This window comes from Bombus affinis, unplaced genomic scaffold (genome assembly GCF_024516045.1).
Source record: "Bombus affinis isolate iyBomAffi1 unplaced genomic scaffold, iyBomAffi1.2 ctg00000290.1, whole genome shotgun sequence".
In the NCBI taxonomy this organism is placed as follows: domain Eukaryota; kingdom Metazoa; phylum Arthropoda; class Insecta; order Hymenoptera; family Apidae; genus Bombus; species Bombus affinis.
Genome location: NW_026108976.1, coordinates 84,073 through 155,168, shown reverse-complemented (window position 1 = coordinate 155,168; position 71,096 = coordinate 84,073). Strand labels below are relative to the sequence as shown.

Genomic DNA, 71,096 nt, shown 5'->3' with positions numbered 1-71,096 from the left:
AACACGCGATACAATTATCGGTTCGCGGTTGCAAGTTCGAGCTCGGTGGGATACGTTTCGCGGTGCGATTCACGTCGGAACGATTGTACCAGATGTCGAGAAGTTCGGATTCGCTATTACGGCCAACTACCAACGGTCACTTCGGAATGGCGTCTCTCGCTCGTCTCGCGGCTCACGACAGAATTGAATGAATTTGTGTCGCGATGATGCTCCTTAGGAAAACTGTGCTTGGGTGTGTCTAAGGATACGAAATCATCGGATTCGTTGAGAAAAGCGTTAGTTCAGAGGGTGAGGGAAATGGACGTCGCTGTCAATTGGCTAAATCGTGAGTTGGTGGTTGGAAAGAGATGGCAACTGCCCTTGAGAGAAAGTTGCTAGCGAGGAGCGTCGTACGTGAGGAAAAGCAGATTTCCGTAGTGGGTGGTATGTGTAGGGACTATTGAGACAAAGGCTATCTGTTCCTTTAGAGAATCTTAGCTGCATGGATCCTAAGATTTATTGCGGGTCCTTAGGCTCGCTGTAAATATTCGGAGAGAGTGTATCGACATCTGGCAATCATCTGTTCGCAAGGTAGAGTCCTTGTGTAGCGAGGCACGGGACAGAAACCGTTGGGAAGTTTGCTGTCGAGTGCCGCTACAGTACCCCCTTACCAGTGACAACGTTTATCTTTTTTTCTTACATCTCGCAGGTAGTTATGACCTATTATCTTATCGCAGACCCGCCTGAAAGCGATCAGGAAAGCGAACTCTCCTGCCCGCGCGCGTGGTGTGATGAACTCCTGAGTCATCTTCGCTTTGCTGTGCCTGCTCGGCGTTTTGCGTAGTTGTGGTTTTGCGCGGTATAAACGTAACGAGGGTTTCTGCGCTGGTTTCTCGTTGCTGTTGTTCAATGTCGTCGGATACAATAAAAGCGGGTTTCAAACGATCTATGGAGACTATTACGTTTTTATTGTTTATTTTGACGGTGAAGGTCTTTGTTCCACGCTGTATAACCTGGTAAGGTCCGTCGTAAGGCGGTTGTAACGGGCCACCGCTCGCGTCGTGGCGTACGAATACGTATGGTGATGTTTCGAGCTCGCGGAACACGAAAGTTTTCTTGTCGCCGTGTCGCGTAATCGAACGAGGCCTGATTTTCTCAATTCGCTCCTTTAAACGGTTCGCGAATTCCGAGTTGGGCTGTTGCTTTGTCGGTGCGAAAAATTCTGTCGGCAATCGTATGCCGGTGCCGTAAACCATTTCAGCGGCCGTCGCGTTCAGGTCCTCCTTGATAGCGGTTCTTATGCCAAGTAAAACAATTGGTAGGATTTCTACCCAGTTGCTCGTATTGTGACATTTTATTGCTGCCTTTAATTGCCGATGTAAACGCTCTACCATCCCGTTGGACGCGGGGTGATAGGCTGTCGTGCGTAGATGCTTAATGCCGAGCAACCGGCACAGTTCGTTAAATAAGTTTGATTCGAATTGGCGTCCTTGGTCGGTTGTTATTTTTGCAGGCACGCCAAAACGAGCTATCCATGTAGAAAGGAGGGCCGAGGCAACGGTTGTCGCTTCCATGTCGGCGATGGGGATGGCTTCAGGCCAACGCGAGAAACGGTCTATGCACGTTAGACAATATCGGTAGCCTTGCGAATATTGCATCGCGATAATGTCTATGTGTACGTGCTCGAACCGGCCTGCTGTTGTTTCGAACGTTCCGACGGGTGAGGATACGTGCCTGGTGACTTTGCATCGTTGACACGGGATACATTGTCGTGCCCAAGTCCGGCAATCTTTGTTTACGGACGGCCAAATGAAACGCGACGTCACCAACTTTTGCGTGGCACGTATCCCTGGGTGGGAAAGTCCGTGGAGCGAATTGAATACGTCGCGCCGCAAAGATTTCGGTACGTACGGTCTTACAATGTCGGCTGATACGTCGCAGTATATTTCTGCGTCGTAACCGGGAAAGCGTATCTTCTTTAACCGTAACGCGGTTGTACCGGAGTTGACGATATCGCTTAGTTCGTTGTCGTTTTCTTGCGCGGCGGCGAGAGTTTGATGGTCCACGGCCTTCCCTATTGCTTCGATGCGCGACAGAGCGTCGGCTACGTTATTATCTAGCCCCTTTATGTAACGTATATCTGTGCTGAATTGACCGATGTAGTCTAGGTATCGGAATTGTCGCGGCGAACACTTTTCTAACTTTTGTCTGAACGCGTAGGTAAGAGGTTTGTGGTCGGTATATACTACGAAGTTTCTGCCTTCTAAAGCGTGTCGGAAGTGTTTGATTGCGGTGTATATTGCGAGTAGTTCGCGATCGTACGCGCTATATTTTTGCTGCGCGGGGGTCAGAGATTTCGTAGCGAACCCTAGCGGTTGCCATTCGCTATTCGCGTGTTGTTGTAATACCGCTCCCACGGCGTAGTCGGACGCATCTACCGAGAGGCTGATAGGCGCACCTGGTATCGGATGCGCCAGCATCGTGGCATCCGCGAGAGCGCGTTGCGATTCGCGAAAGCTGTTATCCGCCTGTTCCGACCACTCTATGGGCGCGTTGCCCTTTTTCGCGCCTTTTAACAAATCATTGAGCGGCTTGAGTGTTTTTGCGGCCCCCGGTATAAAACGTCGGTAGAAGTTTATCATACCGAGGTACCTACGTAGCTGCTTAGCGTTCGCGGGTTTCGACAATTTTATAATCGCTTCGACGCGTTCGGGCGGCGGTTTAATTCCGTCGGAGTTTACCGAGTATCCGAGGAAAGTAATTTCGTGCACGCCGAATTCGCATTTCGTGGGGTTTATCACGACGCCGTAATTATTGAGGCGGTCGAACAGAATTTTCAAATGTTCGCGATGTTGACTTTCGTCGTCCGATGCTATTAGGAAATCATCGATGTACGCGTAGACGAAATCGAGCCCACGTGTGATTTCGTCGACGAATCGCTGACATGTTTGCGCGGCGTTCCGAAGCCCAAACATCATGTTTGTTGCTTCGAAGAGGCCGAACGGTGTTGCTATCGCGGTTTTTTCGATGTCCTCGGGCGCGATCGGAATTTGATGGTACGCGCGGACGAGATCGATCTTTGAGAAGATTCGCTTACCAAACAGATAATGCGCGAAGTCTTCGATATGCGGCGGTGAGTACCTGTCGGGTACGGTGCGGGCGTTCAACGCGCGGTAGTCGCCGCATGGTCGCAGGTTTCCGTCCTTTTTCGGCACTACGTGCAGAGGTGATGCCCACGGGCTTTTCGATGGTCGCATCACACCCTGCTCGATCATGAGCTCGAATTCCTCCTTTACCTGTTTAAGTCGATCAGGTGCGAGACGGCGGGGTTTGTTGTAGACCGGCGGGCCAGGCGTGGTTTCGATGTGGTGTACCACGCCGTGTCGAGTCTTCTCTTTTCCAAAAATCGGTGGGCGGGTGAGGTCCGGGAATTCTGCCAGGAGTTGGTGATATGGTGATTCGCCGATAATGGTCTTAACGGACACTTCGTCTGTCGTGTCGGTGTATCCCCTCGATGACATTCGAGTTGCCGTGTCGGTGAGGCTTTTGTTTCGCGCGTCCACGAGCAACCCGTAATGGCTTAGGAAGTCCATGCCGATGATGGGGGTTTGCACGTCGGCTACCGTAAAGTTCCATCTGAATGCTCTGCGTAGGGACAGGTTTAGCTCCATCGCTAAAGTGCCGTACGTTGCGATGCGCGTCCCATTGGCAGCGAATAGTTCATACGGTGTTTTCTTTACGTCCGTGGATAGCCTGCTTCGGGGATAAACGCTGATATCAGCACCGCTGTCAACTAAGAATGAAGTCTTCGTTCTCTGGTCCAGAACAAAGATGCGGCGAGATCCTAAGCCGTTGTCGTTCGCCGCTTTTACGGACGGCTGGTGTCGTTTCCCGACTTCCACTTACAAGGGGCGTTACATTTCCTGGCGCGATCGCCAAACCTCGCATGATAGAAGCACATTCCGTCCTGGCGCGGGTTATCTCGCGAACGCGAACGGCGGCGGGGTCGGGTGAGAGAATTCGAGCGTCTTCGTGGTCGACGATGCCCGTCGATTCTCATAGCCTTCATTCCGTCTAGCGCCATATTTTGACCTGTTGAATGATACACTATAAATGTCGCCCACTTTTCCTCATCATCTTGTTACAAGTATCGTGTTAAAGATGTAGTCCTCAAAGTGTTTTTTTAATCGTCTACAATCCCAGATGAAAGGAGAACTATCGTATTACGTTCTCTTAGAGCAATTGAAAAATAACTCTCATACTTGCGATCGAAACATTCAATCTGCTAGTTTCAGACCCGTTAATGGCACCAGTACCATGCCCTCGACATTCGGAATATGGTAGGGTGAAATTGAATTACGGTTTTGGAATTTCTCGATCGCAAAGAGAAATGATCGTGATAGAAGGAGTATACCTTGTGTCAGACTCTATCAGTTGAAGTAAATTTACGGAAAACAGAATGCCACGGAAATGTGTCAAGTTTGACATAATCCAATCACATAGATTATTAGAAATATTATAATTATTAAAAATGTAACTCCCTCCGATAATGCACTAGTAAAATCATCTTGTTCCGGTATGCAAGCGATACACAATTTTATAAACTATACTATTATTATTATACTATTCTTTGCATAAGTAAAATACACAAAATTTGGCAAATATCGACAGGCATTTAGAAATCGCCCTACTACTATAGCTCGCACACGGAATTAAAAGGATTGTCATTGCATTCATAGTTGCAGTAGTATTTGCAATAATTGATATTAATGACGTTATGCGAATATTATCCGCCTTGTCGCTGAAAGTGATTATTCGAAATTGCTTCGGACTGAAATGCCGTGAATTCGTTGCGACAGAGAGTAACAGGTGTCATGTTGTAAATACAACGCAGCGGGACGCGACTAAATGTAATTTTATAATAACGACAATCCTGGTCGTACTCGCGACGAGCGAAATGGCGATTGCGATGCGCAGATTTAACGTTGTAAAAATACGTCTGTCATATACATATTCTATGGTGTGCCACGATCAACGGACTGAAACCGATTGCCGATGAAGTATGGCCGAAAAATGGACGATGTATGTATAACTACGTTTCAACGATCTATTCTAATGGGCCACGCAAATTCATTCACGTTCAAATTCGACCAGTCGTGCGAAAAACGCGATTTTATTCTTTTATTCTTAAAGGCGATAATCTGGTTTCATGTATAGAATCAGTACACAATAAAAGCAGCTGATATTACGATATTGATTTATCGTTTTCACGAGTGTTGGATTCTCTGTACCTGTTATAGGAAATTTGCCCAGTTTGATATTATACACGGATATACGATACAGAAAAATTAATAAACTAACTCGATAGTATTTCAGTCTTATGTGTATTGAATGATAAATTTGTTTTTTAGCCGATCTGGAACGAATACCTGAATCACGCTCTAAAACCAATTATATTCATACTAACATACTCCACTGTAATTCTGTTTTAGAATAGTAAAAACTTAGGTCGAATATGAGAGATGTGCTTATTTTGGAGGTTCTCTGTGTACAAACATTAGAACACTTTCCAGAAACTAATGGACAAATACCTTAGAACGAGCTAGCTTATTTCTTAGAACGAGCTAATCCGAGTGATAACAACGGTATTAAAATATATCGATTAATTTCAGGTATATTCTACGAGTTAAATAATGACGTTGATTCCAGCTCATACAATTGTTACGTTTCTGTTTTTATTCATTTTAACAAGACAATGGACAATGCGTTGGAATAAATATTTTTATATTTAATACGAAGGGAAGACATTTCTAACGAAAAAAGATGTATAATTTCAAATAGGATAATCGTATCGACGCAACGTGTATGTATAATGGTAATAACTATATTAAGATAAACCACAAATGAAATATCTTCAAGAGTGTTCTTACGCACCAGCGTATGGGAACATTTTAATCAATAAGATACATATGTATGTAGAAACCAATACCTATATAGAAGCTCCAATACATTCATAGCGTTCTGTACTGCAGATGATATTGCAATGGAAACCGAATGGTGGCCCATTAATTTCGGGATAACCAGAAATTGGTATTCGGAAAGTCCAAGCTATGGTTTAGGTTCCATTAATTATTTACTAGTCGGAACTTGTGAGTTTGAAGCGTGCTCTTTTAGAAAAAAGTTCCTGATGTATTGTCGATGTCGTGTTTACGGATGAACTAGCATTAAGTATCGATAGATGAACATACTATTTCCACGTTTGCAATGCGGAGATATTCCACAGCTTGTGTAACTTTAATTAATGTCTCAGCTTCGATTAAACTTTAAAGCGTTTTGAATGGAATATTCACGCAAGTTCGCAAATGTTGTGTCGAATTATAATGATTTGTAGAACCACGCACAGTGTCGCGAGACGTCGTCCTAACGAAGAAGATGAACGATACATCGCCGCGTCGAAGGAAATGGGGGACTGTTAAGAGGTAACCATTACAGGGAAAATCCGATCCGAAATTCACTTTACGTATATTTATCGACCATATTCTCTGTTATATTCTTTTATGAGCTATGGGATCGTTTAACTTCTCCCTAACGATCGTCTCTGTGTCACAGAAATTGCATCGATGGATCGTTTCCTTGGTGTGTAAAAGCTGAAAATTTTCTGATATGAAAGAGATATTCTCAATGCACGTTCGTAATACGTTGGTAATAAGCTCGTAGATAAAATACTACGATGCATTCAAGCTATTTGAGGCGAGTAAATGCACGATACACTATAGAAACATAATGGCGCTGGTTTCGTAGTTTTTCAAGGCAGGCTGTTTTCTTTGGTCTATAATTTATGGAATGTTCGCGCGGAGCTTCACAAAGCGGGACTCTAAGGCAGAGTTCGCGTGGCTAAAGGGTTTTCTAAAATGTAAATACCGCTTCCTGGAAGTAGACGAACATGCGAAACCACTTAGTACACGAGGTAATCTTTTGGGTATAAATTATTAATCCTTAAATGCATAGTGTCATCATTTGATAATACAACTTTTTTCTTAACATAGCAAACATATGCGAGGCATTGTGAACAGAGATAGACTAAAATATATTTCTTCTGAATGTAAGTTTATGAATAAAATTATTATACTACGCATAGTTCGATCCAAGTAACATAAAAATACTGTCAAATTAGTTTATTTCATTTGTACGTTTGATCATCCTATTGTCTTCGTCTCTTGTTACAGTCAAATGTTTTAAAAATTGTGTTATGCAATCAACGAGATAAATAACTGACTATATCTTCGCGATAATCGACCTGCAATTTGCTTATACCTTTCAGACACGTTATAGCCATCTTTGATAACAAAGTACTTTCCCAAGTAAAAAATTAAAAAAAATAAATGGCGTGAATTCGATAATTTTTCTATGATTTTGTGGTTTGATTATATCTAAGGAGAAGAATCAGGGTTTGACAAATCTATTGCGACCATTTCTCTAACTCTTTAGCTACAGAAGTGTTCCACTTCGCATTCTTCCTTCTGGTAACGCGAAAACTCATCACGACGGATATCTTGAGGTACGAAGTTAATGAGAAACTTTATCCACTTTGTGACAATCTCCAGAATATAACTTTTTCAATTAGGTACAGAATTTGAACTTTCAAATCGAAATTTCCGTTCATTAGTTCGTGTGCAAATGAACCGAACGGAAAGGGACAAGTGCCGTGCTGATGTTGAAGTTCAGCGTCCTACGAAAGTAATTCGTGAAAGTTGCGAACTGCCGAAGAAGTCGAAAAAGTTCTTAAAGGTTCGTGGATAATCTTAATTTAGTTCTAAAGCAGAAAAAACATTTGGATGCGATTAAAATTTCCGCGTGAATATAAAGGGTGATCGTTAGGAATTGATTTCTGCACGATGTCATAACGAAATTGAGAGAACATATAGAACCAAACCGAGCAAATACACCATTGAAATTGGCAAGCACCTGTCGCGTCGATATCGCGACACGCTTTTATAGGCTTTACCCTTTCATTAGCTTCCCAAATTGCAATATTCGCGAGATTGGAATCAAATTAGTGTAGTATCGGGAAAAAGGGATAGGATTAGGATAATTTAGATTTGTAAAATTCTCCTAATACTATTTATTAAGATAAATGAAAATAACAGAGATTAATTGGACAGAGAACGATAAATGTTCAACTTGAACTAAAACACAAAAGTCTTATTCCGCTCAAATCACTCTCGCAACTCTATAACTCTAACAACTCGATCTCTCTACAACGCTAGCAACTCTACAACTCTCGTCTTCGGCATCTGCATTCGCACGCTCTCGCTTCTCAACTCATACTGTACGCCTTTTGCATTCGTTCTCGCTAGCGTCTCAACTAACTCTACCCTTAGCGTCTCTTTGTCTTTTCTCGTCCCATCGAACACGTGTCCCGAAACCCCGTGGCCAGGGTCACGCAGACTCTTTCCACAAAACTGTCCACTCGAAAGGACAGACGACACATTGATGTACTCGACGGCGCCACGGTTCTCGCCACTTTGTATACGGTTCGGCCGATATCTTGGGCCTTTTGCCCACGATACTACATTAGAATTATATCTTCGACGATTATTAGAACGAGCGAAAATTTCTACGGATAGTGATCACAGAATTTGTCAATCAGCTGATAAACGTATTGAGCTAACATGATTTGCAACGGAAACCTTCCGTTTCCATATCAATTTCAAATCTATTTGGCTATGATCGCGCATCCCTCGATTGCCGCATTTTTATGGAAAACTCTGCTTCTCAAATGTACACAGGCGGGTCGAACGATGAACGGACTGTTCCATTATTCTTTCTAATAAAAAATTATTATTTTACTTTTGGAATGGACCATCGAATTCATTTATGAATAAAATTTGTGACCATGATTCTTTGTACACTTTAGAAAATTGTATGTTGACTTCCAACGTATTAAGTAGCACTCAAGTTTTGTTAATAGAATGTTCTCCTCTCGTGTCGTATTCTGGAGGGTGGTTTCATCCCTTGAACTCCAGTTATCGCGACTAACAAGAATGTGCAATTATAAATGTGACTGTTTTTCAAGCCCACAAAGTGCACCCTCGAGTTTCATCCAAGTTTTGTTATTGGGATCGAATGCAAATTTCGAATCTGTCAGATTTTTCTCTGTAAATCAGCTAAAATATCCGAAGCTATTCTCTCTAGTAACTTGTAATAACTAACCCTTACTCGAATCTCTGCCCTGGGCAATGTTCACTCCATCGATCAGCAACTTCAGTTACCGCTCATCCTCACTAAAATCTTTCCATGGCTCAATGCCTCGTGGGTGCACTTCCAGCTCCAACTGTTTTCTTGGACAGTGTCCACTAGCTACATCGATGGCGGAGAATAATCTGTCTCTCTAATCAGTCTCTCTGTAGACGCTGCCGTGTAAACTTGCAATTATTTCCTTGACAAATCACCTTCTGTGGACGACGTCCATTTCCTGGTTATTTAGTGGTTACTTTCACCAAAATTGTCGACCACTTGATCACTGCGAAACTTTCCGGGGGATTCTTAGTAGTTTCACCTACTTTCACAGACAGTGTCTATCCAAGATTGGTAAAATAAACAGACTATCGGGACCTTCTTTGGAAAGTAGAACGATTTTCGCTATCAGAGATGCAGATTCTATCAAGCAAAAGGGAGACACTCCGGAGAAAAGAAATTGACGCTAAAACATGTTCTAATAAACAAGTTCTAATAAAATATCAAAAAAAAAAAAAAAAATAACAAACAAAGCAATAAAAAACAAAACTGACACGAAATTCGAAGAATAAGAATAGATCAAGAATATCACCGAATAAAATACGAAAAAAAAGGTAGAAGAAAAGCCTGGATGAGAGCACTAAACTGAAGTTTTACTGATAAAGAAACAGGAACACCAAAGAGAGTAGTTCAATCAATAAAAAATAGCCTAACGATGCCAAAGATCAGTAATAAAAAAAGGTATACGAAGGGAGAGACGGAATTGCAGCACGTCTGTACTACCATTCGCGGTATGATAGCCCTGATATAGCGAAAACTTTTTACCTTGTTTTCGATTTAATCAAATTTTCAATCCCACTGAAAACTTTTAATTTCAGTTCATCCCTTAACTCGCACTACTTCGAGATTTTCTCGTTGATGGCTGTATACAGTCAAAGGCGGGGAAAAGCTAACCATTGGCAAAGGTTTATTTTTCGACAGAAAATATCTCGTTGAGACTATTCTTTTTAATCATTGCAACGCCGAGATTTCCAACGTCATTTTCTGGTAATAAATCCAGCTGATATCAACTACTGGAAGCACCGACGTGCACTAACACGTTCGTGATATTCATTTCAAAATAATGCGCGTGTGTTTTATTTTCCCTGAGCATATCATACTTTTTCATAACATCGTCGAACATTCGTCTGTTTACCGACGGAAGCAGGAAAACGAGGAAAAAATACGTAGACGAAAAGAAAAAATCTGTTTTAATAACGAACTATGAATACCTACGCAAAATTTTACGAACATGACATCATGAACGACCTATATCTTTATTTGTTGTTGAATAAAAATTAACGCTGCTGTAAACACGGTTATCATGAGATCTACAACTTCACGATCTTATTAAATATACTTCTTTTACGATATAATCGCAAAAACATTTACCGGGATTATGTATTATAATGAATATTGTGTAAATAAGGAAATTGAAATGTATCGAACAGAAATTAAAGATATTGAAATATAAGAGTCATGTACCGTAATGAATATTTTATTAAAATACGTTCAAATGTATCAAACAGAAATTAAAAATGCCGGAGGATAAGAATTATTTATTACGAGTATTTCATTTTACAAAATTGAAGCGTTTCAAACAATAATTAAATATGGGTGGAGAAGAAACATTTATAAGAGTTAGGTTTGGGTTAGATTTCTCTTACTTATCTCCCTGTCTGTCTGTCTCTCCCTCTCTTTTTCTTGGGTTTATCTTAGGGGTGCTTTAATTTGTCAATACAGAACCTTCCTTCTACATCTATCTTCTTCCCAATTAGCAATTTCATATTTCAGGTAAATAATTTCACGTCCGCGAAAGAATAGAGTTACTAAACTAACGAATTACATTACTGTCTCGGCAAAGGCGTTAAATTCTGTCGATTCATCGTCTACGAGGTACAAGCGGCTGAATGACAACTACTTTATCGAGGGAATTGCGTTATAATGTTGTCGGCGACCGGCAAAGAGCTTTAATCCATTGATTGTCATTCGAGTAACTGAATTCGGAAACAAGCTCGTGGTAATTAAAAAGAATGTATCGCTAATGTATTTAAGATTCGATAAAAAAGAAATTTCATTTATCCTCGCCGATAAGGATAAAGGTAAATATCAAAAAGGGAACGCGTTTCAGACGACAAACTTGATTTTGATCGACTGGTCATTGAAACTTCCTGTCACGTTCTTGTTACTAGAGTTGACGTTTCGACGTTTTAGTGCTTTCGTCCTATTATTTTATGTTACTAATTAGATCTTCTGGAAATGGCAATTATTGATATGAAAAGCGACCAGTTGACCGTCGTATTTGATTTTCTCATTAACGAGGTATTTATCGATCATGTAACAAATATCTCTTAGCCATATCGCTTTGACACAGCTGCTGATCTGTCCTTTGCACCGTGTGTAGGATTTAGTGCAATTAGCATAGTGCTTTATACGTCTCTATATAGGATCGATTTGCATTTCGTGGTACGATACCACCAGAAACGCATGTTTCGTACGTACAATTATTTTTAATTATTTTTATCAACGACAGGAAACAATCTACACATTTTGAAATTTCGTTGAAACCACAATGAAACACATTTACACCGATTGTATCGGTGAAATGTTAAAAGAATTTGTAAATGTACGTAGAAGTTTGAAAATATTTATTGCAAGCATACGCTTCATAAACATGCTCGAAGTATACGATTAGTTATCGAATCATGATAATAGTGTTTCATTACATCTCATTACCTCATTAATTAATTATTCAACAAGTTTCGTATAACATACGATAAAAGACTTTCTCCCCTATCTACGAAGAGAATTTCTCGATGAGCCTCTACTACGTAATGCTCGTTCTTTTGGATGGCGCGACTGTTCCACAGAAAAATTATACGGTTCCGTTGGAAACCGACGAAAGCAGCTGACGCGCCAGGCAGAGAGCAGAGGGAATGAAATATCACGGAGATGAACCTTGATTCTTCTGCTTAGTGGAAAGGTTATCGATCGAGAGCAGGATCAGAGGTCTTCGTCTCACGATTAATTACTCCACGAAAATATGTCAAAAGGAAAGGCGGGTCTTTAGAAGTTGGTCAAAAGTCAGGGCAATCGTATAGAAAGTATTGAATTATTATTTCCTTTGAAACGTATGTAAAAATATGTAGAGATAAAATGTTATGATAAAAATCTTATTAATTTTACTATTAAATTTGTTTTTATTTAATTTCAATATTCGATTTAGATTTTACGGGTGTTTCAGGGCGTATTATTAATTTCACAACTTGTTTAATTTTCTTACGCTAATTAATATCGATTAAATGTCCGTCTTTCTCGCCCTTTCGTAATTGTAATTTTAATCTAGATTCGCGATAAGTTGTTTTCGACGAGGTAAATTCGCGAAATAGTTTTCTTTGAAACTCCATAGTTATCCTCAGTGTTGACCCAATATTAATCTTATTCGCTTCGTGCCACGGTAATTAGCCTTCGCGTCTGGTTGCTCGTTTTGAGGATCGGGACACAGTTTCTCATTTTTAACGGGCACTTTGCGCGGTCAAGTCACGCGCGCCATTTCTTCTAGACGTGACCGATTCTTCACCAGACTTCTACTTCCATCTTTCTGGTGCCATCATGGCCAATGTGTTTCTTATTCTTCTCCAAAGACTTTCCACGTCGTCGTCATGAATTCCACGTTCGATCGATACTCGAGATCTCACGCTATTTTTCTTCCGTGCACCTCTCCAAATATCAGACACCTGACCACCGTTCGAAGAAACATGAACATCTCCATTCTGCGACTTCGATGCGAAATGTCAGTCAGTCAGAGCAATTTCGCTGGCCAGAAACACAAAACCAATTTGTTTAAATTTCCCACATTGTTTATTCGAAAATTAAACCACCTATTGCTTAATGTTCGTATCGGATATCAGTTGCCTGCATTATTCAACCAGTTTAACGTTACAATGCGCTTGTTAGTTCACGTTTGTAACAACTGTGGTCACATTTGCATACGATACGAGATTCCTCCCGGAAACTCTGGTTTTGGATCATTAAAGTTAACTCGATGCATACACAGCAGATAGAATGTTCCTTTGCCTTCAAACGAAATCAGACTTTCAATTCGTTTCATATAACAGTTTGTTGCGATATGAAGCTCTTTGCTTTCGTCGAAACGGAAGTAGATGAGATACGTTCAAGTCAGACACGTACAGTTAATGAAGTTTAATTGAATTACAGTATTGTCGTACATACTTAACACATCTTTGACCGGTCACGAGTTAACTCGTGTTTTCATGGCCAAATTGTGCACCATTACACGCAGATGATTGTTACACTTTTTATCATACGAAAAAGAAATATTAAAAGTTGAAATAAAAATATATAAAATTTATTAAAGTTTATTTATATTGTTTTACTTTCACATCCAATTACGAAACAATAACCGATGACATGAGATAAATTCTCAGTAAAATTTCCGGTCAACAATGTGTTAAATTTTATTTATTATATATCCTTGCAGTGCAATAGATTATTTACCTAATTATTGTAATTACACGTCTACTCTTTTGTGTAAACAAGCCGTATTTTCTAGTCGCTTATTTATTAGATCGATTAATCCCACAAAACAAAAAATAGACAAAACTGATGAAATTATGTAAAATAAGCGTCGATCAAAAAGTGCTTCGGCACTAAAATCTCAACAATTTCAAAAACTCCAGCTAACCATTGCGGCCTAATTCAACGATGTTTCAGCGATACCTATTTCCACTATCTGTTCGTTTATTTCTGTCCGAAATTGTAGTCGGTCGAAGAATATGGAACATTCGATAGAACTCAACTTATGGTCAAGAGCTACCAGGCTACGAACTGGTGCTTTAATTCTCAAATACAAGAAAAGGGATGGAATAATTCATAAGGGGGTTGCCGTTTCCTCAGCGTTTTGTGCGTCCGGAGTTTCCACGCGGAATAGGTCCTTTTCAAGCGGATTATTCCACAAGCTACCAAGCTAATGCAGCTTCCAAGCAGCTCGTACCTTCGTCTAGCAGTTCCTGGTACGCCTGGCCTGTAATCCGCCACTTGGGAAATATTGATCCGCCATCGAACATAAAAGGGACAAAAAGAAAAACGTGGAGAGAAGATCACAGATTTTCCTGCGGCGCGACGAAGAGATCCAAGTTGTCTTCCGCTAGACTCAACCAACCAATTTCTGCTGGCTCGACGAACGCGATTAAGGAAAATTAATTATCTCTGGTCGACCATATGAAACATTTGTTTATCCTCGTCGAGTTAAGCTTTCGTGGACTTTGATAATTAATTAGCGACATCCTCGAAGACATTACAGTCGATTAATCGGGATAATTGAGTAACCCGGCTTTCCTCGTATCATTATCTACCATTTTGGAATCCTTTCTATTCCACACAACTGGTATCTGCCTCAGCTCTACTTCAATTTCCTTGCTCTCGTCTCGACTTATCGTCCCGAATTTCCGTCTACGCTTGCCAATTTCCGTGTGTCTTCTGATTCAAGATGATCTTACGATCCTTTGCTTCGTATTAATTAAATTGGCCACGATAAGCGGGACAGCGTACGTGATATAAACTTTTCATAAGTATTTTGACATTTTCAATAGGAAACTTGTATGTCCATATTGTACGCGCTACATGAAACATTTTGAAATTTCATTTCATTAGCACTGTAACATGACATGATTATTTTTCTTCTTTTTTGACAATTTGGAAGGATTAATTTAATAGACCAAGTGTAAAAAGATTTCGAAGAAATTGCAATTAGTCGAAAGAAGAAGAAAATAGCAAAGATCTTTCGATGTCTGTTACTTGATTCCATTGATCAACCAATTTCGATAAAATGTTCAACATATCTGTAACTGAACAACGTCATCGTCCTACGTACATGAACTATGAACTTTCGCGCATTTAGAGGAAATTTAAAAATGCAAAATTGCGCAAAATATACATACATATATATGTAAACTCCCTAGAGTTCATGTAGGATAGGGATTCTTTTCGTTTTACGGGTAGCACGACAGGCTGTGTTTCATGGACAGAACGATCTTCCTTTGTTTTACGGACGGCCATTTGAAGAAACACGTTCTTCCCAAACGAACGGACAGAGAGTTACATTAGAGACAGATAAGGTTACAGAATAGTTATTTAAGATTTTAAAGACTGAAGGAGAAATATTGGTAGCTAAGGACGTTGAAAATCGATTCTCGATTTTCAGGTAAACATTGTATCAAAGACTTGTTATTTCCCGTGTAGATAACTATCGTTATTTATTGTTATAGACGCATATTAATTGTTTATTTTTGTATTTTTAATTACTTCATAATAAAAAAACTCGATTTTCAGACTTCAGAATCGATCCCTGAATTATCCAATTATTGAACCTTATAAATCGACTTTCCCTACGCCATGTTGCTGAAAGTTAACCTACGCGTCGTCATGAACGAGAACGCAAAACAGTAGAAGATAGAGAAGATATAGAATCTATCAGAAGACCAGAAGACGAAATATGCTGTATTTTCCCCCCGGAATATCAAGAAGAAAAGTACCATCAACAATTATTCAGTTTACCAATAGTGAAGAAGGTCGCAAACAGTCTAACCAAGGTAGGCCAATGTAGAAATATTAAACTCACAATAGATGACGAGACAGCAACATTGTATATCAATACGGATTCAAGCTTCGCATTCCGAGACATTGTCTTAGAGGAAGCAGAAATAACTCGCACAAGAAAAACAAAGACGGAAATTGACATGGTAAAACTTCTAGAGACTCTCCGAAAATGAGATAAGAGGGAAATAGAGGAAATAAACTTCAATATAGAACAATTTGAAGGAACTCGAAAAGCCACAGACTGGATATCGGAGCATGAAGAGGAATGCAAAAGATACAAAATAAAAGGTAATGAGGAAAAAGTCAAAGGTTTAAGAAAGTATCTAGGAAAAACAGCAGAAAGAAAGCAGTACCAAAGGAATCTGCTGAAAGCTGAAGGACACAACTGGGAAGATTGGAGGAAGCATTTCTCAAAACTTTTAATCCTTTGAGTGCTGTGGGCCCATATAGGTGTCTGGTGAAAGCTATCAGTAAGGACTAAGGATATATATACTCGTTTTCTGTAAGTGACTGGCATGGACTAACGACACATGTATGGGTTTCTCAATTGTTCCAAACACCTACGTAGAAGTAATACTACTACATTTGTGTGAAATAAATATAAATGCATTCCTTACGGCATTAAACAAATGCCAATAGTGTCTCCTTATTGTTGAAGTGATCACCACTTGTAAGAAAACTCTACATATGGTTTTGTTAGTTTTCTCAAGCACTGAGATTTTCACATACAATTAAATTATTAACTTGTGTTCTATTTACTAAATTTAGTTTTCTAGTTTGTTACCCAAATTCTAGTTAATTGTAAATTTCAATGTTTATAAGAAATAATTAAAAATAATTAAAAAATTTCTTCAATCATTTAATATCGCGCAAAAGAATTGCTATAACTTATAACGATTTGTGCTTTGAATAGTCAATCAACAGAGTTCAATCTACCGAAAAATTATTTCGTCCATAGCGATCGTCAGCGCTAGATACGCGCTGTAAGTACGGACGGCATAGGCCGCGAGTATTCAGCACTCAAAGGTTAAGAGTAAAGGTTGGTCGGTAATACGATATGCTTACAATTTTATATACCTTTCAGGTTCGTTCATAGAATATACAATAGAGAAAGAACGACTAATATTGGAAGTAAAAGAAGTAAAAAGAAGAATGCCTGAAGATGTGAGGGTGCACCTGATTGTCATTGGATTACCTATCGAAATCCAAGATAAAATCGAAAGAGAAAGTATACAGTCAACAAATAACCTAATGGGAATTTTGGGACAATATGAAGATTGGAGAAACTGATTCCATAAAAATTATCCGTGCAGATCGATACCCAGTAATGACATCCAAAGAAATTCGAGTATGCGAGAAAGAAGAACATTAAATTAATTTTCACCTCGACAGACTGTCCATCCTCCAATGGACTAAACGAGAGGGTAAGTCAGACATTAGTAAACAGCATCAGATGTAAGATCAATTCGAAAAAAAAGAGAAACTGGACAAAAATTGCAGAAGAAAGCGTAGAAGAGTACAATAACACCAGACACAGTGTAACGGGATTTGCCCCAAATCATTTACTGTATGGAAAAATGATTGAAATCGTCCCTAAGGGAATAATGGAGAATAAGATAAACCTAAAAAGAGACAGAGGAGAAGCATTCAAAAACTCAACAAGAAATTTCGAACTCAACAAACAAAAATACGATAAAAAAAGAAGAGAATACGAATTTAAAATTGGTGATATAGTCTTCACCCACAACGGAAACAAAATGAATAGAAATAAGCTGGAAGAAATTAGGAAAGGACCTCTCAAAATTCTAAGAAGGATTTCAAACTTCATATATGAAGTGGATAACGGTAATCGGAGATCTGATGGGAATTTCTTCCACTCAAGTAAGCTGATCCCTTATAGAGAAGATAATTAACGATGTAATTATCAACACGAGGAGGGGAGATGTAAACTCCCTAGAGTTCATGTAGGATAGAGATTCTTTCTGTTTTAGGGGTAGCACGACAGGCTGTGTTTCACGGATAGAACGATCTTCCTTTGTTTTACGGACGACCATTTGAAGAAGCACGTTTTTCCCAAACGGACGGACAGAGAGTTACATTAGAGACAGGCAAGGTTACAGAATAGTTATTTAAGATTTTAAAGACTGAAGATTTAAGATTTAAAGATTGAAGAAGAAATATCGGTAGCTGAGGACGTTGAAAATCGATTCTCGATTTTCAGGTAAACATTCTACCAAAGACTTGTTATTTCCCGTGTTGATAATTATCGTTATTTATTGTTATAGACGCATATTAATTGTTGTTTATTTTTGTATTTTTAATTATTTCATAATAAAAAAAACTCGATTTTCAGACTTCAGAATCGATCCCGGAACTATCCAATTATTGAACGTTATATATATAATAATATAAAAAATAGTTAAAATATTCAAAGTACTATGATTTCTCTAATACTTGTTAGGTAAAACAATTTTCTACCGAGGTTCTTCTCTCTTAATTGCATTCTCGAAAATATGAATTTATATAAAAATCCGTAGTCTAGTCTAACTGATATAATATGTGTTGTTTAAATTTTACTACAGGCCCAGATAAAAAAGACGTAAAAAGTGACCTTTACTTCCTATTTCGAAATTCCAACCGTATTGCTATTTCTTCAAATTATCTTTACACGTCATCCAGTAATCTAATCTTTCTAACTTCCCCAAAAAGATGAAGTCGCTTGGCTGGATTTTAATAAAGTTATTATGTTTCAAGGAACGTGTGCTGATATTTGATCGTCATCAAGGAAGCCGTGCTTTGCTGTAATATTAATGAATCAGCGTATATTTATACTTGGGTAGATATTAAATGAAGATAATATATAGGATAAAGTGGAAGATAATATTTCAACAGATATCACAGAAATATAGTAGAAATATAGTACGATGATTATGATAATATGGACATGATACAATGGCTGAATGGATTTAATATGATTCTTTTAATTAATCGTGACGCTAGGTTTATCTCTGCATCGAATAATCAATTGGAACGTGGATATAAGGGTAAGAAAATTAAAATGGTGCGAGACAAGCGGTATGTAACTTTATAAAATTAAATCTGCTAAGGAAAATGTGCAATTTAACAGATAAAATAATTTATAATACACGCAACATGTTTATAAAATTTTTTTTATGAGACGTATTCAGATACAATACTTTCGTAAGCCCCTGTTTATTTGACAAGGTCTACAGCGTATTCACCGTTCTACTCTTTTCGCTAGATGCTGAGGGTACTCGATAATCGAGTGACTTTCGTGACTTCGAGTGATTTCACTCAACGTCCAACGAACAGCTCGAAGCCGAATACCAGGAATAGTAAGAAAGTATTTACCAATCATTTTAAAATCCTGGATAAATCACGTACATTTGTTAAAGATAAACAAAAGAACAGAATTAAATATTCCAGAGCTACAAGAGGCTCCGCCCTTTTTTTTCTTAACAAGCTCTTTACTATTCGTCATGAGAATTTAACAGCAACAATTTGTGTCTCGCGTGACTTACAAAATTTTAATAATAAGATCCAACTGTATAAGAGAGCTCTGGAATAATTTATTTCGGGTTTATTTGCATCTTATTTAAAGGGACAAAGTCCAAAGAGGGACTGATACTCTCTTTTTTTCCAGTTTCTTCTACACAGAAAGGAGGAGCAAGCTTACCCTTCGTACAATAAATAGAAGGAGCTACATACGTTTTTAATCGCGAAGATCGCGGTAAACTTACGAAATTTGGAAACGTCAAGGGTATCGTAAGGTTTCTGTGAATCCTTTTTATGGATTCCCGTGAGTCTCGATTTACTGCCGCTTTTCGTATTTCTTGTGCGTATTAAAGGACCTTGCACGACGCAATCTCAGCGGAAAATCTTAGCAATAAAACGTCCAGCTGTTAACCACAACTGGCATTGAAAAATTTGGAAATGTCGTAAAAGTCCAGATTGTCGAAGTAACACGTGCACGTTGTTCAAGTAACATCGTAAAAAACAATTTAGAGGAGACAATTATTATAATAGAATTTCTCGAATAATTAGTATGACGTGTGCCATGTGAATAAATAGTCGTGTTTGATGTGGTATTATTAGTTTCCAATCAAATTTAACTGTTCTTTTGGCAATCTACGTAAGAGATTCAAAGCAAACAAATCCATCGACTGTAAGTATTTATTAAACATTTCTAAACTCAAAATAAAAGAGGGAGAGAGAGAGAGAGAGAAAGAGAGAGACAGTAATGACTCGCCACTTTTTATTTTGCTAATCTAAAATAAATTTATTCAGCAGTTTACCAAGGCCCACCTTTACCTAGTTTGATGCAAATGAGAAACGGTAAGTGTTAGCAACACCATTTCCAAGAAACTTGAGGTACTATGTCAAACTTAGTTGACACGAGAAGCAACCACTGTACGCTTAACTGACGGTCACGGAATACATTACTTCTTGATACAATCTTCCTGCTTGATTTCCCTTTACCTTTGATTTTCTCCTACCTCTGGAAACCACTTTGGTATTTAATATTAACACAGTTCTTTAGATGGAACAACTAGCTCTCTCGATAAACTTAAATATAAATAGAGAACTTTGTTACGAATTTAATTTTAGAACAATTAGTGGAATGTTTGTCAATCTGCATTCAAAGTGAATAAAATTCGCGTTATGGAATTATTCCTTTCATAAATAAGCGAGTGGCTGCCGATTCAGATAAATTGAAAAATTAGTTGCGAAGAAGTAGAAAATGTTTTTTTTATTCCCGTAGTTTTCTTACGCCAGGCGAATTAAAATTAACAGAGTTTTCTTATCATGCAGATTTCTGCATGTTCATCTAATAAACTGGAAATTTGCCGCAAGCGGCAAGCCACGCCGATTCGCCGAAACTCTTATCGAACAAAATAACTAGAAACTTCTTCCCTCGCTCTACTTTCCATACATGCGCTAGTTTCTCTATACATATTCGTTTTTCCATTTTTGTTGCAAACGCTTCTTCGCTTCGATGATCATAGGTTGATAAATCAAAGGCTTTATTCGAGCTTATTCCAGTCGAATTTTTTCCTTAGTTTTAATCAAAATTCCCTTCCATCCGTATTAATTTTGTCACGTATAAGCAGCTGAGTTTAATTTCGCTCTTCGTGCACGAACTACAATTCGTGAAATACAATTTATATGACCATCAACTCGACGGTCCACATTTACACGAATTTTTTCGACCGTATTTTAAATGCCATGAAATATCGGACCTAGTCAGAATATAATTTCTATCAAATTATTCGCGTACATTGCAATATTATTCGCTGTATTTCTTTGCACACTATACGTAGTATCGGGTAAAATGCGATGGTCCATGAAAGTGTTCGGAGAATTATCAAACCACTTGTACGTGTGTCGTATAAAACATTTCGAAACTTTATTAGCATTGTAATGAGACTGTAATATTTGCAAAATTTTAAATGAGTATGAAATCTACTCGCAATCGTTTTGAGGGGTAGTTTCATGCATATGAATTTTCTGTTTGAAGAAACAAAGGATGATGTCTAATATAACGAAAAACGACTGTTCAAATACGTCGGTGCCTTTTATGAAGCTCGTAATCCCTTGCTCGTAAACATTTTCAGATTTCTGTCAAATTTTCCCAATATAATCGCCAGTCTTTCTTTTGATATAGGGTTAATCAAGTTTTAACATGTTTCGCGCAACACACATACTATATTGAGGAAACTCGTTAATGGATAATTTACAGAAGAATATTGTCTCTAAAGCGCGATGCAAAGAAAAGACAGTGGTTCGACGATAATTCAATACGAATTACTCGTGAAAATGGATGCACGTTGCAAATGACCACGTTGTTAATTTAAAACGACGTTAACAGCATCGTGATCACACATTGTCGGACCCAAGGCATTAATGTTTAAAATTAGAAAACCACTTGCAAGTCTGGCTATATATTCGCGTGTTAGAACACTCTGGCCGAGCAAAAAATGTTTGCCTATGAATTATTCGCCACTTCTTCTGCTGCACGTATTTGCGTACATATGTGTTGCGCTCTATTTTTTTACCCCGCACGACAAAATCTTTTTCGTATGGTTCATGAAAAATCACACTTCTTGTGAACTCATAATTGGCAGATTTCTCGGTCAAGTTGATCCACAAACACATATTTCTTAAAGATACGTATACAACAATTAAATGTAAACGGAGATTTGTTTCATCTTCAGAACACCATAAATCATCTTAATCTCAAAATTATCATAAATATTGGAAAGAATACTCTACTTTGGTTATATCACATATTTTTCAATATTTGTCTGCATTTTTGTATCTTTAAATTTTTCACAAGTTCGATGATTCGTCATAAACGAAATATTTAATTGTCAGATCCTTTTGTATCCTTCGATTATCAAATTATTTTCAATATTCCGCACTACTTTTTATTCTATATATTAATTATCGTCAAATCTAAAAGTCTATCTAAAAATCTATCGTCGAGAATTATCTCGTAGTTTTTATTTCGGACCGATTTTCCGTTAAAAATTATTAAAGTAACTCCTCTGTAAGCTGCAAGTGTGCTTGCAATTATTTCTAATGATATTAGAATTTTACGAACGCTTTCGTGTTTGGTCATCTTGTAAAATAAAGTCGAACGGACTTAACTCGATGTGTCCTGTTTATCGGTAACTCGATTCGTCAGAGATTTCGTAAATAATACCTTTTACTCTGCCTTCCTCTTTCCACCACTGTAGGACTTTGGCCTTCGTAGATCCGCTCCGCTTAAATTCGCCGCGTTTCACACGCGTTCAGTTCTGGCAATCCTACAATGCACACTTATGTGCTATTCACTCGTTACGTTGTCGCAACCCGGTGCTTCGTCGTTTCACGTTCCTTAGACCTTCAAGTCGACGAGATACTCTTCTTTGGCATTCAAACAAGAATCTATGGAACCAGAATATAAGAAATTAAAATGAAAATCAGCCGGCCGTAAAGAAATTCAGATTTCCATGAAAAAATTCGAATTTGTTTCTTTATTTACCACTGTGATAAAATGGTGGAGATTAGAAGGAAATCACTTAGCCGAAACATAAAATATGAAATGTCAAAGCTTGTTAATCTACGTATTACTTTTCTAACGTTTCTATCTATTATCGTGATTGCTATCGTACGTCTAATACTTTTTATTATTATTACAGGTAATTATTACTACAGGTAACTTTTTCAAATAGGGTGTTTAGAGTAGGTCGTAATCATTTATTGTTACAAGGAGAAAATCCACCGATGGATTCACTCCGAGATATCAATTCGTCGAAATCGACAGCGCGCCGTAAACTGAAGCGGAACTGGGATTCGTCGAGGATCCACGCTCCCTCGACGCAGTCGCAAAACACGATGCATCGTTTTGTCTACTCTTTCTCCTCTTTCGACGCCTGACATTGGCTGAAGGGCGCGCCTCCTCGAACCACCCGTTTTTTTTTCAAATCGTAATCAAAAACACACCTATTCGATCTAGGAAGAATGTTCACGTTAATCTATTTCTCTGTTCGACCTTTTTCTACCATATACTACAATCAAACACCCAATATTCCAATTGTATTTTTGTCAAATCAACAAATTCGGTAAGCAGATTCCGTACGATGAATTTCCTTGTATACTGAATGATGTAATTTAATCGGAGTTAATTAGAAATTCACGATAGACAGTCACGTTGAATTGTGGATAAATCATAACTGAAATATCTAATTATACAATCGGTTTAATTACATTATCATGGATGCAACATTCGTGCAAATGATACAATGAATTAGGAGTACACATAAACCGCGCGAGGATAAATATTCCGCGCCAATTTGGAATCGCTGAAGAGAGCTCGCGTTCATAAGTGGCAATGATTTCCCGTAGGAATGCATCTGTTGCATTTGGTCGTTCTGGATTAAATCAATACGACGCAACAGTAGCCAAACAGAGGCGTTATTTATTTTGCATCCTCCACCGTATTTTTCTTTCAGCATCGTCACCGATGGTCACTCCGGCGGATTAGCCACGCCAGGAATTTCTAGAATCGACCAGATTACGACTACGCAGCGCCGCGTTCCTTGTTGCGTTTGCGAATCCACTTGGAATTCAATTAGAATTCCTATGGTAAGTGACAACAACCAACAGATACACATCGAACCGTGACGCATACAGTTGTAGAATTTCAAGTTCCTCGTGCCGAAACGATTGGTAACCGTGTTCAGAAGAAAGAAAAGCACGCTAATTCTTCAGTCTGCAAGATTCGATAGTTACGATCGCCAGTTGTACACTGTTATACCGTGAATTGTGTACGAACGCGCGACGAAGATTTCAAGCATTTTGTGCTGAAATAATTGCTAATCGTACTGCACGAAGAAAAAGGAAATACGCAAATTTTTTGATATTTGAGTTTCGATAGTTGTGGATGGCAAAACGTTTGTAGATTCAATAACACGTGGCAAGGATTTCAAGTTTCTCCTGTCAAAACGATTGACGACCGAACGACGACGACGACGACAAAACGAAGGAAGGAAACAAAATTCCGGCTCTGAGTTTCGTTAGTCGCGAAACGTTCGTAGATTCGTTAACATGTGACGAAGGTTTTTAGTTTCTCGCGTAGAAATAATTGGCAAATGTGCCAAAAACATAAAACTTTGCTAATTTTTTAGTTTTCGAATTTCGTTGGTCGCGATCTTGGGACGTTCGTGAACGATTCATTAATATGTAACGAGGATTTCAAGTCTGCCACGTCGAAACGAGTAACACGAAAAAATAAAATTCCGCTAATCTCTTAATCTTCGAGTTTCGTTGGTCGCGATCGCAATTCGTTCGTACACGACTCGTATTGTGGATCGATGGTGAGATAGGAAATTGCGTTAATTTATATATTTGGTTAATTTATGCTTTCGTTGGAAATTTCGTAGCCTTTGCTCGCTATTAATCGACGAATTACTCTAATATGCTTCGCTTCTAAATTACTGTAAAAATTGCGCCGCATATACCAATGTAATTTCGGTCTATCGGGAGTGTCGATCAATTTTCCAGCGTGAATATAATTCTGCAAGTGTCGAATCATCTACCACGCAGAAATGGATCCTGTCGGTATACAGCTGCTACTGGAGGTCCGTTTGATCGATTACGATAAAAAGACGGACTTTTAATAAAATTATAGAGCCAGGAACAGGCTCTCCATTGAAAGGAGAAGATCTTCGTTCAACAAGCTTCGAGGTAAGCAGAGATATTGACTCGCCGTTGTAACAATTAATCCTATTAATTCTCGATTTGCTCGATGGTTCCTTTTCCTCACTGATACTTGCGATTTGTCCTTTGTATCGTGTTCACAATCGTTTCGTTAAAGTCCTGATAAATTTCAGTGTATTTAAATTCAACTTTCAACCCTTCAATTCCAAACGAAATATAAACAGAAGCTTCGTGGTTTTTATATATTCAACTCGTTTGATAGATATTTATTTTATCCTTTTTATCTCGGTTTAAAACGTTGATGTTTTTGTCGTCGGATTAACTAGATCAATTGACAGTGATACGTATGTTCACAGATTCGTGTTTCGTCATTTCCTGTTTGCTATCTATTTTTCCTTTTTTGTGTTCCATTCATTTTCTTTTCCAATTATATCGTCTCTACTAAACAAGCAAACAGAAAGGGAGAGGTAGAGAGAGAGAGAGATAATTTTGTGGTATTTTTGGAACAGCATCTTCTTCAGGTTATCCGAAATTTTACCACCCTTCCTTCTGTCACCAAGTTATGATTGACCCTGTTCCATCCAAACGAATAAAATGGGCGCCCCGCAATCACTGTCATCTTCATAACCCACATGCTTCAGCTACAAAAGGATAGTGGGTGGTCCAGATTTGCCGCTTATCTACCAATCGTTATGCCATCCTGTCTGGTTTGGTTAAGTAGGAAGCAAATAGGGATACCCTAAGCGGGTTTGGCGTTTCGTTGAAATCGCTATAAAGGTATACACGGTACAGTCTGGTCTCCGTGCCAACGCAAAAGGAAAATACAGCATGAAAGGAAAATACATTGGTCGATGAATGTCCCGAGGGAAGAGGAATAAGACCCGTCGACGCAAAATCTTAATGGATTTCGTGTCTATCTCAAAGAAAGCTTCTAATAATCGAATATACTAAATACCACTAACATTATGAGATATCTGAACGTGTTTCAGTGTTTATAAAAAAAGAAAACATTTGATACTTTATTTTATGTGCTCAGCAGTTCTAAAGTATATAGACTTTATAAGTATATAGACTAGGTATATAGACTAAGTATATAGACTAGTATATAGATATAAAATGTATTTTAATCAAAGAGTTATTTAAATGAACCTGCAAGCTTTTTATTCTTTATAATTGCCATAACTGCGTATAATAGAATATTACGATACAATTACATTGACATTTAGAAACCAATATGGAATAATTAATATAAATTATTAATAATTATATATAATGATTAATGGAATTATTAATTGCATATCTGCTACTATTTTGTAATTACGTATCTTCAGATTTTCCAATTTGCAATATAAATTAAATTCAAGAGCAAACTGGGTATATCCAAGCTTAATTTTCCCCTCCGTTTAAATTTTTTAAATATTTGAAAAATTTCTAATTATCGATATCTCGTTTACACTGTACAATTCATTATACTATACGCCCATGAAATGAAAGGTTTGAAGTTTTCCCAATAGAAATAAATGTTTGAGGAAGTATAATTGTATGAAACGTTAAGGATCGAGGATCTAAAGAGATCATTTAAATGTATAATTATTTATTGATTCTACAAGAAACATAGTTAGTGCTGTTTCCGATTTTTAATTTATTATTGCGTACATTTCTGTAAAATTCTAGTTAACCAAAAGCGTCCAGATACTTGTGAATGGTAGTGTATGTACTCTAGTAAGGAAAAAAAAAAAAAGAAAAAGAATAAAGGAAGCTAACAAGGAACGAGGGAAAAATGAATCAACGTTTATTTTAAATTCTGTATGGTAACTTTTCAGTGCAGCCGCTCGAAGTTTCCCGCGATTAATTTACACGATGTCGAGTTAGTAGAACTTCGCCGCTGGTTCAAATCCATAACTTTCGGTATGACGGCTGTGGTTTTATCGCACTCGACGCGACAGTAGTTTGTACGTAGCCTATCTGTTGGAAATTATTGAAGAGGAATTAAAGCAATCCTGATGCGTGCAATGATTGAAACCTATGTTATTATCGAAGTTAAAATGTCTCGATAATAGTATTATGCCATTTTTCTCTAACGCTATGAAAAGACGCCTTGTTGTGTTTCATAGAGGTCGCGTGTACAAAAGAGAAACTAAAAACATAGGAGTTAATTGAAACGAAGTAAAACTGGGAAGTGTATCAAAGAAACCAAAATCTCGGTATATTTTTAATTATGTTAATTGAAGCTAATTCTATTATGAGCTACGAATGTTTATGCATATTTATATTTTTGATATAATTAAAGACATCAAGTTTAATTACAGTTTAATTAAAGATTTCGCTCACTGAACATTATAACGAGTACTATATTCTGAATATTTTATATTATACTTTTGTTTATTGCGTTTTCTTTACATACTCATTTTTGCATACTAATAACTTATAACAATAATAACTTATAATGTTACTGGTAAGTTTAATTATACAAGGAGACTTTGTAACTGCATTACAATGTCTCTATACAAATTAAAATGATACTATTTGCTCCGCGCGTTAAGAGTTATGCATAGTTACGAAGGAAACAATTCCGCGCTCAATTTCGGAATCAAAGTGACATGGTATGTACACGATACGACCTATCGGGTTCGATGATGCCATTTTCACGCTACAATCGATGCAATCAAGAGCATTTAAGTTGACCAGAGCGTCGTTGGAATACCAAACGATTCCGTTACCTTATGCCAACCACTATCCGTTAAATCGCAAACGTCGATTCGTAGTATTCTGGTCGAAATGGGACAGACATTATGCAATTCACTCACAGAATTTTTCGAGGTATTTGGTTTTTAGCAATCTTCATGTAGTTTCGGATTTTTTAGAGAAATTCTTGATATTTTGTTTCTTTTATTGCCATTGGTTAATTCGTAATAGATAGTTCAACTGACCAGAAATTTACGATATCACAACATTGTCGCACTTTGCGCGCAATCACCGTTATTCCCGATATATGGTAACTGATGTCCTCTCATAGAGTCGGGAATGGTATTCTAAAAGAAATTCTGTGTCTGCGCCGTTCTAGTCGTAATTCGACGAAAGTATGCATTTCAAAACAACAAATCTCATGAAAGAACAGGTGTTATTACGGTAACATTTTCCTCTCATCGAATTCCAATTGAAAATGTCAAATTTCTTTGCATGGCGCTTCCACAGGCATTCTTTTAGAAGTATATCCCTAATATTTTTTTTTTCTAATTTAGCAGCAATTGCTAGGCTGGATTAACGATAGGTATTAAACTCATAAATAAGACCTTTACTACGGTTCACGGTATGGTTATTGAATCCCCTGGTAAAACTTCGAGAAATATTGACAATACGTTTTATGTCTTTTTATAGTATTCCAATGGATATAATGTCCGCCATTTTTTTTCAATTTATGTGTCTTTAGGAACACCGGGAGACCATGATATATTCCAAAGTGATTTTATCCCACATATTTTTTCGAATTTAATTAAGTGATACTTTACATGCATAGAAATGGTATTTTACGATGGCTTAATAAAAATTTCCTTTTGGAACCATGAAAAAGTAGACGTTCTTTTAATATCCATTTCCTTTGGTTATATCACGTAAATAAGTGCCATCTATGCTGCAATTTCATCGTAAAAGCAAGCCAAACTTTTCAGTTGAGTATTCGACGAGAGAGTTGAAGATAGCTTCCGTTAGCTAACACTGCCTCCATCTGGTGGCCGTTACATACATTATTCCCAATGCGGGAGATTCTGATCGATGAAACCCAGAATCAGCGCGCTCCATTATCCCTCCTGGATAAGAACAATCGCACCTTTCTCTACCGCAAGAGTAAAATACCAACGATAAAACACGAATCTGAATATCCCACATGCCTTCCATGAAAAGTAAGCTTTGAACGCCATCTGATACACGCTTGATCCAGGAAAAACAAGCGAAATTTTTGCCAGCTTTTTGTTACTGACATCTACGAAACGACACACTTTAGCATTTGCTGGCTGTCCGTAATTTGTCGAATAACTTTCGAATTAACCATGCAAATTTTTCGCTCGACGTGATTTGCGTGCTAGTTTTAAAGTTACTCATTCGTACAGCGATAATACCTCAAAATTGCTCCTCGCTAAGTTTACTTACAAAATTGCTATCTCGCCATACAACAGATTAAACCGACAGATCTATAATCGGCTTATGTTTGTACCGTGATAAAAAAGTTTGCTCGTATAATCGGTTAGCCAAACGAACGAGGGCGTAAGGTCCTCGCGGCGCCTGTTTCGCTGTGGATTCGTTTAGTGCCGCAAGAGAAACAAACAGTTGCTTTTTCCGTCGCAGTAAATTCATTCGTTTCACGGATCACTGTGTAGCTATGCATATATGGCCAGGTGGGAAAAGCACGACACTAGTTTGAAATGGTAGGCAGTTTCTTTGAAAGAGCTATGCCCCACTCGACCGGAATTATAAAATCAGAGTCGAGTGTTTGCACCAAATATTTGGTCGGAGAACGAAATGGCAGGGAGGAGAGAAAGAGAGAGAGAGAGAGAGAGAGAGAGAGAGAGAGAGAGAGAAAGAGAGAGGGATGGGGAGAGGGGCGAGAAAACGCCTCCATTCGAGGCCACACGGTGTACACTTCACTGATCCATATTTCAGAAGACGGCCAACTTTCGTGTATTCAAAATTCAAACACATGTTCGAATCGAGTCGCGAAACTCCAATATCGAACCACCGGGACGATATTTCATATTCCATCAACAAGTCTTTTCGAATATTACATTTTTATTTGCCTCCTGGTGTTATGTAACAGCATGTTCTGTAATTCAAGTCGAGTGGTTTTCCCAGATACGAAAATTGTATTTGACGTCGTTCAAGGGAACACACTAACTTTAGAGTTTGAAACAGTGAATTTGTTTTTTGTAATTTTTGTGAAATTACTGATATCAGTTCAAATTTGTGACAAAATTACGGAAATAAATACGCGGGAAATTCTTAATTTTTATTCTAACATTTCTCTTAGATATTTTCGAAACTATGGTTCTTTACCCGGTCGTTATAACATCTACGGAACTATTGGTGAATTTGTTCAAGAAGGAATATATTTTACACAATGCACTCTACAATGTAGAACAGGATTTAAATCATGATTTATTCAGTTATTCACGACTTCCTTATTCTCTCTCCATCCTCTTTATTGCTTAATCCTTCATTGTGTCATCGGTATTTAACAATTTGCGTATTATGTGGTTGAAATAGCGGTTCAAGTAACCGCAAAATGAGTTCCATTTACCACTGTTGAAGGCGATTAAGAAATTTTAATTAAGGCCAACTACGATGGTACGTATGGACGTTTGAATATTCGCACAGTGGATAAATTCCCGGCGACGAGGACTCGTTCAAGCATGTCAACTCTTTATCTTAAACCGTTTTAATTACGATGGGACACGGAGTGGAATCCGCTAAGTCGATATGTGCAGATGGCATTGACGTGCACCTCAATACAACTACGATCACGTGAATGAAGTAAGTCTGTTCGTGGCTCCTTATTCTACTGCGAGAGTCCTTGCGTTTTGAGTATTCTCAGAAGAATCATAATGCAACGAAACGTAGCTATTACCACGCTTTTTAGCTTCAATAATTCTTATACAAGGTATTTTCTATTTTGTCGTTAAAAAGGTAAGGGAATTTTCAAGCGAAAATAAGAGAAATCTGTTGTAGCGAATTTCACAGTAAACGCTTTATTACAAAGTTATCAGCCACTATTGAACACAGTTTGAAATATAAAATATGCGCATGGGAACAAATTTGTTGTTGCAGAATATATAAAAGTAACAACGCAGGAAGAATTAACACAACTAATTAATAAGTTAGTTGTTGATATTTGATAATATTCTCGCGATATCTTCAATATAATAAATTTGATTTATTTATTTATGATTTATGACGAGTTGGTCGACTATTTTTACACATTTATGGGAATTTTCAAGCTGCAAAAATACACAGAATATAAAACATAAAAAATGTATTTGAGTATTTTATTTACAAGTTCATGTCAGGTCTTACTAACGAAATGTTGTTATTTGTTATATTTAATAAATAAAATAATTCTCTACCTCGGGTGCATTTTTTAAATCAATTTTATATCCATAAAAAATATGCATTTGCATAAATAGTTTACTGCTAAATTTTATGTAATATCTTTTTCTTATTTTCACTTGTAGATTATGCTCTCATAGTTTGACTAAAAAAATTTTACGTTTTACACACCCTACGTGCGATACATATATCACATAAGCGAATTATAACTCGGCTAACATTTCTCACACGTTAATTTGGAAAAATATCGGCGATCGTACAGCAATAGAGTCAATAGGGGATCTTTTCGCTTGAAAGATCGACGAGCAACTTTTTAATTCGCTACAATCTGCAGTTGTTTCAATATTTAACCGTATCGTGATACGTTTTAGTCCGTTTGTATACAATCTGTATGAAACAGAATCATAAAGCTTTTAATCCTGTTCAAGCAATCTAGTGAACCATAATGGCATGCATTCCTTTATTGTGAATTCTGCCGTAAAAACAATAGATGTTATGAATATTTCTCATACTCTTTCTCGATTTACGTGCACATGGATTAATAAATATCTATAATAATTGTTTCGAGAACCTAAACACCCACGGAAGATATCAATTTGGGCCAGAAAAAGAACTCCACCAGTGAAAAACAGCATCGATCTCAAAAAGTAAAATTCTAGCAGTAAAAAGAAAACAGCACACGCGTAACAAAAAGGACGATCTAACAATAAAAATAAATGTTTAAGTGGGCGTAACAATATCAGGAGGATTTTAGAAATGAGAGAGACACTTTGACGATTACGAATAGAAGAAATTACAATACCAGGAAATAGTAGAAAAACCAACGTAAAGATACAAAATCAAACGGATATCATCGATCAAAAGGCGCAGAGATTGCTAAAAGAGATTGCAACGATAAATGAAGGTATTGGAGAAGAAAATTCTATCGACGAAAGAGATAGAAAGAAAGAAAGAACGTGAAAAGGAGAGGGGCGAATTGCACGATGTCTTGACTCGGAAACGATCTGCAAATTCCTAAGATATTCTAGGGTTTATAGGGGCGTATGCCAGAAATCCAAGGACGACTTAAGGTACAATGGAATTGAACTATAAAGTTTTCAACGCGAAAGTACGATAGTACCATCTACGTATACATGTTACACATCGATATCATGTTATGCGTGTAACTGAATGTCGCTTGCATCCACCCATCACCTTCTGCCATTACAATTATATTAACTTTCCATGAATATCATCGCAATAAATCAAGAATCCATTTAATGCACCGTAGCTGTAACATTTCTATGCGAACTTATATTCAGCGATTCCTTATCGGTAGAATATATTAATTTCCATCGAGATCTGATCGATGGAATGAATTATGCTTGGTTACCGCGTGACGGCCACCTCGACATCAACGTGGTAAACGACGTCAATGGTGAAACTCGATCAGGTTGATCGAAATCGAAGGATCACCGATTCACAGGGGTAGCTTGCTATATCGCGACCGGTCGACGGCCGGTGGGGGTTGCTTCCTGGGTCGCACTTTCTGGTGTGGGTAGAGCAACCACCGCCAGTAGTATCACGGTGACGAGCAGACGCGGTTGTCTTCTACCTTTCTCGCCGATTTCTTGGTTTTCGTTCAGTATCCGCTACGGCCACCCTCGAAACGACGTTCATCAATCGTAAGTAAATTGTCACTATTCTACGACACGTAAATTCCTCGAGACATTTGAATCTTCCTTCCCGGATTTTCGCCCCGTTTGTCACTTTGCCTCCTTTTGTCCTTTCGCGCGTCTTGTGTGATCAATGACGGGACGTGGAAATCAAGCGTAGATCAAAGTAAAAGTGAGGAAAAGTTTGTGTAACGATACTCTGCTCTATTGATATTTCTAGGTATGTGTGGAATTTCTGGCGCTCAATTCAAAAATAAAAGCTGCACGTTCGATCGGTAAAACAGTCGATCAACTCCTAACGTTCCGACGCAGTTACGTTGCACAAAGTGTACATTTTAATCGATAAACTTGCATGTATCGCGTAAATGATGTTTTTGTAAGAACGGTGCGTGCTTTTCATCGATTTTATTGGCTACGGGCAATCTGTTCCATAGAGTCTATTTAGATTAAACCACAGTTTTTCGTCGCGTGAGACCAGACCGCAGCATCTAACAATGCGATGTCTATAGTCACGTCATTGCATTACACGCCCCCCTCGTCGGTTAAACGATCAATTTTAATTACGCGCACGAAATTGTGCCGCTAATTTAACGAGTAACTGACATGCCAGATCTCGTCACTAATCTTCTTGTTCGACACTCAATGATGTCTCCTTCGTTTTATTCAAATTGTATGCAAATACGCGTTGGATAGTTATCGCTCCGACGAAGTTACCGCGCGGACCACGACATCTATGTTCGATATCAACGTGAAAATTCAACGACACGAACTTTGAATCGGACACAAGAGGTTAGGAATTTGCAGTTTGCTTTGCATTTTCTAACTAATATAACTAGACAGAAGCTGAACTATCTAAGGATGATAGAGCGGATGACTATTTCTGGAAATTGAATTATTATTTTATCGCTAGATAAAAAGAAACATTCACTGGCGAACACTCCCTTACCCTCACGCAGGCACTAGCTGTACACACATGCACATATCTTAACCTAAGCCTACGTGTCTCGTAAGAACTGTACCATCTCGTTGTTGTCTGCTGATTTTAAAACTAAACAGAAGCTGTATTCCTTTAAACTATTTACAATGTAACATTTATCCTAACTCATACATTAACGCTACAATTAATAAATTCAAAGAACGCCGTTTCGGGGATAGCAGAGCGTAGGTAGAGATTTCTACCAAAGCTATTAGTCGAGAAATTCTGATTAATTAACATTACAAGTGGCAATTTCCTAGAGAGAAACAAATCAGAATTATTTTGTCGAGGACTGTTACGTGTTAGAGTACGTAGGGGTATTTTGTAATTTGCATTTATCCGGTATAACTTAATATATGGAAATTTATATTTTTATTCGTGTTTTTAAATTTTGTTCATTATATTTGTCTTAATCTTGTTTCGATTAAGATTTTCATTAGAATATTTCTATACGAGTCTACCGTGTTATCTGTTTGACAGATTCAATAACAAATTAGGATTGTTCTTTCGAAATAGAATTGTGACACGTTGAATAGGAAATTTTCTAACTTGCATCCTTGTGGTGAAAAATTTATATGCTTTTCAATCTGAAAATTTTACTTAAAGGAAACTCGCCTTTCCTTTAGAACTTATGCTTTTCGTTGAATTTTGATCGATTTTCATTGTGAATTACTACGCTAATTTTGTGCAGAGAAACAAACACAGATTTGTTCTTTTGATAGAGATCTGTTTTATGTTAAATGGAAAATTCCTACGTAAAGGTTTCGTCCATGGCATTTTCCTACCGTCTTGATCGTTGAACCTCGATCGATAGAACGTCTCTAACGATATTTTAACATTCCGGTTATTTTGATAATTGAACGTTCCACGGGAGAATGATTCTCCATGACTTATTATCGTGTTTGGCCTCCTTGCTTCCGTGACGATCAATATTTGGATCGTGGCTTGCTTAGGATGCTTAAGGTTAGATTAACTCGTATTTTTATGCGTCCCCAGCTCGCGTTATCGGATCGCGCACCTTTTACGACCAATTTCCCGTTTCTTTCCGGCATTCTGCACCCGATCGCCACATTTACGGCGTCGAATCGATGAAAATGTAACACAAAGGTTGCAAAGATGGACAACGAATTACGTAACACAAAGGTTGCCAGCACCGACGAAGAATTCCGTGATGCATTCAGACAACGCGCAAGAAACCGACTCGTTCTCTCTCAGAAGCACTTTCGATTAATTTAACATCGAACTGGTCTATGAAAAGCTTTCAGAAATTACATTATTTAGGAAACCGGTGGTGAGATGCATTCGCGATTCGAACGAGATCAAAGGAATTTTCTCGAATCTTCTAATTCGATTTTAGAAAAATACGATCGCGAGCTGCCTTTATTGTTACATCCTTGCGTTCGTAGTGTCGCACGTATATTCTAAAAGTGTCACAACTGAAAACTATGAGGAAAGAACACGATAAGTTTCTTATTCTCTTTTGATAAAAAACAGCTTTATAATTCAGTACGCCGTCGATCAGCCTATTACCTCAATTGCTTTTTGACTCTGGAAGTAAACATACGTTTCCCCATTCTCTTCGCAAATTTTCGAAATTTATCTTGTTTCATTCGTTTATTCATACGGGCAATACTCTTTGGTTTAAGCATAATCAACACGAACATACATTTATCAACGTTTTACGGTTTTATCCACTTTACCCGGAAACACGTGCGTATCTCGAGAACAATAAAACAGATATTACACGATTTCGAGGGGTTTATCATGGTGATGTTTATTTCACCCCGAAGAGTCCTTGAAAAGCCCAATATTTTCTTATTCCACGTTCCTGCAACCACCATACAACATCAAAACATTTTCAGAACATTACCTGCTTCTACTACTACGTACTTTCCGCATAAAATATTATCGAAATATTAAATCTCAAACTTGATATATCGACATTATTGGCGTTATCCATTTCTCCGGTAGACTTTATACATCATTGATGGTTCTAAAAAGAGCTGTTTATGCGAGTACGTGTGTATGCACCGAAATACTATCCCTGAAACGACTAGTCGTTTCTAGATGTTTAATACAACTTCGCATCCTTCTTAAGAATTAATGTCCGGATATGGGTTTATGCAAAAAATATAAATAAGAAGCGCTTCAACGTCAGTTATGAAAATATGAAAAAAAAAGAATATAGTTCCCATTTAAAAAACACAAGCGTTACTTTCACAGGGCTTTTCAAAGTTATTCCAGCATAAAATAAATATCGGCATAATATGACCCCGTCAAAATTGTATAACATTTGCCTGAAAATCAATTTTCTTGTCTCATCTATAGTTTTCGAAATATTTCCAGATAAAACTGACACACTGTATAATTGGAATATGGCGTTTGTCATACGTGATACAAAGACGAAGACGAATGTCAAGCGTTTTAAATGTATTCTTATAAACGTGGGCAACGATTTACAGAAAAAGCGTAGCTGGCGCGTGAGCGAGTGGCGTGGTCACATATACGTTTAACACAACTAAATATCGGATGTATAGAATAAGGGAAATTTTCTGAATGTCCCCGGAGAAACATCGAGCTCCGATAGCTGCAGAATTTCCCAGCAATTTATAATATAGTCGTTTGCAATTTTGAAGACAAATGTAGTAGCATTGGCAATGAATCTATGCGGTTCCAACGTAAACAACCCGAGAGACGTTAAAAGTAAATCGTAGTTTTAAAAAATTGCTGCAGCGGAGTCGCCAATTTTAGAAACAACAAAACGAAGAATTCTATGTAGAGAGAACAGTGTTCGAGATGCGGGACAAACAGAACGGTATAGAGTTCTCTGTTAGAGGATTTTAAAAATTTGCCGACGGTCTAGCGATAATGGCGATATTCTTGTAGCTGCTTCGCAATTTGAAGATTAGGCGTAAATATAATTATTAAGACAAAGTACTATTTTTATATTCTCATTTTATATCTCCGATTTTCTTTTAATCTCTCTTTGGCTGTTTTCTTATCTAAACTCTGTTGAAAGGATTGAAAGTGAATTAATAGATGACGTACGCTAAGAACTCTACTCAAAATCTCAGTCTGTATCGTAAAATCATTTGCAGTGTACATGGAATCGAATAACAAGTGATACAATAATAATATAAATATCAGAATTGATGAAAATTGAGATCAAGAAATAGAAGTATAAAAAGAATATTAATTATGTTACATCAGATGGACGAGAGACTTCATCGTCTAACGTTTTAAATGAAATAACAATTCTTAAACGTTTCGATAATTTCTTAGTGATTCTTCAATTTTAATCAAGTTATCATGTTTCTGTTATCTCAATTTGTATACATGTCTGACATGTTAGTGCACGTTCCATTCGAGATCGGAAGCGGAAAATTACTTTGCGCGCGATCCAAATCAAACGTGAATCTGGCGAATCGGCCAGTTAAACGTACGTTGAACTTAATTATAAATAGGTGCAACGTCTTTCGTCGTTCGATGTTCTGCGTTAGAAATTACGACGATGCATGCATTGAATTTTATTCGGCTTTTTCGGATAACAACGTTTATACGCGTGTTTCATATTTATGGAATTTTGATTACGCCTTTATGGGTACCTACGTGAGCTATACTCTCATTAAATCAAATGGGTGCCGTGTAAACCAAACGAGATTAGCTGAACGTCGTTTTGGAGCAAAGAGACTTTAAATTGCGATTATTTCCACATAACATGCAGAAAATCGTTTTCCCTAAGTCTAATCCTTGAACGAGGTGGCACGAACTTTCGTAATATCGTGACTGTTTAAGAACACGATAATTTTTTCCTCGAGAATGAATAATACAATCGTGTTGTTTGATTTTCTACATTGTGATCGATAAACTTCGCAAATGTTGGACGATAATTTTGAGCTAAATTAATCGACATCGATAATATGGTGAACGATAATGTTACGATCAGCGTGCAAACCACTAGTTTGTTCGATTTCTTTCTCGTAGAGTTTATTGGATGACAAACCTTTTAATAATTCACGTTTCCTTTGTCAGAGATGGAAGAAAGGTTGTAATAAAACCTTTTCGCATCATCTTTTGGATTCTTCTTTTCTGGCAGATTTAAATGATAATTTAATATTATTTGTCGTTGTTGATTTATACGTCAAAGTTCAGAAGCACGTAAGCTTGTTTCGAATAGAACATAATATAACTGGGAAATTAGAAATGGAAACCAGGCCAATTTTATTCTACGTTAAAGCTATCGTGCAATATCGCGATACATTTTTTTTCAATAATTAATATGCAGTAAAAGAGATGGTTTCTGTATGTGTGAAACATTGTGATACACATTTTACATAAACAATTTCAATTTCGTATAATATACATATCCAAAAAATATACATCGCTGTCCATGAGTACTAGGACACGTACAGAAAGTTAAGTAAGCCTCGGAAACTTTATTTTAACACTTTCACATCCTGTAGCATTAACGTGTTGTCCAATGCAGACCAAGTGTCCGGTGACACCACGTTGGTATTACGAGCAAATCGATCCTTTGCGTAAACTTTACGAATTTGAAACTCCGGTTGCTGATTAAAATTACTAGGAAATTTGTACACGTTGATAATATTTATGAACGAGGTCGTATGTTGAGTTCACAAGACGACAATAAGTTACAGTGATATTCATCATTTACCAATTTCAAAATGTACCTTTCCTACCTTATTTGACGCATCTAACAGTCATCTATAACAGTCTCGCGTTCCCTTAGCCTATCACGACAGCAACCATATCGAAGATAATATCGGAATATGAGTCGCGTGTTCGTTTTCACTGGCAATAAAAGGGCAGGAATTACCTGGTTTCAGAAGAAACAAACCGTATCAAAGCCTAGGATTTTTTTTCTTATTTTTAATCTCGTTGAGGATGTTACGCCGCGCAACACATCTGCACGCCATCCCGCGCGGCTTGCCAACCAACGGTCTACCTGTCGTCCTTCTAACACTCCATAGGCCCAAGGACCCACTATAAAGTTGCAATTCTAGCTGCATTGTTCGCACACATGGTCTAAGCACATCTGTTTGCCAGAAGACTTTCTAATTCCAGAAGTGTTTTCGGCCGGTTTTTAGAAAGGTCCTTGGGTTTATTATGTGCTCTTAAGAATTACGAAGAAAGCGGAGATATACCTAACGGAAAATCTGAGTTTCCCTATAAACAATGTCGCCTAGGACCCAAGTTCGTAGGAGGTTTCTTCCTCCTCTCTTCCTTCCTAACATTGGTCCCAACCAATCGACATCGCGGATTATTTCCCTCACTTTACTAACTGAAAATGTAAGCAACGAATCCGCGTTCTTCGTTCAAAGGGCACACCCATACCAAGCTTTCCTCCGTATTCACATTAGAATAAGCTTCAGAGATTGATCGTCTCTCACGGTGTCTAGAGTTCCCACAATCCCTATAACTCTCACCGTTCCTGTATCTTTCTGAGTTCCTTCATCATTTCTCAAGGTGCCTACACGGCCTAGAGTCTTCTAAGGCTCTCACTTATCCAGAACTCCGACAGTTCCTATAACTCTCAAGGGCCTAGAGCGCCTAAAGCTCTCCTTCTCTCATCCAAGACTAACCCTTCTCTCGTTATCTGTATCTTAATCAACGGCGTTACTACTTTGTGTGATTGTATAAAGTGTTGGAAATATACATTATTATAACTCTGACTCCCAGTGTTATACCGCATTAACCACCCCGATTATCCTAACCGAAATACGGGGATCGAACTATTCGTGGTGTCGATTATTCCAATCGTAACGGGAATTTACGACTCCCGTTGACGCGTATTCCAACGACCGCGTCTCCCCGCGATAGCTCGAAAAAACAGAGGAGTATCGCATTTATTAGTCGTTGCCACGTTCTATGTAGCTTATTCGTCGGGAAATTTTGCTGTAACAGAGCGCGAAACGCGTTATCAGAAGCGTTAACGTTAAGTAAGAAATAAAAACGAGTTACGGTTTCTTTACTGTTTAGCGACTTAATTTGCTGCGGATGAAACAACTTTGTTCAAGTATATATTCTAGGAGGAAAGAAGTTTTCTATAAAAAGCAAAGTTTCAACAAGGGGAAACTGAACGATCTACGATCCTGAATGGATTTAATAAGTTTCGTACGGGTGGTAAAAGAAAAGAGCAAAAGGATAGTAACCCTAAATCTTGAGATAAACTTGTAATGTCGGCAAAAATCCCCTTTGTATACGTTCCACGCGAGAATTTCATAGATTATCCTGCGAAATGAGAATTAACGTGCGCCGAAATCTAGAAGAGCAACAAAACAGCGTAGGAAAAAACGAAAGAATACAAAAAGCATTTGAAGATAAATATACCAGGTCCGGAACTTACGTTCAGCTTTGATTTCCTCTAATTGAGTATGTTGAGTATGGCGATTTGTACAACTTCAATTTCGCTACCCGTTACAGCTGGTTTATTTCCGACCTAATTTCCAATGTCAACAGAAGCTACGAGAATAAAAAAGCGAAACATTTTTAGTTCAGTTTTTTCCTCTAGCTCAATTTTGCGAAAATTCGTATCGTTCTCGAAAAAAATAGAAACTATTACAAACAATTTTTATTATTTTCTTTCGAATAGAACGGGATCAGGTTCGGTTCTGTTTGATTCTAGTACCATTTGCACGCGCAAAATCCACCCTTTACGAGCTTCGGCCGAGATTTTGCCTTCAAGGCAACTCTCGAATTACGCGACCGGTTGTAAAACAACACTTCTCCTGCAACCGTGCCTTTTTCTGCAGAACGATTCGTAGAAGCAAAACTTTTTCAACCTTTTTTATAGATGGTTTTCGCGTTTAATTCTCAGGGAGCGTGAATTTTAATGTCGACATCTTCTTGACCCTTTTCAACCCCTTCAAGTGACCCTCTTGCCAGCGAAACGTTCGTCAGAGGTTAAGAATCTACGCGAATCCGTGGATTCGAACAATAAAAGCGAAAGCCACTCCTCGAAGGAACGTCATTTCCAACCAGCCGTCCTTTTACATTCCGATTTTTGTTTTAACGTTGCGCCTTAATTATCGCGATTTAATTTATTTCAGCGTTACCTTGTCGTTCAAGCTGGTCCAGTTTCGAAATGTTACGGCTTGCCAGGGTTGTCGCGTGACGTTCGAATCTATAGCTTCGATAAGAAAGTTTTTTTTAGCAGGAACATGAATGATTCATCCTGTGACCGCAAGAGTCATCATTCTCGCCACGACAATTGCGGTTGAGTGATTAAAACGGTTGAATGAGTTCCAGCGAAAATTCACGAGAGAAGATTCTGAGGATTTATGGCAGTTCGGAATTCCGTTCGTCCAGAGAGAATCAACGTTCTCACGATCCGACGTCTTTAGGATTCTTCTCGCTATGGAACGTGCTGACTTTCAGGTCGTTGAAAATTTCACTTGGCACAAACAGCCGAATTCCGGATGGTAATTTATTGAATTTTTGACGCGAGCGAATCTCCAATATTTTCGTCCAGACATTTTCATCCTTTGGTTATCGAACTAAAACTTTCGAAATTTTGTTGCTCTTTTTCTACTAGTTTAAAGCATACGAAATGTCATGTATTCAAATGAAGATCTAGTTGGACATGATTTAGGACAATATACTTTTTCAACGACTTATCTTGTTTCTCGTTATTCCACTAGATGTTACAGGGTCCTCTAGCTATTATTAATATTACGAGGGAAATTTTACAACTTACAAAGTACCAGTATAGATAAATACTCTCGCATAACAATGACAAGTTTGATAATAAAACGAATGAAATTTTACGAGTACTTAGTATCTAGTGATAATATGCACGACCAACAAAATTTATCTCATACACGCGAAATGTGTATATACGTATAATATATAGTAATTATAACAGCCAAATTACTGTACGTGGTCACAGTCCAAAAATCGTAAACTGTATTATTCACAGGTAAGGGAAACTGTTGGTAAAAAGTTTCTACTGATAAAAATTTCGTTCACGGAGGTAACCACGTATCTGTGTCCACGTATTTCATGTTCCTGGATATGTAGTTCACCGGTACATGACGTCTATGAGGAAGCATCGCTACAATACAGTCCGATTTTCCCTACGTGTTACTCCTCTTTGTCTAATTCAACGCGTTCTTCTTTCGTTTTATTTCGTCTCTCCACGACGTCTGTCGTCTCGATTTTTGAGCAAGTCCAAGGATATCGACGTTAGATCGCGAGATAAAGGTTTCTGGACAGAAAAAGAGTATCTTGTTTAATTTACCCTCGATGATTAATCCATTCTCTGTCTGCAAAATGATTAATGGCCACGAAGAGGAGAAACTTTTTTCGTTCGCACTTAGACAGTGTACTTTCGTTTGCTATGATGTTGATCGGATAACTAAAACACACAAAGTTGCGAAATGGAATTGTGCAGAATGTTGATGATTTATCAGAAAGTTCGTTTGTTGATCGTTTACCACGCCGTACTCGATAAGTTAATTCCTCATCAGTTATGGATCGTTCGGAACTCCGTCAATTTTACTTTTTTTATAGAAAAAAGGCAGATCCGTCTTAGGATCTAACAGACATTTTTTTCACTACTTTCGCAAATTAATTCTGCAGCTATAATCAAGCAAAAAATGTGGTATAATATAAATCCAGGTTGTTGGAAGCTTTATTAAAAAGGTATAATAAAAATACGAAACACGAAGTGGAAAATACTTTGACCTTTAATATGCACTTTTATATTAAAAAGAAAGGTACATCGAACAAATATTGATACACGTGTTTTGAATTAATACAGAGAGTTGATTGATACATTGAAATGAAGCACGATTAAAATGAGTTTTACGAGGAAATAAATTTAATCTTTTATCGTTATTAGGTTGGTATCGAACGGTGAACATTTTGAGATGGAGTATCTACACCAAACAAATAGTCTAATAGTCTGACTAGTGATTATAAAACTATTCTCATTTTATAGCACAGTAATCGCAAGTCCATTCCGTGACTTTTATTACAACTTTTCAGTCAAATAAATATTTTTTCCTTGATTGTAAACATATCGTATTACAACATAATGCGCTAGAAACGTTTGGTTATTGAATTTTAGGACACCCTGTACATAAACAATTAATACGCTTGTCGCTAAAATTATTTCGATATCAATTTATTTCGATATTAATTTCGTAAATCAAATTTCGCCATGCGATTGTACATATATGGAAATATTTGTATTTAACAATGCAAACTGGCGCTGTTGTAAAGATTGCTTTTATAAAAAGAAATGAACGTGTTTTTTCTGAAATTCGAATTACGGAACATGGAATATGGTGACACAATACAACGTGGGGGGAAAATAATTCTATGGGTCGAGGTTAATAAACATTGTCATGGAAGTGACAGCATAGGAGAGATGCGTAAATATACGTAATTCGATCCGAACAAAGGGAATTCGTTTGATAAAATAGAGATATAGTCGAGTAGTTTTTCGTACGTGATCGAAAAGTTATAAATATTTCGCGTCAGCTTAAGCTCCAGCTTGCTACCGGATTTGACGAAGATATCGAAACGTTCCCTCAATGAAGTTGCCGCGATGTACTTCGAATTACGATGGAAATGCAAATCGATCGACAGTCTAGCAACTAATTTAAACGTGGATTTCTTTCTTCCCCTTTAAACATTACCATTAAACCTGAATTTGATAGATTAATGTTACACGAGTGATGTTGTAGTTTCGTCAGAGTCGAAAGACTTTTGTGGAAATATGGTTTTTGATCAATCTTCTTCCAATTTTCGAAGGAACCCTGTTGGAATAAAGCTGAGTCTCATTTATATTTAAAAGAGATTTTCACGGAGAGTAGGCGAGATCTAAAGATTTTCACAGCAAAGCGTATCTTGGATCACCATAATTCTCCGTCGAAACGCTTTCGCCGCGAAAAAGAAAAAAAGAGCTGATTTATCAATCAGAAAACGTCAACTTGGTCGTCTTTTTCGAAGCTTATACGATCCATTGTAATCCTACCGAGCGAACTTCGCTGTAGTATGTATTTGAAACTCGAATAAAGTTCGGGATGCATGATAAAAAAAAAGCACTTCACCGTTCTCTTTCGATGTATGCCTTCGTCCCTTCTTTAGAATGGGATTTATTAATTTCTTTTTATCCACGAATCTTTCTAGAACGAAATAACGAGACGTGGAAAACCATTCCATCGTCCTTTTCCGATTTACAGTTGCTTCTCTCCTTTAAAATAAGATTTATTAAACTCCATGAGTCTTCGTAGAACAGAATGGTAAATCGCAGGATAAATTATATCGTAGAATAAATTATAGCGCGGACTGTTCGATTCATATTACATAGATTTTTCATTCTGAGTAGCGATAAAAATCATCGAGCAGCGAGGAGAAATTGAGTTTCATCGGCTGTAGCGATTCGTACGACGATTAAAAATATGAGGAGAAAAAATATTATTTGTTATGAACAACGTTAATTAGAAGCATATTTTTCATTTCATGTCTGATCGGTGATGTAATCATTCGTGTTCTTTGGTTGTTCCCGAGAAATGTTAAAGGGACGCTGTCGAATGAGATTAACGATGTCAGGAACGACGACGATCGTATCTTCAAAGGACGACACCAATTAACATAGACTAAGGGTGTAAGTTTCATCTAATTACATCGTGCTGCGTACAAGAATTAAAGGAATTAGTAGGTTATTTTATCGTGAAGAATTTGGATGCAACATTCTAATTGAAGATTACAACATTAGAAATTCAATAATTGGATGGTTGAAAGAAAATTTACAATTTGAAAAGTTAATTACTCATCGTTTTGTAAATTCGTTGCTGTTACTTTTCTGGAAATTTCAACGATATAAATGACGATATAAAGTAACGACTTTAAAGATACAACTTTAAAGTTGGACGCTTCGAACTTCGACTACTTTGGCACTGTTTTGCAGATTAAATATTCTCAACTGTTGTTTGTTCATTGTTAGAACTCGTTACTAAAACAATTAATCCTCTGTTCTCTGGTTTATTTTTAATATACTAATTCATTACTACGAAACTCTCGATTATTTTAGTTATTCAAAGTGCTGCAAATTTACTAATTTAGGTCAATAACAATATTCTTCGCTTCGACAAAACTTTCATCACAAGATTTTCTGATATAATACAATTGTATGCTGATTACTTTTCAAATTATTTGTTTCTTAATTAAATCTAGCTGTTACAAACCTTTGTCTGAATCAAAATCTTTGTACACGTCACGAGACATGGTTACACAGTTCATCAAATCAATAGTAATATGAGACTCTCGATTGGTATTAAGAGTGGAACAATATGAAAGGCAAAGTTCATCGGTTACAGCTATCTAGATGCTTCGACAGAATCGATTTTGGTGGAAACTGGTATCCAATAGTTGGCTTTATGTTCTTCCGGATCATCAGCTCGATACGTGGGAGAAAATCGCTCGATTAAAGCCTATTTGAACTCTCGAATTCGATAACTAGCTATTACGACTGTCAACTTCGAATTAAGTTGCTTCTCCCACGACTTTGATCTTTCGACCATTTTGTTTCCAATCGTTGGTTCGTTGGATAAGCGATACTAATGATTTTTTGATGAGAAGTTCGATAATAGGATTGCAGGTATGCAGCTATCGACGATAGCTGCAGACGAAGGCTGAATTTATGATGTCGAATAGTTGAAGCGCCGATCTGATGGAAGTTTGCCGAAGCGATTAGAATTTCGAAAGCATTACAAAGCGGTTAGTTATCTCTCTATCACTGAGAAATATGCAATTTTAATAATTGTAAAAATAAAAAATCTGGAACCTGTTGTTTTATCATTTTTGTCATATTGAATTTTATTGCGTTATGGTACCCATTTTTTAAGGCTAATTTTATTACTAGTACGCTTTGTATCAAATTTTTGGAAAATTTTATTGGATTGCAAAAAGGGATCGTATATGGCGCAATAAGGTTGATGCACAACTGTAGCATTAAACATTTCTCCTATGAATCTAATTTTATTACTATCGTGCATCGAATGTTATTACAAAGTTTACAAATTTTCATCGTTATCGCATTTGAAAAAGAACCGTACAGGTGTAATAAGCTTGGTGTATCATACTAACGTCAAACTTTCTCTTTTGAAGTCAGCATCTTGCAATTACGCTTTGCTTTAAATTTGTTTAAATTCCACCGCAGTCGAATGCAAAGAAAAATCATATACAAGTTATAATATGATTGTTGCATCGTTTGTTCTACTCTTAAGAGGAAACATTTCGAGTACTACGTTTCCAAATTGCGACAGTTGTTTCTAACGAATGAATGAAGATGACTTAACTGAACGATTAATAGACGTATTACGCGAACCTGCACATTCCCGCAGGAGATTGTCGTGTTTGTTCAGACACGAAACTTCTGCAAGGCGCGACTCGTTTGTTTGGCTTTGACGTTTGCATTCACGTCTTTGTGTTGTGCAACGTTCCCAGCAAATGGTCGCGGAAAAGATTTATCAACTAACATAATCACTGACTGGTTCGAAGTGATACAAACCTTATGATACAACATTTGGCAAGATGAGATGTCCAAAAAGATTAAAAACATTATTTTTATCATATTCGTTGGAATTGTAAGGTACATGGCAAACAAAATGCTTGCCAATTTTTTTTTTAATTCTATTATTAATCAACACAAAGAAGAATCGTGCTTTTGAAGAAAATTTTTCATTTCTGGACACTCTATCGTTTCATTTTTTAGATTATAATGCATTTTATGAGTTAGAAGCTAAACCCACGATATAGTGCAATCGAGATTATACAGAATGATCTATATCTTGACTTATAGTCAAACAACTGTTACTAATGTTACGAAGTCTTTTGTAATAACTTCATCGTTTAATTAAACATCATTTTTCTACGATTTAATTCCAAATATATTTATAAGAATTGGGTATTCTAATGAATACTCTGTTTAAAAAAATGTGGAATGTATCGAAGAGAAATTAGAAACGCTCGAACAATCCATTGTTTTCCTGAGAGAAGAAAGGCACGGGCAATATTCGTTGCAGCTCTTCGATTTTCGATAAAACGTCAAATCACCTTTGTATCCTACAGAAAATATTTCAACGATTAAATTTGCATCGAATTCGAAGCCGATGGATATTTCCGCATGATCGAACAGTTTAACGAACAGAAACTACACACTGCAAAACACTTCGTAGTAATTCATCGTTGGCTCGCAGTGTTTCACGCGTTCAACAACGGGTGAACAAGGCGATCTTTCACAACCAGATACACTTTTCCCCTTCTTGTTGGCCCGTGTCATAGTCACGAATTTCCAAAAATGATTTATAAACTTACCTCGCCTTGTCAACGAATTATTCATCGAAAATCCATAAAGCGTCCAAAATATGGAAGGATCCAATTGGAAAAATCGCGTTTATTATTCCACTTCAGAAACATGAACGTCGTTCCACGAAGCTCCGCCATAACACCTGCTGTTGTCAACCTTTTCAGGAATATATCGTTACGTTCTTTCGTTTCCTTCCATCCATTGTACATTAATTTTCCTTTGGCAGAATAACCAACTTTCTTCCCATATATTTCGTTTCTCGATTATCCAACTTTAAACAGTCGTCTCTGGCCTGTTTTCTCTCTAATTGCCGAGTAGCCGTCGGCGTGATTGCAATCTGTTCCGGTCGTTTTAATACGAAAACGTCGGAAATCCGAGCGTTGAACGTGATATTAAAATTTCTTGGTTCACCACTCGACTATTTCCCTCCTCTTCGTCGAATAGCAAATACCAACCGACCGACGAAGAATACGCAATCAAAACGACCGGGCGAGTGTAAAAAAACGTCTAGAAAGGTTGCCATTCGAATAAAAGCTACCAGGCGAGGCTTGGTTATCCCATGTTTCCATCCTTTGGGAACGTTATTTTATCCCGTTGCCTTTTTTCTCTTTCTCTCTCTCTCTCCCCGTCGCCTAGAACGATGAGACGGCATGATATCAACGACGAAAAATGGATCTGTCGGGTGTAGGACGAACCTTTCGAACCAACACTTTGGGACAAACGTTTCGCACGAATGAGGGGAAGGAACGTTCAGAAGGAACAGTTGGAACGAATACTTGGAACGAACACTTGGAACAAACGGTAGGTTGTTTTCACGAAAATAATCGGCCACCACGCTTCAATCTTGTTCTACAATCGTGCACCAAGTGTTCTTCCTATAATTGAATATCTCGTTCCGTTGTATCGGTGTATCGAACATCTTGAAGAGGCCAGGAGTTCTCTGGTTCTCTCTAACTCGCTACCGTAACACGATTGAAATATGCAGAATACGGTGTTCAGCGGTGGGAACAAATATTGGACGCTCGAAGTTTGGTATCCTCTACAATAGATGGAATGTAAATGACACGAATGTACCTATCAAATAAATTCCAAACTGTTCGGTATTTAAGCTTCAAGAGCACCAATTCATCACACCGGCGCGCAGCGTTGGATTTTATTTGTCAGTTCGAAACAATACGTGCTTTGTTTTCCTTACGCTGCTTTGTTCTTTTTATTCATCCTCTTTGTTTCAGTAGCCCAAAGTAGGGTTTTATAGGTGGGTAATTGGAGTATTATACTCTTTCTTTCTCAAACAACAGTTCGTTTTGTTCGAAGTTTTTATTCTTCTTTGGAAGTAGGAAACGGATTAGGGAATGTTTAGTAGTCAAGGGAATGTTTAGAGATTGCCAGGAACAGTCGGTACTCTCTTCAATTTCCTAAGGAACTATCCGCACGGTTCCCCGCCTTTATTTTATCGAAAGCTGAGGCACGTTTCTCAAACGAACACGACGGAGATCCACCAGGAAATAAACTTTGAAAGAGCAAAGGAACGCGACGGATCTTGGGACACGTCTTACTAAAGGATTCACTATGATTTCGTGTCGCTTTTACTGGCGGATATTGACGATGAATACTAATGCAACTATTTGATCGAATCGTGTAAAATACCTTTTGTCCGATCATCTCCATCTAATGTATTTTAATATACCTTAAAATAATAAAAGCTTAAAAATGTTCCAACGTTCAATCAATTAGGATGCAATTCGTCCATAAAAATTACGATCAAGAGATTTGCTATGATTTCAGTAAAGTAAAGCATTTCAATTTTATTATCTCAGCTTTCTCGCGCAATAATTTGCAATTTTACAATTAGTCAACTGACTGATATCCTTAAGTTTATTTATCAAAGCTGCTGGTATAGACAATTACATAGTTCAAGTTTAAAAAATGTACGTAATATCGTTATTTTTCTCTGCTTTTCAATTTACGGAGTTCATCAGCATGGTTTTCAAGCGATTAATGCAATAAAACATACTTTAAAAAGTTCTTTATCTTCAAACCGCTCGTAAACTACGAGTCAGATAAAGGAGGTACTTCTAAACTCACGCGAAGATTATTAACGCTGTTTCCAGCAGAATTATCCAAAATCCGGAAGTATGTCAACGTGATAGTGTACTTTATCTGAGAAGAAGATTATTTTTTATTTCTATAACGTCAGAACTATCAGAAGAGCCAAGCGATCAATTCATAATTCTTCGTAGACAAATTTCGTAAATTTACAACGACGCATTTTTTAAAGAATATTGATTAATTTCAACTTTGGTTCATTTCTTTGTATTATATATTTTTTCATCCTGATTCCTTTAATACGAGTTTCATCTAATTCTATACGCGATCCTCGTTAACAGATTATTTGCGTTTATAATCTTCCAATTTCACGAGAACACACTAATCACCGTCTCTAGTCATTGATTTGCCATTAATTTATACATTTTGGAAAAATTGGTATACCATTACCGCAAGTGCACATGGCAATTCAAATGGTTCCGTACAATAGCGTATATTGCCTATTAAAGATGTTAATTTATATTTCGCCGGCAGGCTTCATTTAATTACTTAATGGAGATATTGAAACGTCATATTGACATGCAATCTCGGTACTGCGCCGAATATCTAAATTTTGTGGCGTACTAACCACATAAATGTTCTCTGGAATAATACCGCAGTCTAAACAACAGAACGTACACTGGTGGCAATGCGCAACCCTCTATTGGCAGTTATAGAGGGTGGATCAACGCCGCCGACGGTCAAAAGCAGCCACTTTCTCAACTTTACGATCCTCCCGCTCGATGTTTACTCATAGCCTGGTGAAAATAGCTTTAAGACTACCGGAGGTTTCAGTTCGATATTTTTATGGGGGCCACCCTCAAGAAAGACGAAAGTCAACCTTACCGTCACACTAATTACGCAAACATCGCTGATGATTCAGTTTCTTATCTAAAACTGTTCTTTCAGTAATCGCGAGAAATTTATTTTTACGGTTAATAATTTAGTAAACAATAGTTGTGGACTATATAACGATACATATATGTAGTATCTAAATGGGTCTTTATGTTGGGTAATGATGGATTATTATGGGTAATGATGTTTTGATTTAATAAATAATATTCGAAGCAACGAAATGATTACAATGCTGTCGTACGTCTTATTTTCATACGCGGCTTTCGACTTCCCGATTCACACTCTCCGGCTTCTACACTCGCTCGCTCTCGCTTCTCACTCAAACTGCACGCTTTTTGCATCCGTTCTCTCCGGCTTCTCAACTAACACTGCCTTTAGCGTTTCTGTGTCTTTTCTCGTCCTATCGGACACGTGTCCCGAAACGCCCGTGACCAGGGTCACGCAGCCCCTTTCCGCGAAACTATCCACTTGAAAGGACCGCATTGATGTACCCGACGATGCCGCGGCTTTCGCGACTTTGTTTACGGTTCGGCCGATATCTTAGGCCTTTTGTCCACGATATTACATATATATTCCGAACGAAGTTTGTTAAATGTTACATAGGAAAAATATGATAAATTCTTTTTTGGTGATTTTCTAACTTTTACGCTACTTGATGATCAAAAGGAAACGCTTTAATATAACGGTAGAATTTTAGTGAAAGTAACGATTTTTCGAATTCAAAGAAATCTCGTTTGGAAAGAATGTTTAAGGCACTGCCGAGATGTGACAGATGTACTACAAATTAAAATGCATTTCTAGATTCGTTAAATATCAACTAACAAGCCGCTTGTTATCAAAACGTTCGTGTTCACAAAGTAAATAACAATTGATTAAACTGTGTCATTAACTATTTAATCCGAGTTCTTAACACTTAACTCGATTCTTCGAACGAGCTTTTCGAGACGCTTTAATTAAACGAAAAACCAGTGTTCCGTATTCACGTGACTTTCTAGTTAGCTCTTTGTACAATCTAGAATGTATTAATTAAGCCAGAAAGCGTAGAATTTGCTTGTAACTTTTGTTGTAATGTAACTTCCTCGGATGTAGAGATGGCGTTTTTAATTTACCCCCGTCACGATGCTAAACCGTAAACTCATTTCGCTCGCGTTTCCCTCGTCCATTGTTAAAGGTACGTAAATACCACTGTAATAAGAAATTTAATTCAATATGCCATTCTCCCACACGTTTCATTATGTTTCGAGCTTTCTATTTTCGCTTAAAGATTCTACAATGTCAATGATGTCCATCAAATTTTGATAAACTGGTTGAGAAAATGAGACGTTTAAAATTAATTTATCGACGATAGAAATGATATTTGCTGAGGGATAACCAGACAGAATTATTGGGGCGGCTTATTCGATTTCTCGAAAAACATACTGCCAAGATGTTTCTATATATATTACATATTACATACTAGTTCGTTGTCCGACGAATACAAAGAAAAAGTCGAGCAAACCTAACTAATCCTTCTACTCGTTATGGTGTAGCATAGTCAAGCTCGTAAGAGGGGTTAAGAAGCTTAGGTTAGTTCAACTTTAAGCCTATCGACATATTTCCTCAAACCAAATTGTTTTTTTTAACGGCATGGTATCTCCGTGTCTTTTGTGATTCTTTCGAGAAGATATCATCGTCTTACTGGGATTAAGTTTGTTTAACGTCCTCGGAACTCCATTTTATCATCTAGCTTTACAGTGAACGCGTCAATCGAGAAAGGATTGATGGATTGAAAAAATTGCACTTGCGTGCGATGAACGGCGTTGACGCTTGACGGCCAAATATCGTGATATTTTTCAGTTTAAAAGGACCAACATCTTTCTCAATTTCCCGTAAACCTTTCTTTTTTCGATATAATATTCAAAATATTCGGACGTTGTGTTGTCACGAATTACTCAACATTTTTATCCTTAAATATATGATCTTTTAAGATACATATAAAACGTCTGTGTCAACGATTTTGTGCCATAAAATCATTGAGAAATAGTTTTACAGGCCAGTCTCGTTTTTTTTACTCGCGATTAAAAAAAGAAGCTACAGTCATTTGAATAAAAATTATTTTATATTACAATTTTGAATTACGTATCTGAGAGATATAAATAGGTTACCTGATGACAAATTGTATTCGAAAATTGTATTCGAAATCCCAGAATTTCCGGAGTTTTTCTTCAATCAAGCTCCAAATAAGCGAATTAAAATATAGAATATTAAAACCAGCTGTGCCACCGTAATTATAATCAGTCCGGTCAAAGAAGCACCATTCATTCGACAGAATTATTAAGCTCCAGAAAAACTTGCACGAGTTCAGAGTTTTGAAACGTTCCAAGTGATATGGCGATCACAGTTCTCTCAGATGATGACGGAAGAATTCAATTTGTTAAATTTGATACACACTGTAATCATTTTACCCATTTATTACAATTATCCTAATACGATGAATAACAAGAGATCAGAATTCAGGGGACTAGTTCAAAGGATAGGTTCCAGTACAATGGATATCGGCGAAGCTGGATGAGATTAGTAGTAGAAACCGATATTAGTCAGACGGAGGACAAAAGCGCTGACAGTGCCGTTTAGCAATGAAACAGAGGATTCTTTGTACCCAAGGGAGAGTGGACACACGAAGACTGTAAATACTCGAAGACTGGATTACCTTCTCCTTTTCTTTCTTATACTGCAATTTCATAGAAACCGAGTCTGTAAAATAATCTCGGTTCTCCCATGCTGCTCTTATCTTCATATATTCTGCCGACCACAGATAGGAAATTTTGTTGCACACGCATATCGTCCGACTATAAAGATAGGTAATGCAGTGGAATCTCACTTGTCCGAGTAGGGACCATGGGATTTCGGATAATCGAGCAGTTCCAATGAAAAAGGTTCACCAGCTAATCCTCTCTATTTCTTTTTATTAGTTTGGGTAATAGGAACTGTCCACCTTGCACGATTGAACTAATGATACTTTACAAGTGATCGATAATAATAAATTATAATTTTAAATGTAAATTTTGGAAATTGCATGTTATGCAATTATCTTATATCGCGTAAAACTGTGAAATTGTAAAAAATACATGTACAATTTGCAGCTTGTCAATTGGCTAATAGCATTAGGTTGCTAAATTATTCTGTATGGAAGAAAATTGCTTCCGCATCGCGTTCTTCCGCATCTTATTTACTTTTATTTTACTCGACAAGAACAATAATGCGGCGAGCAATAAACTCGATTGTGAATAAGTCTTCAAAATGAACTCTCTTTTAATCGAATATTGATTGAAAAGTGTAATCTTCTCTGATGATTTGGAATTATACAGTCGCTGGAAAAATAAGACTATTTCTTTTCTGTTTCATCTCTATTCATGTTTCCAATCTCCATGGTTACTGACCGTTTACTTCGCGCGTTTACACTTAATATAATATTTAAAACAGTACTATTTTTAACTATTTTAACAGGAAGAAAGGAATCAAGGATTTTACTAATCGATTTGACCGGTTGTCCGCAACTAGCAATTATTTACAAATTTAGCAAGTGCAAATGAAACGAATAACGTTGCTTCGATTCGACCATGTGTCCGATGCATGATTATTTTGCCAACGCCCCAATTAGTAGCCCCCATGCGATTTCACGATTCTTCTTCTACGAAATCGAAATCCATCATCGGAAGTCGTTAAAACGTTGCTAATCTTGTGCGGTTCTTGATAGGAAATCCGAGTTTTTTCTCGCAATCTGCTCTCATCCATACCAACCACGTACAATCCAATTCAATTTTCATAACTCGCGTCTTTGAAATAATTTTACAACTCGCGGGTATTGTATCTGGTATAAAAGAACCACGTAATAAGAAAACCTCTGCGAAATAACAATGTATTGTTACATCAGCGGGACGCACGTGCATCGTTTCGCTGGTATTGGAAAGAATCGTAGTTTGATTATTTCATTTGTGCCTGTATGGAGAACCATGAAACGAAGTAGAGCGGTGCAATGCAATGTTTTCAGAATTTTCCGCCGCAGTAATTAATCGATTTTCACCGGGTTTTATTAAAACTTGTTAGGTAACATGCGTGGTACCGTGCAACGCATTCTACACGTGCCTTTTTAAATGATACACGAGCAATTAATTATCAAAATATCCAGGAAATGTGGTGCTGTGAAGATTTCCATGGAAATTAACTTGCGTACAGGTGATACCGGAAAGATTGAAAATATCAATTCGACGAATTAATACCAACGATGTAAATTATTTTCCCAATCGAGTTCTATGTTTGCTTATTTAATTGAAAGTTAACTCGTGTGCCTCATGACGATCGTGATAATTCTAAATCCACAACTTTTCCGTTCTTCTGTGTGTAAGGATTCGAATATTCCATCATTCGACAAAAATGAATTCTGCTCTGTTATTTTGAGGGCTCTTCGCCCAAACTATATTTCTCTATTATTAGAAAATTTATCGAAAGTGAGAGAGGAATTATTATCAATAAGCGCGCCCCCGTTTCAATATACTATAATAATTTTTCCATATAGTTGAAAGTTCTTTTTTCTCGGTTGAAGCTAAAATAAAATTCAATTATCCAAAATTTAAACCGTAACAAAGTTAAATTGCAATGTAGAAAAAGCTCGAAAAATAAAAATTCTCTATTAGTTCCTCTTCTAAAACAAATAGGCGCGATTGTATTAATCGATAAAGCGAAATTTTTATGCCCCGGGAATGACGTCGCAACGCCAACCAACTTGAAAATCGATAGTCGAAGCTTAATGACGCCAATGATATTCCACCAACGTACGTAGCACCGTCCACGAAACTTCCTAGTTCAATTTACGCACGAAAAAGACTGCTATATTCTCGAACGAACGAAATCGATATTTCCAAGCGTGAATCACATCAACCAGAGAAACTGTATCTATGCAGAATTTTATTAACTGCAGCCGTGAGTTGAAAGATAGAGAGAAAGAGAAAGAAAGAAAAAGAGAAAGGAAGAGATTGTCCAGAAGTATTTTACCCGTTTTAAATTGTAATTTCCATTCACGTTGCTAGATTGAACAACAGGCTTTTAGTAACAGCTGCCATGGACGCTAGTAAATTGATTAAACGAACGTTTTCTTCACGCATTCCCGTACCTTCGTATTCCTGCAGTTTCATCTCGTTATTTTTAATGCGAATACTTACAGCTCGCCAGATTGTCGAATACTTAACCATCGAATAACGATCGTAATTTATTTTTCCACGTAAAAGTGGCTTGGAAAAAATATTCTTTGTCCTCGTTATTGTTGTTTTCTACTATATTACATTCTTAAAGTTTTGAAATTCCACTCAAAACGTACACGAAACTTTTTTCGAAATTAGCAGGTTCTGTTCTTTATGCAATCATATTTCGTCAGTGTTTACGATGTACTTTTGCCAAAATTACGAGACGCTAAGTGGTCTCTCCGCTTTATTATGTATTAATTCATGAAAAATGTGGACACGCGTTATACACAAGCTTTAGATAGCCAGGCCACTGTATATATCTTGTTTAATCCTATCACGGCCGCTATCGCACTTAGCCTCATTTAATATGATCCTAAATGTCTTGGGCTTCGATTTACGAGGTGCTAGCTCTGTCTTGTCGCGTATGGATCCGGTCGTCGTAACGGGTCATCATCGGGAATAAATACCATTGTAACGTGATATCCAATCTGGCCAGCTTGTGATTGAAACCGTGTTATAAAAGGGTTTATAGTCAACCGGCTTTTATTAAATTATTTTTCCTTTTCCAGACGCGTCTCGTCAAATTCGTTTGGCCAAACTGTATCTCGCTTCAAGGTTCACGCGTATACGTACACCACGAATAAAAATATAGAGCGATCATAAAATGAGCGAGAGCTGAGATTTACACGTTTCGATTGCACGTTTCCTTGCAGATGTAAGGATTTTGGTAAGTGTTTTTTTAGAATGCGAGCAATATGAATTCGCGAAGAATGATATCACGATGAATTGGAAAAATACTAGAAACATACAAGAATGTTAGGTGTATTTTGAAAAACAGTTCACGAGTTCCAGGTGGGAATTTTCGTGAGTCTATCTATTAAATTGTTTTCTAATGAAGAACGTATTTCATTCGAGACAAACTTTTATATTGTCTGTGCGTAACACATTATCGTAAATTGTGACTATACCGATAAGAGTCACTTTCGAAAGCTTTGATTTAGCATTCCGTTGATACACTGTTTGACTGCTGTTACGTCGCGTGAAAAGGTCCGCGCGACGTACTTTAATGTCTGACCGTCCAGACCCAAACGTCATTAGAGAACCCTCAATAAAACTAAGGCCCACCATAAACCGATTCTCATTAGCTTGCAGAAACCTTGAATCCTGCAAGCATTTTCGGTTTATAGCGGGTACTTAAAAGGTCCTTAGGTTTATTGAACGTTCTTAAATATTACGGAGTAAGCTGGTAGTTATGACGGGAAAAATTGTTAATTATATGACAGGGAAAATCAGGCATTTAGAGATTAGAAACATCTGGGTTTTCCCACGAGTCATGCCGTTAGGATGCTTCCATATCCCAACTTCAACCGTTAACGTCTTAGCTAATGGTAACGGGGATCTGTGTCCTCATGTTCATAACGGAAAGTACGAACAACGAATCAGCTTACTTCGTTCAAAACCTCCATCGTCATTGACACAGGTAGACGTACGAGTCAGTCGTTCGTAGTAGTACGAGTTAGTCGTTCGAGTAGTACGAATCAGTCAGTCGTTCGAGTCAGTCGTCAGTGCAAGCCACCCAAGTCAAACAGTCGGAGTCAAGCAGTCGACGTCTCCTCATTCAGTCTTTCGGTTGATCCTGTTGATTCGATTCAGTCAAAGTTGGATCTGATCAATCGCCACATCTACTACGACCCACGAGCCTTCCTCTCTCAGATTGGCAGTCAGAATCTGAGCAAGATCCAGGCAATCTTCAGACTCAACGACGTTACTATTGTGTGTGATTAAACGAAGCTGTTGGAGAAAAATATAATCATAACCCTACCAATCACGGAGTTATATTAATTCAACCACCCCTATTATCTTAACGGAAATCAGGGGATCGATCTACTCGCGGCGTCGATCATTAGAATCGTAACGGGAATTTACGACTCCCGTTGACGTGTTTCCTCGCGATTGCGTCTCCCCGCGATAGCTCGAAAATACATGGTCCTTCGAGCCGGATCACGTGCCAGTGTCAAGTAAGTGTCCACACACAGTGCCACGTGTTCCCTTTGAATCCAACAGCGGAAGTGTATCACTGCATTAAGGTCAGCGACGTCAGGAGCAACACCTTCAAAAGATATACACACTGGTCGAGGCACGCAACCAGGCAGCGTCCCGACGTAACTGAGTAATCAATTTAAGAAGATTTCAAGTCGATCCACATCCCGAATCATGCCGACCCCAGCTAAGATCAACAACTTGAGGAAACGACGTGATAAATTGTTCGAAGGCACGTTAACGACTATAAGGGACCGCATCGATAGATACGAACAGTCAGGCATGCAAGATCTTGCATATTTGAGATCATCTCAAGCCCTACTCAAAACCGGGTGGAAACGATTCCTATCACTCCAGGACGAGTTGGACGACATCGAGGACGAGGATATCGTTCAGGAACGCGTAGCGTCGGAACAGTACAGTTCCCTGGACGAGAGAATACAGCATCTCCGGGAAGGAAAGCCATCTTCAATCCCGCCGCCATCAAAGGGCACCGATTTTCCCGAAGCGAAAATGCATTTACCAGAAATGCGGCTACCAGCATTCGACGGGAAATTCGAAAATTGGAACGCATTTTTTAACACATTCAACTCGACTATCGACATGAACTCTCACCTAACCACCTTACAAAAATTCCATTATGTGCGGGCTTCCTTAGTAGGGGAAGCCGCGAGTTGTGTGAATTCTCTAGTTTTCCATGAGGAGAACTATCCGAAGGCGCTGAGCCTTCTCAAGCAGAGGTACGATTGTCCGCGACGCATCGTGTCATGCCATGGATTTGCAATCATTGACTACTCAAAGCTGACGCATTGTTCTCCAATGGCCCTAAGAGACTTGGCCAATGTCGTAAGACAGAACCTCGACGCACTAAGCAGTTTGGGACAAACCGTACATCCGAATAGCCTCATTCTTAATCTCATCAGCTCCAAACTACCCGATTACGTCAGGCAACAATGGGAGCTAACCTTGACCAACAAGGAGGTGCCTCAATACACCGATTTGCTAGATTACCTCGAGAATCTAGCGCTCACAGGCATCTCACCTTCCGATATCAAACAAATTAAAACACCGGACCAATCCAAAAGAATCCGACAGCGTAAGACACGAGGACAGACATTCACCGCATCCCGGGTCAAGAATTCCTGCCATTCTTGCAAGGGCCAACACTCCATTTGGCATTGCGACGCCTTCAGAGCCAAAAGCGTCAGTGAACGCTTGAAGGAGGTCAAAAGTGCACTCCTGTGTCTGAACTGCCTGAGTGCGGGACACACAACTCGGGATTGTCATGCCGGGTCTTGTAGGGTGTGTGGAGGTCGCCATCATACAATGCTACATCGGGACAGGCAAAAGGTAAGGTCGACTTCCTCCAATTCAGATCAAGGTTCCTCCCCTTCCAGCAGGAGATCATCGACATCCCCGTCAAAGACTCGGAAGGTCGCAAGGAAGCACAACCCAAGGACTTCACGGACTTCAAGTCCATCAACCAGTCCGAGACAGACACACAATTGACGCCAGGCACGCCGAACCCCAACAAGGACCGATCAAACCCGACCATCAGATCCCAAATTATTGTGCAATGACCTAGTAATTACAGCACAAGTTAACATGCTGACCGACAAACGGCAACCTATTCGTTGCCGTGCGTTGCTCGATACTGGATCCAGCATGAACTTCATTACTAGAAGACTAGCCGATTCCCTTGGAATAAAACAAAAGAAGTGTTCGGTCCCAATTGGGGTTCTCGATACTTTAACGACGACGGCAAGGCGATACATAACGGCTACGATCACGTCAACCGACGGCAGCTATGAACGTACAATAACGTTCCTCGTCATTCCGGCTATCTCGACCCTGATCCCAAGTCAACACATCGATCGCTCGACATTGGAAATACCAAAGAATATCAATCTGGCCGATCCACGATTTCATGTGCCAGGTCCGATCGATGTCTTACTGAGTTCAGGTACGACACTTGCTTCGATGTGCGTCGGACAGATTAATCTGACGCGACCAGACGAGCCGGAACTGCGTTTACAGAAAACCCGATTCGGCTGGGTAATCGGGGGGAGTCCAACTTACCAAATCGCGACAAATGCATTCCACGCCTCCACAACGGCTCTGCAAGCTGATCTCGCGCGGTTTTGGGAAATCGACGAAGGACCCCCGATTCAACATCTCTCAGAGGCAGAGCGACGATGCGAAAAACACTTCCGAGATCACGTCCGACGCACCAGCGAAGGACGATACATTGTCGCCCTTCCATTTCACAGCCAGCTCCCATCCCTTGGATCAACCAAGGCACTAGCGATGAGACGACTCGCATCACTCCACCGCCGATTCCAACGCGATAACTCATACGAAATCGCGTACAGTAATGTGATCCAAGAGTACATAGACTTGGGTCACGCGACGAAGATCGACCCTGGTCACCTCGCTAATCACGAGTATTATCTGCCACATCACAGCGTGATCAAGGAATCAAGCGACACCACTAAGCTCCGGGTTGTGTTCGATGGATCAGCGGCAAGCAACACTGGAGTATTGCTAAACGATACTTTGCTCACCGGACCAAAGTTGCAGGAGGATCTATTCGACATCCTACTTAGATTCCGGTCTCACCAGTATGTTCTAACTGGCGATATTGAAAAAATGTATCGCCAGATATTGATACGCCCAGAAGATAGGAAATATCAACAAATTCTGTGGCGCAATTCCGACGGTGAGATCGACTCCTATCAACTTAACACCGTGACGTTTGGGTTGTCAGCCGCTCCATACTTGGCCATACGGTGTCTCAAACAATTGGCAGACGACGAGGGACACCAATTCCCGCGAGCATCACTGGTATTAAAGCGAGACTTCTACGTAGACGACGCCCTCACCGGAGCTGATACGAAGGAAGAGGTACTGTCGATTCGGAAGGAGCTCACCGACCTTCTGCAATCAGGCGGCTTCAATATTAGAGGATGGGCGTCCAACGATTCGGACGTACTGAAGGGGCTATCCGAACAAGACAAATGCCGGAAGCTACAATTAGGTGAGTCTCAGACCCTAAAAACCCTCGGGGTTTTTTGGGAGTCCCAAGTTGATTCAATCCTCTATTCGGTCGATACCCTAGCTGATCTCCCACGCGTTACAAAGCGATCAATAAGTTCGGTGATCGCCAGAATTTATGATCCATTAGGATTGCTAGCTCCAGTGATAATTCGAGCAAAGATTATTTTGCAACATATATGGTCATTAAAGATCAACTGGGATGAATCACTTCCCGCGGATTTGCATACGGAATGGAGCCGGTACTACACCCAATTAGCGTTGATAAACAACGTCCGGTTTCCACGAAAAGCTGTAATACCAGCAGCGACTAGGATGGAACTCCACGGGTTTTGCGATGCCAGCGAGAAGGCTTACGGAGCCTGCGTCTATCTCCGCACCATTAGTTCCGACGGCTCCATCCAATCCCATCTACTCACCGCGAAGTCAAAGGTCGCTCCGCTCAAAACACAGACGATCCCACGACTCGAACTGAGCGGAGCACTCCGTCTGGCTACCCTGATCGCATCAATCCAGAAAGCCCTGACGATCGAGATCTCTCGGATCGTATACTGGACTGATTCCACCATCGTGCTCCAGTGGATCAAAACCTCGCCGCATATGTTAAAAACATTTGTGGCGAACCGAGTAGCCGAGATCCAACTCAAGACTAACCTCTCCGATTGGCGTCATGTACCCACCGCCGACAACCCAGCGGACCTCATCTCACGAGGTCAGACGCCCAAGGAGTTCCTGCGCCCGTCCATTTGGAAAAATGGACCATAATGGCTCCAGCAAAACGAAGAGCATTGGCCAACATGGAACCCAACTACGTCGGGCGAAATTCCTGAGCAACAGAGGTCACCCTGCCTGGCAGCGAACCCAGTCGACCATACGATATTAGAAAAATACTCGTCATGGTCAAAACTAACCAGAGTCGTCGCTCGCTGCTTTCGATGGAGACAGAAGCAAAGCCGGGCAGTATCTCTAACAGTAGATGAGCTCATTTCGGCAGAAAATAGATTGCTTAGACTCCTACAAAACATCCATTTTTCGAAGGAGATTCGCTCACTACAAAAAGATCGGACCACGTCCGTGGGAGGGAAACTCCAACGCCTAAATCCTTTCCTCGACAATGAAGGGATAATACGAGTCGGAGGATGACTCACTAACTCACAGATGCCCTTCCACCAAAGGCATCCGATCATTCTGCCAAAATCATCAGTGACTGAGCTCATTATCGACCAGGAGCATCGACGCAACCATCATTCCGGAACCCAGGCCACACTATACGCTATTAGACAACGTTATTGGCCTGTCGACGGCCGAAGCCAAGTATGGCGCACCATCAAGAACTGCGTCCGTTGTTGCCGAGCCAATCCACCATCAGTAGAATATCTGATGGGAGACCTGCCGGAGTCACGGATCACCGAGTCGCGGCCCTTTACGAACATCGGGGTTGATTATTGCGGCCCGTTCTATGTCAAGGAGAGAAGGGATCGTAATCGCCGAAGGGTAAAGGTGTACGTCGCCATATTCATATGCCTGGCTACCAAAACCGTTCATATCGAATTAGTGAGCGATCTGACAACCGACGCATTCCTTGCCGCGCTCCGCCGGTTTATCTCTCGGAGAGGACATTGTGCGACCATCCTTTCGGACAACGGAACTAACTTCGTCGGAGCAAACAGGGAGTTGAAAGAACTTCACCTCCTATTACAATCCGACGACCATCAAGAAAGGGTGCAGACCTTCCTCACCGATCGGCAGATACAGTGGTCATTCAACCCTCCGAATTCACCACATTTTGGCGGTTTATGGGAAGCCGCGGTGAAATCATTTAAACGGCATCTTATTCGCACCGTTGGCACGGAACTCTTGACCTTCGAGCATCTCAATACTCTGGTTATTGAGATCGAAGCGATGTTGAATTCCCGTCCACTTACTCCCATCTCAACAGATCCTAACGATCTCCCAGTCCTCACTCCCGGACATTTTTTGTTAGGCGACACATTTACCAACATTCGGGAACGAGATCTTAGGACAATCCAACCAAGCCACTTATCTAACTGGCAACGTATCCATCAGCTTAAGCAGGAATTTTGGAGTCGATGGCACCGAGAATATCTCAACGAATTAACCAGCCGTAGCAAATGGTACAAGGGCAAACATGGCATTCGTGAGGGCACAATCGTAATTCTCCGAGAAGACAACGTTCCACCTATGCATTGGCCCTTGGGCCGCGTCATTAAGGTCCACCCAGGAGCCGACGGAATTATACGGACAGCCACGGTGAAGACAGCGACGAGCATCCTGGATCGCGGCGTCAAACGATTGATTCCACTACCCTGTCAACCGGAATCGGAGGAACCCGGACAACCACGAACAGCGGAGAACGCAGACGAAAGTTCCCCCTGATACCATCCATGGACTTTTGATCGGGATTCTCTCAACGGGGGGAGGATGTTACGTCGCGTGAAGAGGTCCGCGCGACGTACTTTAATGTCTGACCGTCCAGACCCAAACGTCATTAGAGAACCCTCAATAAAACTAAGGCCCACCATAAACCGATTCTCATTAGCTTGCAGAAACCTTGAATCCTGCAAGCATTTTCGGTTTATAGCGGGTACTTAAAAGGTCCTTAGGTTTATTGAACGTTCTTAAATATTACGGAGTAAGCTGGTAGTTATGACGGGAAAAATTGTTAATTATATGACAAGGAAAATCAGGCATTTAGAGATTAGAAACATCTGGGTTTTCCCACGAGTCATGCCGTTAGGATGCTTCCATATCCCAACTTCAACCGTTAACGTCTTAGCTAATGGTAACGGGGATCTGTGTCCTCATGTTCATAACGGAAAGTACGAACAACGAATCAGCTTACTTCGTTCAAAACCTCCATCGTCATTGACACAGGTAGACGTACGAGTCAGTCGTTCGTAGTAGTACGAGTTAGTCGTTCGAGTAGTACGAATCAGTCAGTCGTTCGAGTCAGTCGTCAGTGCAAGCCACCCAAGTCAAACAGTCGGAGTCAAGCAGTCGACGTCTCCTCATTCAATCTTTCGGTTGATCCTGTTGATTCGATTCAGTCAAAGTTGGATCTGATCAATCGCCACATCTACTACGACCCACGAGCCTTCCTCTCTCAGATTGGCAGTCAGAATCTGAGCAAGATCCAGGCAATCTTCAGACTCAACGACGTTACTATTGTGTGTGATTAAACGAAGCTGTTGGAGAAAAATATGATCATAACCCTACCAATCACGGAGTTATATTAATTCAACCACCCCTATTATCTTAACGGAAATCAGGGGATCGATCTACTCGCGGCGTCGATCATTAGGATCGTAACGGGAATTTACGACTCCCGTTGACGTGTTTCCTCGCGATTGCGTCACCCCGCGATAGCTCGAAAATACAACTGCTGTTCCACACGGTTGAAGGTTCTTCCATCTTCGAATGAGATTTCGCGTCAACCGGGAAAGATAGCGGCGTTCGAGCGAATCTCAGCGTGAAATTGTTGGATGATTAAAGTGGCCGGAGATCGGTTTACCGGCTCTCTGTCGAATTAAACGAGACACTTCGAGTTTAAGGGATGATTCAAAGTTTGAACAGTTTCATTACACCTTGTGTTCATCCGTTCTGAATATCTCGAGTGGGTAAAATAGTAGATAAGTGAATTCAATCGACAAAAGTTCAGTTAGTTGGATATTAAATAAAACTTCCTTCCAACAAATAGAGTCCAAGTGAATGAAATCCTGCTTCTATTTCTGCAGTTCTACTTCTGTTCCCAAAATTCTATTTCCAAAAAGTTTATTTATTTAAAAACAGAATAATATTTTCGAGTAATTTCTATATTGAAAACTCCAACTTTATGACACGTCGTTGAACCACTGGCGATGATATAAATTTTTAAAATCTGGGGCAGACTCTTACGTACGGCCTTAATTGTAGTTAGATCAATTAGTGACCTTGCTTAACGCTTTACGACCCTACTGAATTGTATTTCACCTACTACACTTATCGTAAATTGTCTCAAAGCTGAATGACGTCAGATTAATTGGCCCCCAACGACATGTTTTTTTGGAAAAAGGTGCATTATTGCCAACGTACACATTGCTAAGGCGATAAAATCGGGAGAGAAATTTCGAGAATGTAACGAGTCAACAATGGCTACCTTGGAACGATATCAATTGCGCTCGAGAGGCGATGAATCGTCAATTCGCGTGAACTATCATTTACAGGCATAAATTTGCTTAAATTCCTTTGCCAAAGAATTGTGTACATGTTCGTGTGTAAACACGAGTTTGCATTGTCTTTCGTGGATCGAGGGACGCCAATTATCAAGTATGCTTTTACTATTATGCAGCTCACAAAAGACCCTTGCCTATAGTGCCTGAAATACTCGAGAGTATTCCTTTTTCCACGACATTCGCGAGAATGCGCTCGCCTGGATTTATGTCGGCGCCTACTTGATTAAATTAACCGCATAAAATGCTCGCACAATTCCTTTGAATATCCTTCAATTGTGTTACATCCTTTAGGACATTTTCGTTCCAACCATTATTTTTATTGCTATGAAATTGGTTAAATATCTTAAGGTGAGATTGTCTCGTGTAACAACAACAAGAGTAGTGATTATTATGAATTTTCTTTTTAGTCTAACTATCGGTTACGCGGTAAATACTAGACCTTTTTAAGATATAAATAGATAGTTTTTAAGTACAGATGTAATTTGTTTGCTTTATTTTTAATTTAATGATAATTATTTTTCGGGTCATTATTATTTCCTTCCTCTACGTTAAGGCTGTCTCTATATAGTCGTCTTTGTCCGGATAATCCTCTCTAAATTCCTATAATCTTGGTGCTTTTGCAACACTAAACTCAAAGGAAACATAGCGACACATCTACTATCGATGCCATTAACAACCAAAGTTTCACTCAAGCTCCTCCTACTCATATTTTCTACGATACTGTACCTATTCGCGTAGGAATTTAGTAACGCACAATTGATACTGTTTTCTACGGAATTAAGAAATTTCAAGGTTCTCTTCTCTGATGAAATTTCCACATTGACTTTGTTAAGGATTATGATGGAATGAAACATTTGGTCAAAGCGAAGAGAAGTATCGTTAGCTGGAAACTCTGCTATCGGAAGCGATACCGGTGGAATTATAAGCATCAAAGCCACTCATTACGGTGGAATTATGCAGGCACGATAGAAAAAGGTATTACCACGAAAATCCACGTGTTCGGTTAACGAGGTCACCCAGCACCGCCGTTAACGTTTTTCACACGGCAGAAATGCACTCCTTTATATTCTCTTTCTTTCCGTGAATCGTGAATTTTTATTGATGGCGGTTTTATATAGCGTACGTGAAGGTATAAGCAGCGAAAATCTCATTAGATCGCTGTTGGTCCATAGTATCCAAGTCGTTTCAAGTTGCTTGTTAAAGTGCGCGCAAGAATATCGTCATCTCTTTGTTATCCTCTTATACATATACCGTTAGCTCAGCTTGAAAATAGATAAAAATCCATAATTGTTATAAAACTCCGTAAGTGCAATAATTAAAGTTCCGATAATTCTAATTAAATTTTGCCTATTCTCGCCTATTATCGAAAATGAGAGAGGAATTATTATCAATAGGCGCGCTATCAATAAGCGAGACTCTACTACGTGCGCACGTAGTGTACTCTTGATTTTGAATTATTACCGAATAATGTCGTACCTTTGAGAAGCAAATAATAATCAGTTAGAAGATTTCTAACGAACGTCATTAGAATTTTACAGACGATTCGACGAAATAGTATCTTGTGTTGACAGAAATTTTGTCTCGAGGTTTCAATTTTATCTCGGATAATGTATTTTTGAAAAACAAATAATAACCGATCAGAAAATTTCTACTATTAACGTCAATCGAATTTTATAAATCAATTCGACGAGATAGTATTCCGTGTTATCAGAAATTTACAGGAAATTTTTCAACTGTGACTCGACGTACGTAAGTCCGTAGCCAATGGAAACGTTTAGACGCTGAACAACGAGCCGCGATACGCCTCGTGAAATCGCTTACGCGTGTTCAGATTTCGTTGTTTGTGCAATCGGTACACGTAACAGACTTATTGAAGTCAGGCGCTAGAATTTCCTCCATTAGAAGAGCTGATGTGCCTGCCTTATGAAATCCATAATGTTCAATGGGAATGTCTGTCTTTTATGATGATCTTATTGCACTGTTTGAAAGCGGTATGATTAAATCGATATTATGGAAATTCTCATGAAATAGGAAATTCTTGTGGCTTTCGAAACAATTTCGATTTAGGATCGCCAGGAGTTCCGCGGCTCGGGTAATTAGCAATTGAGTAACGTGTGCTAGAATTAAGTAATCAGCCAGCGTCTCGGACACAATGCGAGCCTGGTGCAATTAAACACGCCTTAATGAAGAATAAGTCGCGAACGCTATGCTACAGCTAAATTAAATCATCAAGCTGGATATTTCTCCGTATTCCTGCTAACGTCGTTGTGTTTAATCGAGCTGATTTTGCGCAAGAGAGCGTGTAACACATTACAGAAGAAAAATAAATATTTGATGTCGGCGAGATATCGTGGACAATAAAAAAAAAAATACTATCGAGAGAGCGGAAGGCGTTAATAGTAAAAACGTGGAGGAGATATTGCGTGAAAAGGCTTGGAGCCTTTCATAGGATGTTCTTCGTTGCTCAAACACTACCAAACAACTTCTTTATACACTGTGAAACTATCATCTTCCATATTCATCTGATTGTTCAAAGGAAAAATATGAAATAGCTAAACAAATGACGAAATTTATCGAGTACTCTTTTTCATGTATATACATGTCGGAGATGGAAAAACACCGGAACCTCTCCTTGGATTCTCGGGAATACCGTAATGTCGTAATTTAGATTAAACAAATGTCGCTCCGATTGTTCGAGGTTTATGATAGTGAGCTTGGGCTCGAGGCGACAACCAGTCGCCGAACGTAGCCGCGGTCAAGGGATGAACGTTTTGTCTAACAAAGGCATGAAGTAACTCTATAGCTCTCCTTAAAAGAAATACTTAGGACGGGGCACGACGGTAAGCATTTCAACGATTTCTGTCCCGTGGCTCGCCACACGCAGACTCTATTCTTCGAGTAAGATGATTACCAGATGTCGACGCGTCTCCACAGTACATGTTCAGCTAGCCCGAGGACCTGCTATAAATCTTAAGATCTGTTTAACTAAAGTCCTTCAAACCGACAAACAGTCCTCGTCCCAACTACGAGAAAATAGGAGAAATCTATTTTCTCACGAACGACGCTTCCTCTTCTCGAACTTTCTTTTAAGGGCGACTAGCACCCTTCCCTAACCACCAACATGGAAATTGACCAATTAACAGTAACGCCAATTTCCCTCACTTTCCGAATGAAGGCAGAAACCAGTGAAGTTCGGTGACGATGTTATCGCAGAGGAAAACTATTGCTGAGTGTTGGTCGCCTAGTGAGGTCGCTTGTGGGTGGAAAGGAACGTTGAACGTGAAAAAAACCCCGACCTTCCCATTTTTACCTTGTGCAGTAATAATCATAAGGAACGTCTCGACTTGCATATATTTTATAACAATTAAGGGCCCTAATGGTAAAATATAAATGTTTAGTTTTATAATAGTTCCTTAGGATTATTGTGGTCCAGCTAATTATATTTGCATAGCTAATGGCCGCCTCGACCGGGGAATGGATTCTGAGTCACTGGACGTAACAATAGATAAATATAGAAAATACCTAAAATACAGTAATCATAATATAGTATTTGATGAGCGAAGAAAATCTCTACATTTTTATTCAAGTCTATTTATTCAATTGCGTCGATAAACATGTTGATGAGTTGCATAAACAACTATGATCGATAGATAACAAACTTGCACAACATTCTCTCACAGGTTTTGAAAAGAAAAACAAAGAAAAACGGAAGAAATCAAGAAAGTTCCAGGAATATCTCTTTCCTCTTCCTCTTTTCTTCAAATTATATCTTTAGCGGTTCTAATGGTTTCTGGTATCTTGTGAACACACATATACATTCCACGTTGTTCAGCACGCACGTGCGCATACAAGTTGGAAAGGTTACGCAACAAGTTTGTATTCTACGAAAAATGGAATAGGCACTGCCGTGTATCAGCGCAGCTAATCGAGCAGCTTCAGCCATTCGCAAGAAAAAATTAAAAAAAGAAGGAAAGAGAGATTCTCTGATGAGGGTCGGTTATGTAACTTGGACAAGCATTACACGAAAGAGTCCAGGGAATGCAGGTCGTACTTGCAACTGTGGAACTTGCACGAGAGAAAAAAGCGGTGCAATTTTGATGGGCCCATACGTGCTCAGAAATTGTGTAAATGGCAGGGATTCGATTGCACAAACGTGTTTATCACTTCTATGACTATTACGGTGAAGGAGATCAGCCAGAAGTGATCCAGTCGTTATATCGCCTCACGATTTCCGTTCCAATCGACCGCGAAGGCGTCCAAGATTAATGGACACTATAAATTAAATCTAACGGAGGAAATTGAAATAGTTAAACCATTCTATTTATCGTTTTGAATATATGATTAAGCGGACGTAAACAAATGTGCGTTTCAGTGGCGATTTTCCGTGTTTAGTGAATCTATTTTAGACATGTATCTATATTTCAAGGTATAACTCGAGGAAAATAAATTGATCCTTTAAAGATAGATATAAGATTTTAAAGTTGGCAATAAGAAGTTAAGAAATTAGGAAATTTGTTGCACGTTGCTGAAATGTGACAAAAATTGAGTTGTTGGTAGCTAATGACAGAATGCAAAGTCAACATGACACTTGTTTATTGATTGCACGGAAATGTGTATGTATATATGTTACTTCCACCCCGAGAAAGCGAAGAAGGGGAGAAAGTTACGAGAAAATCATTGGCTTCCCGCGTGCGCCATCGCGTCGTCTATGAAGATACGAAGACAAACAGACATGAGCATCCTGTCCAACTACTTACACCTCACACCAAGTCGAACATAATTTACAGTACGTTCGTCTGTTGATTTATGATTTAAATTACCCGTGAGAGAGTACATTCGAAGACACTTAACGGAAAGAGACGTCCTGTAGCGGAAGTTCGCCATATCTCTTCACCATGAATTTCCCCGTACTTTGAAGAATAAAATGTAAATGACTAATTGAGAAAATGAAACAAGTTCCGAGCACGTGTCTTGAGTAAATAGAATTTCGAAAAAAAAATAAAAGTAAAAAGATATTCAATTCTTTGACGATTCTCCTAACGAAGTATGAGATTTTCAATTGTTGGCGTCGATAAAAAAAAATGGAACTAAATTGCAACTTACAGTTACATGTTGATGTCGCATGACAAACTTCCTTTTATAGAGTTGATGTTGCAATATGAATTTCGACGGTTGTTTCAAGTTTATTTGTAGACATTGGCAAAATGAAGTAAGTAGATGCTGTTTAGTGTAGGAAAAAGCAGATGTTTAGTGCAGATGGAACAGGAACTGCTAGATAATGTGGAAAGAAATATTCTAAAAAGTTCGAAATGATGCATGATATTTTAGATAAATATTTAAGTATATATGGAAATATATGTATTTTGATATGATAAAAGGTTTGTTGTGTATTACTGCATTATCGTATGAAGAATTTTTTGTCTTCACTACGATGATTAGAAAAATATGTAAAACGTATCCAACATAATTAAACAATTGGAAGCTTATAAAATAATATAAAAATAAATAAGAAGTGATATAGGTAGAAACAACATATATAAATACTGCTATCTTTTAAAATACTTGCAGTACAAAAATATGCTGAAACACGATATAATAAAAAATACTTTACTCTTCGATACAAAAGTAAAAATAAAAGAATGTAATTTTGCGTTTATGTACATCACTTTTCACAGCTCATTGTCCTTTTATTTACACCATCAATCGTTTCTTTCACCCAAGCACCAATTATTCACAATTATTGTTACGATATTTAGGAATATCAATGGAACTGCAACAAACAACATATTTGTGTTATATTTAAATTTATTATCAAACGAATTAAAATAATTTGTATGTAATTACTTCATGCCACCGTTCGTATGGACCTAATAAGGTTCAAAATTTGTGACTTTACTGTAGGAGGTTCTCCGAAGCCTTGAACATTTTGCCACGACGCCCAACCAACTGTAACAATGTTTAAACAAAAATTAAGCAATATATTCCAACATACAAGTAAAAACATATACATATGATTTATATATTTTTCATACTACGCGATATATGTAAATACAATAAATAACATAACCTACAAATTCTTCATTTCTATGCAGGGGAAAAGTTCAGTATAAAAGAATAATACAAACAAAAATATGATGATATTGTGTACCTTTTGCAAGAAATCTTTCTTCGTTTAAATCGCAGATCGCATTCAAACACAACACAGTCGCTTCAAAAAGTGTCCAAAGTGTAAACGCCACATTATATCGATATGATGAATGATAACATTGAGAATATCACGCAGCGCCACTATCGTAGGGAAAGGTAAAACAGCTTCATACGCATCAAACAATCAATTTGTATTGATTAGGAACCGTCCTGCCATCTTCCGTGTTCAGATGGAAACTAGCAATTAAGAAAGTGGCGTTATGCGGGAAATTTGAATTAAAATTTATTTTTACTATGTCA

General features: G+C 38.5%; 3 protein-coding genes and 4 long non-coding RNA genes across 17 annotated transcripts in view; 6 read left to right on the top strand and 1 right to left on the bottom strand.

Annotated features, from left to right (window-relative positions):
• The first annotated feature begins 15,170 nt into the window (after positions 1-15,170).
• Positions 15,171-20,349, top strand: LOC126927875 (uncharacterized). 11 transcript variants are annotated; one of them, XR_007715997.1, is made up of 8 exons: positions 15,172-15,478; positions 15,607-16,161; positions 16,958-17,297; positions 17,374-17,790; positions 17,865-18,094; positions 18,628-18,917; positions 19,136-19,237; positions 19,538-20,349. It is a non-coding gene; the product is annotated as an uncharacterized LOC126927875 (long non-coding RNA). The 11 variants fall into 11 exon arrangements; XR_007715995.1 differs by having other exon boundaries at positions 15,173-15,478; positions 19,136-19,229; XR_007715996.1 differs by having other exon boundaries at positions 15,171-15,478; positions 18,628-20,059; positions 20,182-20,349.
• Positions 20,350-30,106: 9,757 nt separating this feature from the next.
• On the top strand, positions 30,107-32,454 carry LOC126927879 (uncharacterized). Its single transcript, XR_007716003.1, has 3 exons — positions 30,107-30,748; positions 30,817-31,841; positions 31,920-32,454. It is a non-coding gene; the product is annotated as an uncharacterized LOC126927879 (long non-coding RNA).
• LOC126927880 (uncharacterized) lies at positions 32,455-38,245 on the top strand. The gene is made up of 2 exons (XR_007716004.1): positions 32,455-32,858; positions 37,036-38,245. It is a non-coding gene; the product is annotated as an uncharacterized LOC126927880 (long non-coding RNA).
• Positions 38,246-57,537: 19,292 nt separating this feature from the next.
• LOC126927872 (uncharacterized) lies at positions 57,538-58,948 on the top strand. The gene is made up of 2 exons (XM_050743845.1): positions 57,538-58,665; positions 58,739-58,948. Exons 1-2 carry the CDS (start codon positions 57,538-57,540, stop codon positions 58,946-58,948), a joined length of 1,338 nt encoding a protein of 445 aa, XP_050599802.1.
• Positions 58,949-58,968: 20 nt separating this feature from the next.
• Positions 58,969-61,182, top strand: LOC126927871 (uncharacterized). Its single transcript, XM_050743844.1, has one exon. The coding sequence runs from the start codon at positions 58,969-58,971 to the stop codon at positions 61,180-61,182; it is 2,214 nt and encodes a 737-aa protein (XP_050599801.1).
• A 393-nt stretch (positions 61,183-61,575) lies between these two features.
• Positions 61,576-62,814, top strand: LOC126927870 (uncharacterized). Its single transcript, XM_050743843.1, has one exon. The coding sequence runs from the start codon at positions 61,576-61,578 to the stop codon at positions 62,812-62,814; it is 1,239 nt and encodes a 412-aa protein (XP_050599800.1).
• A 7,480-nt stretch (positions 62,815-70,294) lies between these two features.
• Positions 70,295-71,096, bottom strand: part of LOC126927876 (uncharacterized) — a 3,779-nt gene continuing 2,977 nt past the window's right edge. The window contains exons 2-4 of the long non-coding RNA XR_007716000.1: positions 70,798-71,033; positions 70,494-70,595; positions 70,295-70,419 (exon numbers count right to left, since the gene is read on the bottom strand). This is a non-coding gene — a long non-coding RNA (uncharacterized LOC126927876). The remainder of the gene's footprint in view (positions 70,420-70,493; positions 70,596-70,797; positions 71,034-71,096) is intronic.

Coding starts and splice junctions, on each gene's coding strand:
- LOC126927871 (XM_050743844.1), top strand. CDS start 58,969: ATGCTGACCGACAAACGGCAACCTATTCGTTGCCGTGCGTTGCTCGAT.
- LOC126927870 (XM_050743843.1), top strand. CDS start 61,576: ATGCCCTTCCACCAAAGGCATCCGATCATTCTGCCAAAATCATCAGTG.
- LOC126927872 (XM_050743845.1), top strand. CDS start 57,538: ATGCCGACCCCAGCTAAGATCAACAACTTGAGGAAACGACGTGATAAA. Junction 58,666..58,738: donor GTCATGCCGGGTCTTGTAGG/GTGTGTGGAGGT, acceptor CCTCCAATTCAG/ATCAAGGTTCCTCCCCTTCC.